Here is a 72,089-nt window from a genome sequence, read left to right as displayed (position 1 = left end):
CAACATGCCGGTATTTATTAAAGGAAATACATTTTAGAATTCATACTGTATTGCTCATAAATATTTCAAGGTACCTGCAAACCCAGGTTAAGAGCTATCTTGTCTTAGGAAACTAAAAAGACAGCTATTGTGCACCTACTTAGTTCTTTATACTACAGCCATGTTCAGGAGTAACTAAGTGGACACATATGAATATTTATTTACAATGCCAACTTTAACAACTGCTTCTGCATGCTAGCTTGAAAGTAATCAACTAAACAAAGAAAAGAAAACAAGGAATGCTCAAAAACCTTGTTGTTCTATGTCTAAAATCTAAACACCTAATATAAATTATTGAATACCTTGTTATAAGAACCCAAGTATTTTCCCCCATATTTTTACTTTAAACAGATACTGTAGATATAAATGTAGTCTTTTTGCATTTACATAAAGCTGGTGTTATTAAGAATATCCACATGAGAGAAGGTTACAAAGATGATCCTTGTAAGAAGGTGAATCAGATAGCATATATTGTAATATAGAGTACTTTTTGCTGTATCTGAATGACACGTTTAGAAAAGCTGATACTTTGATGAGAAGATCAACTGCACAGCATTCTCCCAGAATCTTCTCCAGAGTCTCAATGCAAACTAACATAAGGATACAACGTATGTGTCAAGAGAAATAAACACACATTAAACCAGACATCCGTTTTCCTCAAACTACACTCTGAAATTATATGCAACAAAATACTGTGAAAAGATAGGAGTGCCAATTTTACAGCAACAGTTACATTTCAGATAAAGAAAAGCTTTTGTATGAAGTTGCATCCACAGTCCCCAGCATAAAATATTAATAATTCCAGCTATACTGCCTCATAACTGAGAAGGAAGTGTTCCTAGGAGAGAATAATTTGATTTAAAAAATCCGGCTGTTCAACAAGTATTTAGTATTTGTAATTAAAAATGTATCTCTCTTGGCTAATATGTAGGAATATTGGTGAAATGTGTTTGATGATTTTATTCAGGTGTGCGTTCAGAGCTTCGCATAAAGAGCCTCATATAAAATTGCAAAGGACTATTGCTGAGCTCATACACTGAGGAAATAAATTATCTTATTTTTAATAACTTGATTGACCTAAAATGCTCTTCCTGTTTTTCATGCAAGGAGAACTCTAGTTAAATGCTGTACTCGCTCGTTCTCTTTTTTTTTAAATAGTCTGGGAGGAACTGAACGGCATTGTCCTTCCCCTCGCTATATGCTGGAGGTCAGGGATTTTTGTTTCTCACAGGGCACCTTTGCTTTACTCTGCCTCACCTCCTTACCACGTCCAGAAGAGGTGGCAAGCTACTTTTGACAACATGAACCCTGCTACATTCAGTGTGAAAAGGGAGCTGGTTGTGGTCAGATGTGGGCAGCAAGTTGTCATTTAGAAAAGAGCTCCCAACTAATGGATAAAGTATTTTTAAGCACGCTGGAATGGTTCCACAGCCAAGCTGTTATAAATGAATAGGCCTTTTGTTGCGAGCCTTGATCTCTTCCCTCCTTCCTCCCTTTCTCCCTCCCCCCACCTCTTTGTCAGGATGAGTCAATATCCTTCTAATTGGGTGTCCTTTCTGGACTTTTCCCCCAGATTTTAGGCATTAGTAAAGTTCAAATCCTTAAACACATAGCCCAGGTGCCCAGAAACCATTTTTTTTTTCTTTAACGGATTTAATGCTTCAAGAGGTATTCATTTCAGAAGGCTCAACAGTATTGTTATGGAGTTTTTTGCTGCACACAGAAAATGTAAAAGGAAGTCAGATGTACTTCAGTGAAATGGTATTATCATCCCAAGAATGAACAAGCTGATTTGTTATGTCTTTAACAAGAACCCTGTCAACTTCTAAATCATGTTGTGGGTTTGTTCTGAAACCGTGGCCCAGAACGCTTTCAGAGATAACTACCCTGCTATCTTGGTGGTAGCTCTGATTTTGTCATCACATCCTTTCTGACTGCCTGAGGAAAGCGAAAGTGGGTGAAGCCTTCTCTGGCAAAAATACCACAGATGAGAATGGCCAGACTAGAACCCTGATAGTCAGGCAAGACTAAAAATCTGGTAATGGTGCCCCCTAATGGAGACCCCTGACATGGTCTTGGTGAAGATTATTTACACGTGTATTCGCTGATTTTGCAAATTTTTGCCTTGAGAATCTAAACAAATAATAACTGCTTGGAATTCACTGGTACCTGGCATCCCGGGATCCCAGGCAAATTTAACCTTCCTGGGAAGCAACTACTGCCTACTTCTTACTTCATAGGTAATTGAAGGAGACATACAAAGATTAAGTGTTTTGCTTATAGGTGCAGCAAAAGTTTGTGGTAGATTTTAGAAGAGTTGAGGTTTCCTGTGTAAAAAAAAAAAAAAAAAAAAAAAAAAAAAAAAAAAAAAAAAAAAAAAAAAAAGCAGAAGATACTATGTTCGAAGAAATGCAGCTGGGACTCAGAATTTTTATAATAAAAGTACTCATGTATTTTATTGTGCAGTTGTAGTCCATCTCCTGTCCTTGCCAGAACGCTGTTTAAAAAACACTGTGAAGTATGTTCACCAATTCAGATTTCCTCCCTGTTGTCTCTGTGAATCATTTGTGGATATGAAGACAGAAAACTGTTGGAGCAAATGAGGCCTTCTATTCTTTTTTTTTCGTAATGGTCGGTGAAAAGGACAAACATGTTTGTTATATTTCTTTTCCGACTAACATTCAAGGAAGTGTCAGCTTGCCAGTGGAGAAAAGTTACTTGCTTCCTGCTTAGAGAGACTCTCCAAACCTGCCTGCCAAACTCTTTAGCATCTTCCACTTTCCTTCTTCATTTCCATTAAATTAAGACGGTTGAATTTTATATAGCTTTAGACTGATGCATATGAATTCAGAGGAAGAGGGAGAATGATGATCAGAAATATCATCAGATTAGTTCTGGAAATCACCAGATTACAAACTAATGTTCTTGGGTTTAGCTGTTCAGCTGCAGAAGACATTTCCTCCTTTTAACCTGAGTACTAGTAAAGCCTTTTGTAAAAACCCCCACATTAACCAAACATGGCTGTTTTGTATATAGCAAGATACCGTGTGAGAATGATTTGAGTTTCTTGGTATTCACTGTCTAAATAAATATGAAGTTATACCCTTGCATTGACCTTTTACTTTTAACTCACAACATTAACTAACAACAACAACAAAATCCTCCAAACTCAACTTCAACTTCCTCTCCAAGTTCTTAGGAAAATTTTCCACCAGAACCTCCCTTCTAATTCTGTAATGGCCTCTTTCTAAGGTGTCAATCCTTACTTCATCTATACTTTTGGGTATATGAACGAAACAGGCTTGTTCCCACGAGATCAGAGAACTGCCACCGCACTGGATTTGTTTCCAACATGTGCTAACAGGTCAGTCTGGCAGATGATAATTGTTACCCTCTTACAGTGGCAATATGAAAATGAGTCATAAATCCTAACTCAAATCACACATGTTCACACCTCAGTCTCCGCCCTCAGTTTCAATGCAGGTAACTCCCCATAGCAATTATTTGTCCCTAGCACTTTTCTTGGGGAGAGGAACATACTCCTTCCGACTTCTATACAAACTTTACCTATGACTGCCCTTCACGGGAGATGTGCTGGTGTCACTCTGGTTTTTTAGCCTTCTGATTGTTTTTCATTTCTACTGGAGTTTTGTCACAAATTGTAAGATAAACAAAGACTGATATTTTGTAAACATGCATTTTTTCTAGGGGGAAGAATAAGTTGATGGACTTCTGAGTTGACCACTGGGGTCAGAGGGGTGTTCCTCTCATCCCCCAAACCTTTACCAAATCCCAAAAACTATATAAATTAAGATCCCCCAAATAAACTTCCCTTTTCCTTTTCATCTCACAACCTGACGGATGAGTGTGGTTCTTGGGGCTCTCAACTGCTTTCAAACCTTCATTTACGCAGAAAAATATGTCTCTTAATTGTTGTTTGTTAAATGTGCTTCTCTTACTGGCTGATGGGAAAACAGTCATGTGGCTGGAATATTCCAACACTAAATAGCTCTTGTGATTATCAAATGCCTCGGCTCCATTTCAGCATTTAATCACTCTCAAAAGCCATAAATTGCACCATATACTCCTCCACTATGAACATTGTCTCTTAATCAAACTGGATTAATAAGTTTAAGAGACAATACCCACTTATATGTAAATTTTGGCAGGTTATGGGAATAATGAGCCACATGTACTGTAGGAAAATGTTTACATTATGTCTTGCCCCCAGCAAGCTTAGACCTGTTGACAGGGGAAGGTATCAGTACTGTCTGATACTCAGTGCTAACTATATTTTCACTTGGGAAGACCCTTGTATCCCAACACAAAGCAAATGGTTTGCTCTTGAAACCCTTCATGTATTGACTTTATAGTATCTTGAAAGAGATTGATTAAATGGTTTCATTCTTGTCATTTCTGAAATTTAAATTTATGTATCAACTATCATCTATACAGTATTTATCCACACTTAGAGAAAACAGTCCAAATATTTGTTTATTCCATTCAGGTGCTGTAAGCATTCTTTCCGATAGCAGTCTAGAAGAGTCTGCTGTACACACACCTTACCACTGCTCATTAACTGGATTGGAAATTAACGTTTTTAACTGTACACTTATCCCAAAGTACTAACATTCCACCACTTGGGCAATCACAAAGTGCAACATAAGCAAACCCCATCTATGGACAGCAGGATGGAGCATGTGTGTGCTTGTATTTTGAACCATAAAGCTGTAATGAAAATATTTTATGGCAGGATTCTCTCAGTTCCAGCTCAAGAGCATCAGATCTGTGACCTATGATACAGGTTCTGCTAGGCTAAATATAATGCCAACTTGGTTCAGTAGTTTATGTATTCACAAGTGGAAATTAAAAATCTAGGTTATGCCATGGGATTGCAGGTGTAGCCTGTGGTTTGCAAAGATGAGTGAGATATCATAAAGTGAACAACTGTAAATCTGTTTTTGCACAGAGTATAGCACAGGAGACAATAGTACTTTTCCATTTTTAACAGAGCCATGTCTCCTTTAATTGACTTAGTTATATGATCAATATCACAAACTGCACATGGTATGCAGAAAACTGATTTTTTCCCAACAGTAATACTTTATGAGATTGGCTGTGGATTTATAAACAGACAGAATAGTTTAAAATGATAGACAGAAATCCAAAGACAGAAAGACGTAAGTAGAAAGAATCTAGTCATAAATTAATGAAACTAAACATCCTTTACACATTAAAAATAAATTTTAGTATTGATTAATGCAGTGAGAAGCACAATTCCATCCCATTGATACCATATTGTCACTTCAATCTGAACGTGCAATTTTCACAAGTTTTGGCATTTGTCTTTGAAACTCTTACCTGTCATGCTTAATGAAACTAAGTGACAATTGTATTTCTTTTAGTACATTAATATAATTAGAGTTTTAAAACACCCACTTCAGGGTTAAAATAAATCATAAAACTTCATTAATTATTGCATGAAAAGAAGTCCAGCTTGCTGGTTTTTTAGTGAAGTAATGTAGGTTGGTGCTACTTTTACTTTGTCTCCTTTAATAAATATTGATTAGGATTAAATACTTTAGAACATATCTTTTTCCATTCATGAGTTCTAGGCATCCACCTTCACAAATGAGGATAAATGTATAATCTCGTGGTCTAGTGTAGCATATCCTTTATGCATGCACATTGTGAGTGTAGTTAACTACAGGTGTCTATACAATTACACGAATAATAAAGGGGATGTATAGAAATCTGTTGTGTATTTTCTTCAGTTTGTTGTACCAAATTCCCAAATTGTGCATTTCCCTGCAAACTGTAGAGGAAATTACTGTAGTAGTTTTCAAATTGCTGTATCCATGGGTCAAGAATCTGATTTTTTCCCATCAATATGAGGCCTAAGTCACTACTGTTGCCAAGTTCAACCATTTACATTGAGAAAAAGGACAGAATATCTTCTGCTTTATTTTAAGAAGTTCTCCTGTGTCATGACCTTGGTGCTATTTATCAGTTCTCATTCAATAAGAAATCTCATACATGAGGAGAATTTAATATATTATAAGATGTTAGAAGCTTTGGATGCCATAGAAAAGTGTTATTTGTTGGTATTAACAGCATTTTTAGTGTTACTGCTTACCCTGGTGTTTTGCCTTTTCCAACTAAAGTTTTATAACAAGAAAATTAAATGGCTGATAAATTCTATGTTTCTGAAGATTAACTTCCATATTTTTCCCATTGTAGCAAATTATTTAATTTTTTAAAATTTTTGGCATACTTGATCCCATATACAATGACAGGAAGAAAGAGATATGTATTGAATATATGCCCTGAGCTATCCTTCACATGAATTTCCAGGTGTATATTTTGGTTTTTGCTTCAGGAAAATAAGACCTTGGTAATATTAGGGCATTTTGAGAGAGCTCTTCAATAACTCTTTTCTAAATTTTACATGCTTTTCTTCAGCATTACTCACAAATGGCAATTCGAAGAAGCAATTTGCAGTTCTGGTGAGAAGTATTTTTTGTTTTGGGCTGACAATGTGGGATGATCTTAGGAGGCACATTCCCATTCTTAGTTTCAGAACAGACAGATGCTGAGTGAGGAAAAGTGGAGTGGGCGGGAATCTCTGCTGCCACCACTGCCAGTGACAAAGTCATGAGAGAAAATAGCAGTAGCATTTTTGCTACTCACTTGATTTTCTCCTTTATTATATTTATGGTGCAAACTGATTAAAATTTTTTTATTCTAAAAATCTAAAAAATCAGGCGCCAAATCTTTTTGAAGACCAGAGTAGAAGTGCTTGCAAGTTTAACTAGCCACTGCAGAGCACTGGATCAGGACAGGATTGGTTACCACTGTTATGCAACCAAATCTGACTTAAAAAAAAAAAAAAAAAAAAAGTTTTACTTGCAACAAAATTGGGAAAAAAAAATTAGGGAAGTGGTCAGAGATCCAGGACTGGAACACCAGAGATTTGACAGTGAAAGCACCCGTGCCACAATTGCTTAAATTTTTCTCATCTGTAGTTCATGGTTATCAGAATTTTACTTTGACTATAATAATCTGTATTAAGTCATTTAAGTAAAAAATGCAAACAATTTATTAAGAAAATATAAAGATCACTTTGTAAAACTACAGAAAAATATTCACTTGCTTATGGAGATCACTGGTTAACAAGGTAATTTAGTCTGCTGGCATTTATATCTTGAAACATTCTCTAAGAGAGCAGCAAGTGTGTTAGAAGTACAAAAGAACTGAGTACAAACTATCTTATTTAATTTACAAAAATCAAAGAAAAAAAGCCCCACAGCTCTGACCTCAAAATTGATTTCATAAATTTACAGGAGCCTGTTTATAGATCTTATAAATATAAAACAATATGAAATAAAATTACACACTAGCATTATGACTTATACAGAATTTTCATTAATACTTTAAAATGTTTGAAACAAGCTACAGAAAAAGTAAAAGGGAAATAAAGGAATTTTACACTGCAATAGGCTCCTACTGTAAACTAAAATGTAACAACTTCTTTTAAAGGCAAAACACTAGAATTCCAGTGATTTTATGTCTACATACAAACATACATGCAAGAATACATTCTTTCTCTCTCAATGATACCTGGCCGATGTTACACATAGTAGTGAGCAGTATCATTGTGCCATCATTCACCATGCAGGACTGCATCTCCTCGATGGGATCCAAGAATACCAGCTAAATGGGAGTCACTTCAAATCTACTTTGCGTTTTCTGATTTTATTGGCATTTTAGCTGAGGTATTATGATAGTCTTGTGTAAATATTTGGTTCTTGCATGGTAGGTGGTTTAGAATTGCCATTAATTGCCAGAAAGTATAACTGAAAACATTTTGGAGTTAACATCTCTGTTGTGATATCAGAACTATAAAGTAACTTACAGTATTGTTTATTAAAATAGTATGCCTGAAATTATTCTAAAACTAATAGTCAATATAACAGGTATGCAGTCCTTGAAATGGTATAGGTAATTTCCTCTTGTGTCTTTCCAGTTATTTCAGCAACTCTATAGGATAAGGAAGGGAACTGGGCAAAAGGCAATTGGTCCTTATCTTTTCTTTTTCTTCCTGGGGAAAATCCCCATCCTAGAAGCATAGTCCCAGAATTAGATCAGACCTGGACCTAAGATTTGTATAAATTTCATTTTTCTAAGTAAGAAACTTAGTCAGAAGACTATTTTTCTTCAGTCCTGGTTTTAGAAAAGTAAAATGGTGTCTTTTTCCATCCTTACTTGCATGGGTTGCCAGAATGGTTATCTGTCAATGGTAGACAAACAATAACTTTTTGATACAAATGAAATTTCGTAATTATGTTATTGTGTAATATTACTTTGTAAATTTAGTTCTGTTCCATGCAGAGAATTGCCTGTTCCTGGCTGGCAACACCATTACCTCCTACCCCCTCCCCCCCCCGCCCCGCCCCGCCGCCCCGGCCCCCCCCCCCCCATATTTTAGGCAAATACACAAATAAACAAAATCATGACGGTAAAAAATATTAGTGGAACTGACTGGCCTACTGAGTTTATATTTGTTTGTTTTTTCTATGATCTGCATTTTACATGTACTATCTGAATGAGCACTTGATGCTAAGAGTTTCGTTCAGTCATCTATATGGATACCAAAATGAAAAAACAGGTGCATATCTATTCAGGCGATTAAGGAAATATTGATTATGATACAGAGAAAAAACTTTCACAAAATATTAAACTTCAAGAAAACTGTAATTCCCAATTGTTGTTGTACTGGCTTTTTTTTTTTTTTTTTTTTTTGGCTGTTAAGATATGGGTGAGAAATAACTGCAAGATAGCACAGTTGTGAATGAGAAGCATGAGAAATATATTCCGTTTCTATCTAAGGCAATGACTTCTTATCAACAATTTGGTTGTGCATTCGGTATTATGGACTCATAATATGCAAATGCATTTGGCTGTTAATACACACTCACAGCTTACATGTTAGAGGTTCCAAAGGAACTGTTACAATATATGTTCTGAATATGTATGAGGAATAATACACAATATGTAAGTAAGAGCATTCCATATTATGAAAATATAACATAGAATGCATAGTATTTTTAATACTCATTCACAGTGTACTCTCTTGAAGCTCAAAAGGAGCATCTGTACTCTTTATTATGAAAGATGTACAGAATTAACTAAATTTTTATTGATCTCAGGATGTGTTACCATGACCTCACACAGCAATTTAACATACAGTCTTCTGTTCCACTGCATTATTTATTCTTTTTGTAAAACATACTTTGTTTAGTATTTTCAGATTTAAAAATTTTGGGAACAGATTGATTAGATATTCTTTTCACATGGAAATATTTTTGGCTTTGTTAAAATTCTAGATAAGGTATTTTTTAAAACATCATTTGATATTGGTGATTAGTTTGATACTACTGAGAAAAGGTAATGTAAATTTCATGAATTCTCACAATTGTAAGGAATGTGCATGAAATACTAATGTAGAATAATGCCAGATCCAGATTCTTCTCGGTGCAAAAGCATAAGGAGCCTCATTAAGCTGAAAAGCACCAGAAATTTTTAGTTCAATTTTTTTTTTTTGTATGCTATAAATACAGTCTCTAGAATTATTAGGACTAAATGTTGCAGGCAAATTCATTAAGTGGTTATAAATTTACTAAGTCTCTATATAACTCATATTACAATATTCTGTGTTCAGCTAGCTACACTTTTTAATCAATATTCCCTTAAAATTCCTGCCCATTTAACTCAAAAGATGCTGTTGTCCATCACTTGCCCTTGCTGTGATGATCTTTACTGTCACCACAAGTTCCAAATAATCTTCAATGCCTTAAAAATCAGTACAGAGTTTGAAAAATTCATTTTTGTTGAATTTTAAGTTTCTTCTGATGTCCTAAAAAAGTTTTTTATTATTGAAGGTGCAATATTTACTGTAAAGTGAAATAACTGAAGGAATATATGCAAATTAATTAACTGTTGCAATCCAGCACAGCTGTAATTGCATACTGAACAATTCTTGACTTATTTGTAAGATTGTAACGAATTACTAGTCAACATTTCGATGTGATGAAATGTCATTTTCCATGCCTCAATTCATGATCTGTTATTTTTCATGAGATCTATTACCTGCTTGAGCTTGCTAAGGAATAGCTGAAACTACCATAAGCCAGGCCATGTGATGTGCTTCACTCTAAGCAGGACAAAGCTTGTTGAGTGGAATTCATCCTCGTGAAACTCCTTGAACTTCATTAGAGTTACTTTAGAAAAAAATAATCTCAGAAAATCTTCACTGTTTATCTTAATAATTTATCAATTTTAATTAAATCCTTACCACCTGTGTTAGGCAATACTTTAAAGAAACTATCTCTTATACTACTACATTTCTTATACTTATTCCAAACAGAAAAACAAAAGGGAGAAAAATACCTTGAGCTGGTATTAAAAAGAAAGCATTAAGCCTCATATTCCCTTTCTCCCCACTGTGGAGTCCATCCCACGGCAGAAACACAACAAACCAGGATAAGGATTCTTTATTGTAGAAAACATTTTTGTTCCCAGGTACAGCATTACTGGAACAAGTTGCTCCTCTAAAACATAATGCAAATCTTTATTTCAGTTCTGGTTACAGATGGAGTTAAATCTGCATGTCTCTAGTTTCATTTTAGACATTCAACTGTTCATTTGTTTTGATTAGTGCTCTTTGGAGGTGGATTTCCTAAAAGATTGGCCTAAAAGGGGTTGGTGGCCCTGTTAGGACCAGCTGGTGTCAAAGGCACAATCAATCCCACAGCACTTTATGCTTCATGAAGTACAAGTCCTCATCTACAACACAGCTGCCCTGGCACCTGACAATTTATATGACTTTTTACAGGATGCTTTGCAGAAGGACAATATAAAAGCTAGGTCACGGACACCAGGAATTAAAAGTACTCCAAAACCAAGCTTAATAGTGACCCTTCAAATTCTCTTTTACTGTCTTTTATGCATATATTGTGGGTATTTCTGGTTTTAATCTATATTTAAAATTATATTAAAAATGAGCTTCACTTGTAATTATGTTATTTTCCAATATAATTTGATTTTAACTCCAAGTTTGTTTTTTTTATTTAGCCCTTTTAACTATAACTGTCATTCCATTTCAGCATTGCTGCACTATAAAATATTTACGACAGAGATCCTGCCATGATCCTAATACTGAAAAGACTGGTGAAGTTTAGAATAATACGCATATGTTAAAATTATATATTACAAAATAGAAAATCATGTTTTCAGGCATAGCAGAAAAACAACAAACTCACGGGTATTGAGGTACAAGCAGTCAATCACAAAAAGATTCAATAACATTATTGTCTGTTATTCAGCACTGTTTAAAGGCTACTCAGTTAAAGAGTAGCTTTGGGGAAGAAGAGAGTAGTGCTAGGATGGGGGGAGAAAGTTTGAGTACCTAGACCTTCATCGATCCTGACGTAATAGCTATTGACCACATCTTTTATTTTAAGAGTTTTGCACAATTTTCCTACAGCATTTCTCAGATGGGCATCTCTGCTATCCACAACTTCCTCCAACACAAACTATTTGGAATCCAAAAACCCACAAACACTAAAAGTTAGCCTTGGAAAATTCAAGCTCGAAATACAACTTGAATTTTTAATAATGTGAGTAAACAACCTCTGCAGCTGCTAATTTTGGAATGTTGTGTGTTTACCTTAAATAAACAACTTGCATCTTTCTAAAGCACTTTATTTTGTTCAGTGATAACTCTATTTTGACTGCAGGTAATATCTTTTGCATAGTTTGTGTAGGAGCTCAGTTTAGGAAATGGTGATAAACAATTTTGTCCTGTAGACATAGGATGATACCGTACATTTTGTGCACTTTTGATAGAAGTGCATTTTCAAGAATCTTTTTTAATAGAGAAATAAACTTGGAGGGTTTTTTTCATGGAGATGGTGGTTTGGTGGGTTTTTTGTGGGGTGTGATTTTGTGGGGGTTTTTTGGTTTTTTGTTTGCTTGTTTGGTTTGCTTGGTGGCTTTGGTTTTTTGGGGGGCGGTTGGATGTGTTTGTTTGTTTGTTTGTTTGGTCTTGCTTTTCTTTCTTTCAAGGTTGTTTTGGTCATGGGGTTTTTGGTGTGTTTTTTTTCTTGTATGAAATTTTTACTTTCCTACAAATTGTATTTATTTTCTATTTACAAGGCTTTTAAATTTAAATTTCCCATCAATCCCAAGATCTACCCCTAATTGCCTACAAGACCTGAATTTTACGGTTCAGCAATGGATGACTATATGGGAATACCAAAGTGCAACATCCAGTAACTCGGTTGCTACAGTAAGATACAGTATATCTCAAATTTGTAGCCTGCTTGAAAGGCTGCTGGTGTTAGTATCTGACCAGCCCACTTCCTGAGAATTGTCAATAATATTTTAGAATGATACATATTTTACAGGAAATATTACAACAAATACTTTAGATTTGCTGAGTATTTGTTAGAAGTGTGTTGTACTGTCAGGAAGTGTGAATGCCAATGAGCTTTGCCTATCTGTGGTATCTCATTAACAGGCACCGCATCTGCACCCGTCCTTTACAATCACAGCCTCTGGTATGTAATGTCTTGCATATTGCAAAATATTTTTAATGTATTATTTCAGTGAATTGTGCTTCCTGCGCACTGAATTTTCTTACATTTTCTTAATTTGGTTTTGTTTAGAACTACCTCCGACAGCAGCAGCTGTACTGTCTGCTGAAGATCTGGTAAATTCACTTAGTTGCTTTAAACTCTACAACTGAGCCCGGTCAGGGTGAGCTCATCCCACCATCTTTTTAAAGATAAACTGAACATCATGGGAGTTTACCATGTGGGTTTCATAGATAAGGTTAAAAACCCACCAAAATACCAACCCTGGGTGATATCAGCTCTTCATAGGCACTTATTATCCAATGAAATAGTTTGGAAGCAGGGTGTGGTTGGCTAAATTATTGCTCCTCCCACAGCTCTCTGCTATGTTTCCAGTTTCGGAGGGAAAAACACAAGCTTGTATGTTGAGAGTGAGTCATAACCTTTCTTCTGCTACTGACTCACTTGGGAATTTGAGGTAAGTCGTTCTACCTTATGTTTTGATCACTCTGCCCCTGGGACAGCAAGGAGGGGACTATGGAAAGTTATGCAATGTTTGCATAGACGAAAAGTGTAGATATTGAGACCAATATTATTGTTACACAGTAAAATAATAGCTTTGTTTGCCCAAAATGGATTTTTTTAACACAGCTTCTTTCCTACATAAAACATCTCCCCCCCCCCCCCCATTTTCCATATAAATGTTTAAAGAAAGACTATACTGCACCAAAGAACACCTTAGGTTACTGAAATATTTTAGAATTATAGTATTTTACAGAGGAAAGCATATGCACCTTTCATCACACTTCTTTTTTTGCACCAGCAATGACAAAACTAAAGCTGTACAGTGGTGCTAAATTGCTGATGACTTCTGAAATAAGAGTTAGCCCTGAAGGGTGTGGAGTTCATGTAGAACTGGCTCCTAGTCAGGTATTTACACTTTATCCTGGTTGTTTTGCAAGCATGTCAGGGAAAAGCTAAACTTTAAGTTAACTTTTAATAATTAAGCATATTGCTTAGCATTTGTGATATCAAAATAAATAGCTATCAGCTATTGTCTCTCATGTTAGGATCCTGATAGTCTGTAACTTGTGTATTTTATATTCCTATTTTTGCTTCCCAAAATATATATCTCTAAATATCTTACTATAATGACACAAACCAGTAAAGCTGGCATATTTACTAAACCATAGTAATAATAAAATTATTATTATTATTATTAATAATAATAATTATTATTATTATTATTAATAATAATAAAAATAAATCTGCTTGTAAATTTTAAGGAAAATACATTTTAAACCGGGACACACTTCAGTTGAGAAAGGTGACACACTGTGATCCCATAAACAAGGCAAAGCTTATGGACAGCAGCACATGACTGAGCAAGAGTTGCAGTACCCCATGTTATGGGCAAGAACAGAGCGTAAGACTGATAATCACATCGGACTGTGCCACGGGAAAGAACTGTTACTTCTTATGTGGATAAAGTCCAGGTAACACTACTTGGCAGATGGTAGCAGAGGAAGTAGTTTGCACTGCAAGGTTCTGCTTTTGAAAACTGCTTGTTCTATTCTTCGTGGGTTTTTTGAGTATTTCCGTGTGCCCGCCGTGAAGTCCTTTTAATGGATGTATCTGCATGTTGCCAGACAGGGGCAGGGGCAGAGAGGTCGGCAGGGCCTGGCGGAGGCTGGAAGGGCCGGAGGGCAGGAGCCCGCGGCGCCCCACGTGCCGCTCCGCGCTCCGACGCGCAACTGGTGGCGGCCGGTCCGTAACCCCGCGGCCAACTCGGAGCCAGCGGCTGCGCCATGCAGCGTGCCCCGCACCGCCGCCAGCGCTGCAGCTGCAAACCCTGCCCGGGCTGGAGAGCCTCCCTTTCACATTCTCCTGGGGTTTTTTCCCCCTTCTTGCCTACTTCTGTCTGACGGGTTAAGGTCTCCTGGGGGAATTTCCATGGCTGGCGGCCCGGCTGGGGGCAGCGCGGCGCCCCGCGGCCGGCCGGCCCCGCGCAGGCCGGCCCAGCCCGCGGGCCCGTCGCTGGCGGGCGGCAGGAGCTGCACAACCGCCGAGCCGCAGCCGCCGCCAGCCGGAGCGGGATGTTTCATTGTCCGGAAATGATGGAGAAGGAGTGACTGTGGCGGCGGTGGGACAGCGGGTGTGAGTGCCAGGCTGTGCGCGCCGCTGCCGGGGGAAGGCCCGCGGGTGCGGGGCGGGGGGGAGGAGGCGGCTGCCGGGACAGGCGGCGGCGCAGCGGCAGCGGCGCGAAGGCTCCCGCGGCCGGGGCGCGGCGCAGGGCCGGGCGGAGCGGGAGGAAATGCGGAGGTAAGCGCGCCGCGCTGCCGGCCGGCTCCGCCGCGGCGGACGGGCCCCCCCGGACAGCCCCGGGCCGGCCGGCTCCGGGCCCGCGGCCGCTCCCGCCCCTCGGCCCCGCGGGTGCTCGCTGCAGGGGGCGGGGGGCGCGCCCGCCGCCGCGCCGGAAAGTTGCCGCCGCTTCCCTACTGTCCCTCTTCAGTCCCTCGCCCAGAGCCGTGAGTTTTCTGCATAAAATACGTTAACGAGTCCTTTCATTTGCTTGTTCCTTCAGGGTCGCGCGTTAGTTTTGTTGGAGAGGGGTGCAGGCGTTCTGTAACTCGGCGAGAGAGCTGGCAGATGTCCCAAGTGAGAGAACCTCTTCCTCCGGGGCCTGGAGGGCCAGAGCAAGCTCCGACTGAAAACAGCTCTTTGATCTCTCTCCCTCGAGGTAAGTTGCTTTAAAGTTTCTCTGTAATTGTTGCGCGTTATATTTGAATGATGCATTTACTGATTTGACTTGTGGGTTTTAACCCCTCTTCTTTTGCCCCTCCCCTCTGCAGTGTATCTCTGTAGCACTTTCACTTCACCGCTTTATTGTTTTAACCCAAAATTCCCATGAAAAAATGAACAAAAAATGAAAAGAAAGGAAAAAACGTGCTGCTGATTTTCAGTACTTGAAAAACTGCAGTCATTCAGAGGCAGATGTTGCTCCTTAAAAATCGCTTTTGATTTTCTCAGCTTTGTATTTGTGTTTAGAAATTCTTTCCTGTAAAGCTGTCCGTCCAGGTCTTGAAGTAGATTATGGAAAGTTGATCCAAGAGCCAAGAGTGTTGTTCAGGTTGGAGGTCACTTTGCTGTTTTTTTCTTAGATTACTCTGTGATGCTGCAGCTAAAATCAGTTTCTGAGACTGTAACTTGTTTCATATCCGCTGTTGAAAAGGTTGTTTAAAAGTACATTCATGTTAAACATAAATTATTTAAGTTACATCTTATTTCCTTTTGAACAATACACTGATACTCTGATCACCTTCATGTATGGAACTTCGACAAAGTATAATTTAGGTTATCCTCAAAATTGGGCAGTATGTTTGCCTGTCAAGTCCTGGTCTGTGAAGATGAGACTTTTCTTTGTTTATTCATTTACTGCTACGATTTTCCAGAATTCTGACAGGGGCTTAAAAAGTCTCTGAAAAACAGAAAAATAATCTTGTTCAAGAACTGTAACTTTATTCATAACTGGTTAACTGGAGCAGAGCCTAGTAATACAGTTGTGCAACTGTGGATTAAAAATGCAGTCTTGTTTTTGTAACTAGGAAAATCAATAGCTATGTGTAATCAAAGCTGAAGACTTGTTTCAGAAAGTATCCATAGCTAAGTAAAAATGTTTTGGCAGAGAGGCATAGCAAGTTGGCTTATACTTATCTTATTGTTGGATGGATTTTGTTTTGTTGGTGTTTTTTTGGGTTTGTTTTTTTTTCTTTTTTTTTTTCTGTGGAGAATGACTCATAACTTCTAAACAGTAAAAAGTAATAGTAAAAAAGATTAAATGCAGAAGATCAAACATGCAGAACTGAACTGCTAGAATCACATTTTTGCCAGAACCATCAGAACCTGTGATATGTGTTTATTTTCAGTGTGTTGTTTTTAATATGTCATGTGGTCGGCTGGCCACACTGGTTAAATTCTGCGTGTGGGCCATACATCAAAGTTACTGAAGCTTTAAGTCAGTGAGCTAGCTAGCATGAAAAGTCGTCTCATTCTCACAGTACCACTTCAAACTGAATTTTCACTATGAAGTGAGAGTCCTATGTATGACTGTAAATACATACTCTTTTTTTTTAAATGAAAAGTAAGGAAACAAATACTGATATGTTCCTGACAAGTATTGTGCAGAAAATCCAAATCACACAATTAAACCTCACAGCTTTCTTGGGGATCAGTAAAGTATACACAAGCATTATGATTATGGGTGCACTGGCCACACCTATCAAGACACATGCTCAATTTTAAAGCTTATGTACAGTTCAGATAAAGACAAAGCAGAATTCAACATTCAAATACATAATTTTTATTCTAATGAACTTAGATTTAAGGAAAATATGGATTTCTAATGTGGATATTTGTTGCTTTTTTCTAGTCTAAGTTGTTGGGGAAGTGGGGGTGGAAAGAGGAAAAGGTGAGTTCATAACATTTCCAGTTGATATTCCAGCATTTCTGTTGTCAGCTTTGCGGTGTGTGGTTACAGGGTAAGGTAATTCAGATATTCCAGGGCTGAAAAACTACGATAGTATGTCTGGAACTTTCAACAGCCCCAGTCCTTCTATTCTACCCCCAGGACATCCAGAATTACACTGACTTCTCTAGAATTTGGTGATAATTTTAAAAGCTTTGATTGAAATTCATATGAGTGACCTATAAATGACTTCATATATTTACAGTGAGATACTTGAAATCTGGGTTGACCTAGAATTAAAGATTCCTTAATCAGGAAAAGATAGCTTATCTTGTCTGAATAATAAAGTGATAAGTGCATTCTAATGAGAAGGAATTTCTCATTTGTAACAGCATACTTTAATGTGCTTTGTATATGTTTAACTGATAGAGAATACCTTGTATCCTGGGAACAAACTTTTCCTCTTCTGTAGTTCTGCGAGGTATCATCAAGAAATCCAGATATACAAAGTGTTCCCTTGCTTGCTATCATATACATTCAGATGATGAAGATTAATCGTACTTTTCCATGAAAGGAAAGGGAACTTTAATTGAATTTTGAATATTCAAAACTAGCTATCCCACAATGTAATTAAAGATCAGACAAACTTAATAAATCTTAGGCAGTATACAGGAATATTCTTCAGTTGTGGACATGGTGAAAACTGGGTTGAGGCAGAGTTTGGCCTACAGATGTGGAATGCTCTGGTTTTCACAATTTAAAAGAATTTTTCTGTGTTGCTTTAATCAGTAAGTTCTCTCAACATATCCCCTGTCGCCGTTCTTCCTTGTTAGTTCATTTTTGAATAAATGCAAAAATATTAGTGAGAATCTGGATGCTGCCCATCCACAATTAGTGTGCTGTTAGAGAGAGTGAATGAAATCATGGCAATGTCAAAATTCAAATTCAATCTTTAAACCATTATCTGTGTCAGTGTGGTCTCCTACTTCCACACACTGCAAGATGGAAGGCTTAATCTAATTTCTGCAAACATGGTAATTTCTGCCACATCCTTCCAAAAGTGCTTGTGCAAGATGCTAGTGATGCCTTCTTCTCTGTAGCTCATGGACCTAGGAAACAAATTATGATTACATCTACTTGTCTTGATGTAGTCAGTGAATAGTGTCATGTGTCTACTTAGGCCACTTCAATTTGCTTGTGATCAGGTATTTCTCAACTGGTAGGTACCAAAATAATGCCCCTGAGGAAGGAATGTGGCAATTCTGACCATTGGACTCTCTGCTTTAAGGAAAATGTTTCATAAATTAGAGGTTAGGGTGTGATTATTGCCTGGACTATGGGTAGCCTTTTTTAAAAAATCCTCTGCATCTGAATAAACCATGGAATACAATGGAGAAATTCAATGGACATGGAACTACATTTAGAGAATCAGACCACATTTCAGAAAATGTAGAACTGTCACCTATAAATTATTTGGAATGCTTTTTTTATCTTTGCTTTTTGGTAACTAACTGTAACCTAGAATAACGAAGAATAATATTTAGCTTTCTCAATTAAGAAATAAAATAAAAACAACAGTCATAATAATTAACAACTTATTTCAAAATTGAGACTGATAATTTCACTATAATCTTTAAATGATAGAAATTCACTAGAAATTTTTATTTTAACGGGGTGTGGAGGATGGAGAAATCTAGTAGAAATATGAAGGATCAGATTCTGTGAGTGACTTTTCTCTCTGGTGCAAATCATCTCACTGTTGCTGGATGGAGATACAGTTCTGATTTGCTGTCTCGAGAAGCCATATCCAGCAACTAATACTTCCATTCAGAAAGTGTACAAAGTACTCCTCTCCAGGAATGTGATTCTAATCTTCATGTTTTCGGTGCTTAGCTGTTTTCATGATGAGGAGCACGAAAGGAATCTGATGGCTAGATGAGATTGGGTGACAAAAGACTTAATGCAGGGAATGTTTGGACGTTCTTGAGGCAACAGTGATTGCTATCACAATAATTACTCCATTTTACCAACAATGCCTCAGTGTTATGAGTAATATATTTTTATTTTAACAGTTAGCCAGTATACTCAGATTGCTCAAACTAACCAAATATTTCCTCTATAATTTTATTCCCTCTTGCTATCTGACAAGAGTTAAGAGAATCTCTATTAATTTGTTTCATTGCTGTGTGCCAGTACTGAGGCATTTTTTCAATATTACTGACTAAAATATCTAAAACTTTGGTAAATAGATGTCTGACTGTCACACGAAAGTATATGTCTGCTTTCAGTTTCACGTGCATACCGTTCCAGTCAAGTGATTCATGCCCACATGAGTGTGAGAGACTTGTATTTCATAGAGTTGACTGTAAAGATCATGTATCAAGTTTGAAATATTTTTTTCCATCTTGTGTTACAGGTTTATTTTATATCATAGTAATTCTTCTGAAATTTAGCTCTGGGCTCTCAGAAGTTAGATTTCTCTTTGCTTTAAACTTTTTTTTCTTTTTTTTTTTCTTCTTTTTTTCTTTTTTTTTTTTTTTTTTTTTTTCTATTAAGTAACATTCAGCAATGAGTGTGTTATCCAACTGTTTTTATTTGGATCAGCCATGCAGTTTTGAAGTAAATCTGTTCGCCTCTACTTTGATTTGCATTGTGGAGTGATCCTAGGGAGTGACCTGGATGGGATTCCTTTTGCTCAAAATAATGTGAAAGCTGCAGGAATGTGCCTAATACACTCCAGCCACTAGTAAGCCTTGAATCTTTAAGATTAAATCTGAGAACTGCTTCAAAGTAGAAAGCCCTTGGAACATGTATAATATGGAATATTCTTAAAGTTAACTCTTTCACTGTACAGGCCCAGTTTTATTGGCCATTGCTAAAACAGCCATAGCTGCAATTGCTTAGCATTTCCATGAAACTGCTTTTGTATATATGTGAAACTTCTTTGGATGAATGACATTCATGCATAACTGACTGCATAATTAGTGTGATTATTTGTGAAAAGTTTTCACTTATGTATTTGACCTTTTTAGCACTTAAAATAATGCAGAATACCTGTTTGCACATTGCTGTTCATTTTTAATTTATCATGACTCAAATTTATTCAGGGCTGTCAAACTTCTAGTACTTTCATAGGTATTCCATAGCTTGCACCTGGAAAATTCTTTGTAAGAATTTTCCAAAAAATTGCTTGGTTAAATTGCTTTAATTTTGAGAAACTGATTTTTTCTGTGGCACTTCTGAAGTCATTGAAAGTTGCAATGAGACATTTAAGTGAAAGCCACTGAAATTAAATGAATGTAAATAATGTTTTTTTCTTAGCTTTAAAACAATCAAACATCTAATTGGAGACTTCCAACTCCATAATTTGTCTATTAACAGTATTAATTAGATATCCTTAATGAAATGAGATTTTTTTTTTCAGGTAAATGCTGGAATAGGCATTCTGTTACGCAAATTGTTGAAATTATTTGTTATATAAAATGCCTAAAAGTTTTAGGCATTTCATGAAGTAGATGGTAGGCATTACTGTTAATGATTATATTGTGAAATGTGGTTTTATGAGGGTTTCTTTGTATTATTGTTGTGAACAGTGGAATTTTTAGTAGGAAGTAGCATCCTTAGTGGTTCCTCGCCAGAAAGGTTATTAATGAACAAAGGAAGTGTTAGAAATGCAGTGTTTGCCACACACTCTTCAATCCCTCCCAACAACTGTAGGCTTCAGACAGAGAACCAATTATTATATTTCCCTTTGGGAACATTCTTTGACGTTTTTATTCCTCATAGATCTATTTATGTGTTTGTGTTTATATTTTGTGTAAATGCATTTTGTTTTGTAATTTCTGTTTCCTTTGAAGGACAGAATTTCATTCAGGATAAGTTGAACTTTGCACATGTATTTTTAAATCTTCATCTTCTTGTTACAGAATAAACTCAGGCATTCTGGTGACCCATTCCATCAGCTAGGTCAGCTTTAGGTACCGAAGTAATTTTGCCTCATTCTTCCAAATCTTTCCTTTGCCCCTATGCCATAAAACTGTTGGACCATTTGTGACTGTATTTTTGGAGATCACAGTGATCACTGTGCCAATCTGTTTTCCTTATTTCTCTCTCCTTGATGAGAATGATGCAGTCAGTTTTCCAGAAACTTTACCTTCCAGTTGTTTTTTCTTTACATGCTGTTTGGAGCAGTCCACCACATTGCTGGTGAACAGAAAATGAATGTGTCATAGCAGCAAAGCCTTTGGTTGTTGCAGCAGAATTCATTAAATTAATTTGGTATACCAGCTCCTAAATTTTATAGAGAAACTAAACCTGTTTCTCAAGTCCAGTTTGTCATTTTGCTAGTCATGCACTCTAATGATTCACATTCTTGGAAGTGATGGCTGAGTGAGTTTATAAGCTTATGTGTCATCTAATGAACAGAAATCAGCTGCCAGTCAAACTCTGAGGACATGAAATCCACCTAATGTGGGCACTTGTTTCCATTTTAGTTTTGTGTATGTTACGTCATCATACGTGATAGCACATATATGAACACACAGAGACCCATTTCTGAAGAAGAAGATGTGGTGGGGCTCTGGGGGCAGCTGGTGTGTGAATGTACAAATGGACAAGTACTTGGAGAAGAAAAGTTGGTTATTTGTCAAAGACTTGAGCTCTTTGCGGTGTGTCTTGCAAATACACATCCATTACCTATCTTTTTTGTATTTTCTATCAGTTTTGTGTATTAATTTCATCTCCACTGAATATGCTCTCCATTATAGAGAAAGATACACAAATGTAGCTCTGAAAAAAGAGACTATTCGCTGGGATGGTCTAAGGATATTTCAGGAATTAGCAACTTCCCAAAGGCATAGGAGGCAGAATTGGAAGGAATCTCTGAAGATTGCCCTGTATACCTGTTTTGCCTAATATTCATAGGTCTTTCTTGTCAGCTGTATTTTTTAAGTTTGCTTTTTGATGGGGCTGTTGTAATAGTATCCTTGTTGCTAATCCAGACTGTTGGCATTATTCAGTTGTTGGAATCTTGCGGAATGTTTTTGTCATGTTGCAAAGAAGCGTGTATAACTGGAGGCATATTCTCCAAACTAGAACAAAAATTAACAATCAATATTATAATAGTCTCAAAGGTGAAGACAGGTTTCTATTCTATGTAATATGTGTATTGCTGCATAATTTAAATATAAATATAACAAAATATGGTTAAATGAATGTATGTACTATAGAAATTATTTATATATACTTAAGTAATTCCATAGAGAAAAAGCAGTAATTCACTTTATTTGCCTATTTAATGAAGCAGTAATTTTGAGATGTGATTAAAATTTTAATTTTTTTTCACTAAGTGGCTTACCAGTTGTCGGTATCATAGATATGATTTGTCTTTTAGCCATCTCAATTCTATACTTTGCAAGCATGTCATATATCTTACTATTTAAATCTTAAACTTGCATTAATTTCTGGACAAGTAGAGTTTCTGCCTATGCTTACCTTCAGGATAAATCACAAGGCGTTCTGTGTGGGTGTCACTCCTTGGGGCTTTTGGCTGGAAGCTTTTCAGCGCTGGCACTGCTGTTAGTTTGGGAAAGTACAGAGCCACACAGGTTGCTGGTTTGGGGCACAACTGAGGTAGGTAAGAAGTCTGTGTTGCTCTTGTGACATGATCTAGAGTAACTTACTGGGGTTTTGAGGAGAGATTGAATTTACACATTAGCACTGCCAGACTCAGAACATAATGAGTCTTTTCTTTCCATTATTTGAACTGTTAAGAAGAGCATCTCTCTTTTTTTCTTGGCTGTCAGTATCGGAGGTTAGCCACATAAGAGTAGAAGGGTGTGCTAAAGGAAGCAGAAGCTAAAATACTAAGGTAGTCTTACAGAAAGAATTCCTAAGGGTAAGCTTGATTGAAATAGAAAAGTGCTACAAATTTACTTGAAGATGCAGTGGAAAAAAAGCCATACTTTTCTATGGCCAGATCCAGTCATTAGTATTTCTGTCAGAGTAAGGTCTTTGGGTTGGTTCTTCATAAACTATCTCTTGTGACAATTCTTAGGTACCTAACATAAAAGTAATGGCATCAAAAAAGGACAGGAATGTTCTTGAGGCTGTCTTCATGTGTGACTGGTTGTAATTGGTATGTTGTAGTGGCACGTCTAATATTAAAAAAAAAGAAAATATGATCCCATTATCAATTATTTATTATAAGGGAATATTCAATAAATTCCTTTGTGCAAAAGATGAGACATAGTACATATTCAAGAAAAAGCAACTGAATCAAGACACCAGTGTGTGTTTGCAGTAGTCTGATGCTCCAGAAACGATTTATAAAAAAATGCCTGAATAAGAGATCATAAGATCTACTATTTCTAAAGCCCCCATTGAACTAAGTCTGGGTGTGATGGGGTTAATTTTCTTCATAACAACCCCTGTGGTGCTGTGTTTGGGATCAGTGACTCGAACAAGGTTGATAGTACACCAGTGGATTGGCTGTTGCTGAGCAGCTCTTGCACAGCATCAGTCAAGGTTTTCTCTTTCCCCCCTTTTCTCTCCAGTGGCTAGACTGGGGGTAGGCATGGGATTGGGAGGGGGCACAATTCAGGCAGCTGGCTCAGGTTGACAAGAGGGCTGTTCCATGCCATAGAATGTCATGCTCAGCAATGAAAACAAGGGAGGAAGTCTTGAGGGAGGTAACCATTGCTTAGACTAGCTTGGGCATGGGTCTGTTTGTGGGAGATGGTGGGTGATTGCCATTGCATCTCCTGTTTTACTTTTCCTTCCTCTTGTCTTCACTTATTAAACTCTTATCTTGACCCATGTGTTTCTTCCTTTGAGTCTTTCTGTTCTCTCCCCTTGTCCTGCTGGGGGAGGGAGGAGAAACTGTGTGGTGCTTAGCTGCTGCCCAGGGTGAGCTCAGCATCTATCAGGATGAGCTGCTCCAGTGAGCAATTCTGGAGTGCAAAGTAGGATACCAAACACGTGTTTAATGGGGTGGGTTTCTGTTACACACATTTGCGGGGAAGTCTTCATGTGAATTCAGTAGATCAAAAAAGAGATAATTGATGTTAATTGTTTTGAATTTCTTATCAAAATTGTTTGGTGTTCAATTGCAACACTGTTTCTTTTAAACTTTTAAAAAGTGCTTCTTTTTTCTTGTTAACTGCTACTATTGTTTACATGGTCTTGACTGGCCACTTACCATATCCAGCTAGAATAATAAAAGTGCACATGAAAAATACACATACAGCCTAGATAGTGAGAAAAAAAAAGAGAAGAAAATACTGAACTGAAAACAAGAAGACAGATGAAAAATAAATTCATGTGAATAATGATGACTGATTGTATTCTGCACACCTTCGGATTCCTTAGAAAGAAATGTAATCTAGAACATTGAGAGCCCCGTAATATTAACATTATTGTTTCCTTATAGCAGTTCATTGTTTACTACATGAAATAATAGGGTTCTGCAAAGTCATATCCTATATGAGAAAATTGTATACAGCTACTCTGTGGGTCTGTACTAGCACTGCTGGGTACATATTGTAATTTTAGTGTCATTGCTGTAGTAAAGTAATTTAAGAGCAAAAATCTCCAAAAATAGCTCATTTATGCTTAGTGTTTGTGGAAAGCGAAGTGCTTTTACAGTAGCTCTGTCAGGACACTGCTTCTTTTTATTCCGTCTATTCCTGAACTCTTTTCAAACACTTTTGTAACACGTTTGCATCTAATACTTAACTGCACAGGCTAAATCATCATACTTCAATACTGTCACTTTGTATTTGATAGATACCAGGGAGAAATAATTTGTATCTGATTTCTGTCAAAGGAGTTGAAAAACTCTGTGCTTTGGTTTTATCTTGTTGTTTTTTGTTTGGTTTGGTGGTGTTTTGGTTGGTTGGTTGGTTGGTTTTCTCTTTTTGTTGTTGTTGTTGTTGTTGTTTAGGGTTTTGTGGTTTTTTCCTGTTTTTGTTTTTTTTTAATGTTAATAGGATGATTAACTAGGTAAGATTAAGTCATCCGGGCAAGGGGCAAAACTTATTAAAGTCAATATCTTCCCATGCATTTCAGTAATTATGCCAATCCCAGTGAAACAGTTCCACTCAGGATGGGCTTGAGGAAATACTGACAAGTTTTTGGTGGGAGGGAGGACTGAGAGCGATGTACCACAGAGGCAGCTAAGTCAGACATTTCAGAAGGGGAAATTGATAGAAGGGGAGCAGCAGTGCTTGAAGGCAAAAGCTACTATACACACAAGATGGCATATATTATTTTGAGTGATGTTCAGTGCCTCAGTTTAATAGGGTGAATAACAAAGGCAGAAAGTTAGGATTTGAAATCAAAGTGCTATGGGTTACATGAAGAAACTAACCTTTGCTATGTCACAGTAGCAAAAAGTGATTTTTCTGTGTCTCAGAACTGGAATAATGGCTTTACTAGAGGATACAGTATATGAAACTGTAATACTGGATTTATAAACATATTCTTGTTTGGAATAAATAAATAGAGCTAACAGACTTTTCATCAGTTTCTCATCTAGATTTACTGTAAATATTGAATGTTGTAGGTATATTCAGAAGAAAATACATGAGACTGAAAATAGTTAGTGTTTTACAGATCCCTTGAGTAAGTGATATAAAATGATAATATGTTGCTGTGAATAATAAACAAAGTAAATCCAGATTCGAAAATGTTTCCTTGAATGCCGGTAGGAAAAATGTGTAGCAATGTAGAACAAAAAGATTCGTGTGTCTGGATTTGATTGCTAAAACATTAATGACAGTGAAGATAAAAACTGTCACTTACCTTGGTTTGAGGAAACTCCTGTGATAACTGGCAGCATCATCAAAACAACATCTGTTGCATGTTGAAATAAGTTGAAGAACCCCTCAAATAACCTTACTATGGAATTTTCCTTTTGTCTTATGTAGACTTGGAGATAAGAAATACTTCTTCTCTTCATTATTGGCTAAATGTTGACTTTTAATCAGCAGTGGCCTTTCAAAACTTTTTTTTTTTTTTTTCAAAAAAAAGGTAATTGTGTTATAATAATTTTTCTGAATTTTTGCACTAGTCACTTTTGAAGTTTCAGCTGTATTTGTCTTTTATTATGTGTTTAATCATAAAAAAAGAGAACAAAATTTTGTGAAATTACCATAGCTTTTTATATTCTAAAGCCACATGTATGTGGGTAAAAATTGATGGGTTTTTTGTGGGACAAAGCTATTCAAATTTTTATATGAAAATTTTGTGGAAAGTAACTAAACAAGAAAACACCCCCTCCCCCCAGTAAAATTTGTTACAGAAGCTGCTGAGTATTATTTTGCACAATTGGATACAATATGACTGCAAGTATTTTTTAACAAGAAATTATATTGATCTAGCCAGAAAACAAATGGAAAATCAACTTTATTGGAAATTAATTCTAAGGAAACAAAAGGAGATGCTAAGACAACTTACATTTTATGCCATCTTACTTTTAATTTTCAAAACTTAGTTTCGTTCACATAGAGAAAAAATACTGTAGAAACTAATATATGGAAATTTCTTTTGACTTAGGTAAAACTGACCAAGAGACTACTGTGGCAGGAGATAAAGACATAAACCAGTCTTCCAGTAATCAAAGTATACAAGCAGAGATACAAGAGCAGTCCATCTGGGGAAATCGCACTGATGGTGACCTCATCAGGAGTAAGTATTTCCAGCACAAATTGCTGCCATTGGGGCTTACTTTCACAGTGTAACGGGATACTGCCTGTTGACTCTGTTAAATGTGTGTCAAATGCAATTGTGTTGCAACTGTACTGTACACCTACTGAATTTATTTCCTAGATTGACTCCTGTCAGCGTGCATAAGCAACAAGTATAAAGAAAGGTGTGATTCCAGTGGGGCAGTATGTTATAGACTTCTGTAGCATATGAGCTTTTAAAGCCTTAGTGTTACATTCTTCTCTTATCATTGATAGGACAATAGTTAGTACAGCTTGTATGCAGCTGTGCTAGGTGTCATCACCCTCAATTTCCCAGGTTATACATATATATAAGCAGCAGAGTAAGCTATGCTGCGAGCAGTTGCTTCCAGATGCACTGAGTACTGATCAAGTGTAAGTTTTTTGAGAGTTTTGAATCTTAAAGTATTTATTCAGAGCTAGAAGAATGCTGTTAAGGCAAGGTTTTAGATCTATGCTGCAGAACTGTGGAGCTTTTTTAAATTAGTTTTGACAGGTCCACATTCCTAGTGTATGTCTTGAATGCTTTTAAACATAGGAAGGTACACAAGATTATTCCTATTTTCCTGTCTTGCACTGAAGATCATATGCTATCCATTGCACTCTCTTAAGGCAAAAATATTTCTGTCAACTGCCAGAGGTGATATTCTGTAATGCTCTAAAATTCTGTGGATGCTTGAATGTTCAGTTGCTCAAGGGAGGGGCAGCATGAAGAACTGTTCTCTAATTATTGGGCGTATTCAGAAAGAAAATGAACTAAATGCAGAGTGGTACTCCAGCTCTCTTGAGGTCGTCTGATCACACAATTCAGGGTTAGTTTCTCTTTATAATGTACATTATAAAGAGAAACCACAAACTGTTGACAGTGGGGTAAAATCATTTCTGAACTTCTGTTGTCAAAACTGGTGATTCTTTGCTGTAGTTAATCTGTTTCTTTTCAGGCTGTTTTTTCGTTTGTTCTGTTATTTTGCTTAGTTGTTTTTTAATCTTGTCTATACATTTCATCCTCTCTGGAACTTTGTGTTAGCATTTGAAATTCTTTTCAAATCTTAGTTAATCCTTTTTTTTTTTTTTTTTTTTTTTTTTTCCCCCTCTAAATAATTAATCCCAGTAAATACTTACACCTCTAATCTGTTGGACAGTTACCTAGATCCTTTACAGGAAACTTGAATTTAATATGTCAGATATTTATCTGACTATTTAAAAAAATTCTTAAAGGCCTACAAACAGGGAGAATTGTCCTGCACAGCTTGAGAATTTACTTAGTCCCAAAAGATTATTGTTTTAATCCTGAATGTCCCTGGACAAGCAAGTGCTTTGTGCCTATAATGAGAGTACGGAAACATGTTTATGGCATTTTCTGCTTTTGGAATAGCCTCCTTCTTATTCCCTCTTCCTAGAAGTTTCCTTATTCCCAAATCTATGAGAAAGCAGATTTATTTCATAGCAGTTAGTAGCATGCCTAAACTATGGAGGAAAGGATCAAGGACTGTAGGGTGATTCTGTGCATCCTCTGATCTGTTTGGCACCAAGATGTACTGCAGTGGCTGCACTGCGGAGTATGACAAAATTTTTTCAACATAGAGTAGAAATTGCAGTAGATAGTGGAAACCCCTGGTAATGTGACTTGATGATTATATGTAGTTATATCTCTGTGATGGGAGGGTGAGTTGCTGCTGGAAAAAAAAAAAAAAAAAAAAAAAAGAGGGAGAAGGGGAGGAAAGATAGGATAAAATGTAGAGGTAAAAGAAACTGTTCCAGTGTGCATGACTGTCTTCATCCTGGAGTCAGGAGTAACCTTACCTCTGACTTTGTGAAAAGCAAGTTTAGCTGAAAGCTGTATGTTTTTAAACACTTAGTAAGTGTGTAGTAGAGGTTTTATTATGAGTCATATTTGATTAGATGCTATGATGCAAACCTCTCCTTGCTTCAGATAATTTTTAGTTCAAAGTTTTCTAGATGTAAAAAACAAAAATTATGAAATCAAAGCAGTTTCTCTTTGGTTTTTGGAGTTCTTTTTTTGGAGGGGGGTGGGCTTATGAGTAGGGAAGTTTGTTCTCCTTTTAAAATTTGAGGAACAGTTCTTGATCAAGTTATACATTTTGTAGTTTGCAGAAGTTTTACAGCTCAATATACTTAGTACCCAAGTTTGAAAACCAGAACAAGTGCAGCAAACATAAGCTCTCTCATCACAAACAGTACTTAGGTATTTCATGTAAAAAATAAGTATCATAGCTCAGAATGGTCTTGATTCAACCAGATCTGTTAGCCCACAAAACTAAAGTTCTCAAACTGTTGTATATTGGAAGAAGTTTGAGGTTAGAAATTAACAGTGTTTTGATAATTACAGTATATTCTAAAACTTTTTGTAAAAATTGTTTTAGACAGCGCATACTTCACAACTGTTCAGCACAATCTTAATGATTCAGTATCTTTTTTTCCCATACAGATTGTTTTCCATCCCCACAGCTGATACATAGTCCATTTGTCTTAGCATTAGTTTTTACTTTATAAATGTTTCCAGCATTTAATTTCCAATGTTTTCCTTGTTTGCAGCTGTTTTATCCTGCTGTTATATGGAATTAAATTAATCAGACAGTTTTACTGGCACACTAACAACGGAGTCCAGTGTTAGAGTCCCTGTAATGACTTCATTATGTATGATTTCTCATTTGCACTTGTGAACTCAGTTTACCAGGCAACATCAATAAACTAAAGCACTCCCCCCATTTTCCACAGTAAGATGTTTTACGTTCACCTGCTTTGCCCTTTCAGTCCTGTGTTCAAGCTCCCTTTTTTAACCTCCAGAGATTTCTTCCAGATGAGCCTTTTCCCCACCTCCTTTGGAGCATTTCTTTTCTCCGTTAATGAAAATGTTCTTAATATCCTGGGTAAACGGTTAATCTTACAGGAAGCGTCAACCAAGGAATCTATTTTTTTTGAAGAGTCTTTGAGAATCAAAAGATTACTGTATACTGACATATAAACAATGAGGGACTATATAAAAAGGAAGCAGTTGTATTATCTTTCTGTAGTAATTGTTAATACACTTGTATAACTGTTACTGGAAGACTGTTCTGTTGGAGAAGGGTCAGGGGAGAACCACAAATATCTCAGGAATGACTGGAGTAGTTGAAAACATGCCATATTGTGGAAAACCTCCTGGAATTCAATCTGTTTGGTGTTAACAAAGAGAATAAAGAGGGGCTTTGCCTAGTCTTTAAGAAGCATGCCACACCAAACAGAAATTTGGTAGGACAGTTCTTCAACTATAGCAAGACAAAGGGAGAGCTAAATGTGATGTCAGGTAGTTCAGTTAGACCAGGAATAAGGTGTACATTTTTTAACAGAGTATTTGAGAACAGGAAAAACGGCCAAATCTTGGTGGTTTTATGTGTGTTAAATTGACTTTAGTCATCACAAGGTGGCAACTGCTATCCAAGTCCTTCAGTTTTAGAACCTGAGTAAAGGACAGTCTTTCCATAGTGGTTCCCCCAGTTGGGGAGACACATATTTTTCAGTACAGTTATTCTTCAAGAAAATGTCGTGACCCATTCCCTTCCCTTCACAGATACATACATACTTTTTATTGTATTTCTGACTGTAGAGGTTCTGCTTTTCAAAAGAGCTTTAGAATAACTCCATCTGCTGTCTTTTTTGGCAGTGCATTTTAAATATCTGCAAGCACCTTCTGCTTATTTTCATTGTATGGTCTGGTGGCCCATAACAGAGTGGTTCTGCTTTTGTTATCACTCACTGTTGGCAGGTGAGGAGGAGTGTATGTTAAACATGCAACAGGGTAGCCTGTGGCTGTAGGAATGAAGCCATAGCAGTTTTTACTGCTCTGTGTTACCACAATGCTCTGCTTTGTTCTCTGGAAGAGGTATGGGATTTTTTTTCCCTCTTAGAGAAAAGAAGTCTATAAACGTGGATTTTAGAATATTTAGGCAGGATTTTTGCAGAGGGCACTAGGTTATCTTCAATGTGTGTTGCTATGCAGAGAAGGGAATGTTTAGGAGGGAATAAAATGTCAGTCTTGAACACTATTTGCTTGTGAGGATTTAATCTTCTTTCCAGTTCTCAAGCAGAACCTTAGCTATGTGATATTTAAGAAAACAAAAAACATCTACCATAGATTCAAATTGTCATGAATAATTGATTAATAATAATCCAATTCTGAAGATTAAATACCTAAAATATGCCCATGTTTTACAGATAGAAAGGTCATTGCTATCCATCATCTTCTAGCTTCAATTGTCTCTTTCTCCTCCATGGAACACCCTCCTGATAAGAGTAGTTCTTCAGAGAAAGGGATGCTTCTTTCAGCTCTGTGGGGATCAAACAATTTTACATGGTCTTGTGGCCACTATTTTATTTCCTATATTCTTCTGGAATAAAAACCTAGATATTTTTATCTTTTTGTTTTCTATATTTTATGTTGACATTTTCACCTGACATGATTATTTATTTAATTTTAAGGTTTGGAGATTCCTTTCTTTGTCTGCCTAAGTGAGTGATTTCTGTAGTTTATGTTATGCTGTTTGTGTTTGTTTTTCTTTCTGACAAGAAGTAGATAATCTGCTGTTAGAAGTCTCTTTTTTTGTTTGATACTAATCCAGATATCTTTTCTTAGTTGTTTTATGATGCACAGTCATCTTAAAATTACTGCGATTTCAGATGTTTCTGTTTATTCTGTCTATAAAGTAGTGCAAAGTGCTTCAGTTAAGTTAAACGGTTCCTTTCAAAGCTAGAAGGTATGACAAATACAGTCTTCTTGCAGCATAACAGTGTGTGACTACAGAAATTGTGCAGAATAGATTAATGGAAATTATTCAAAATATATTACTGAGTTTGAAAGGTGTATTCTATTAGTTAGAGAAGTGATTTATGTACAATGTTCCAAATAGACCCAGGTATAAAAATCTGTTAACCTATGAATGAACAAAACTTAATCAGTTCAATATTTATACAGCAGCACATTATTTGATATTTAGAACCTTCCTTAAAAAAAGATTAATCTTTGACAAATCTGGCTAGTAGATGTAATAGTGAAGTACAGGTCCTCCCTGAAAACTCCTCTCCCAGAGATTTTCTAATCCTCTCGTCAGCAGAGAACTAGCCTCTGTTGCTTCTGTTTCTCCCCTGATGTGGCAGTTCTCTTACTAGAGCTGCTCCAAAAGTCTTCGAAAAAATTCTCAGGCCTATTGAAGGGCCTGGTGAGTTGCACAATCAAAGCCTTTCCCTTTGATTTTCATTTTACCTTCTCCTGGGTAGAGAGGGATTTTCACAGATAGCTGTACCATTATAGTTACAGTCTTCAGAGTCTGACTGGGTCTCTGGTGTTAGCCTGGAGAAAAGGAGGCTCAGGGCTGACCTTCTCTCTCTGTGCAATTGCCTGCAAGGAGGTTGTGGCCAGGTGGGGCTTGGTCTCTCCTCCCAAGACAAAAGAACACAGTCTCAAGCTGTGCCAGGGGAAGTCTAGGTTGGTCATCAGGGAGAATTTCTTCACAGAAGGGATGGTCAGATGTTGGAATGGACTACCCAGGGAGGTGGTGGAGTTACCATCCCTGGAGATATTTAAGGAAAGACTGGACATGGCACTTGGTGCCACGATCTAGTTGACATGGTGGAGTTTTGTTGTAAGTTGGACTCAATGATCTCAGAAGTCTTTTCCAACCTGCTTGATCCTGTGGGATTCTGTGTTTACAGAAGTCGCTGTGAAATGACCCGAGTGTTGCTGAAATTAGTGATCCCTTGTAAACTGAGCTGCTGCTGTGAGGTGCATATGTTTTATGTACATCCTCTTCCCTTCAGCTCCACGTTGAATGCTGTAAGAAAATGCAGCTAATGATGGACTGAAGTAGATGAGGAATTGGTACGCTATGTTGTCACTCCACGTCAAGAAATAAACTTCTTGCTGTTGTTGATCCATTTACAGAACAGTAGTCAAACTTCAGGGAGAACTTTAAACGGTTCCAGATGGCCGTAAGATAGATGTATGTGTTCTGTATATCACCAACAGCCAGAATTACTTGGAGCCTTTTAGTTTCTGTTTTATTTTACTTCTGAGTCTCAAAATGTTATCTGAATTTATGGTCTGAGGCTGAGGAAGTTTGGATGGCAGTAATCATCACCACCAGACAAAGGTGAAATTCTTTAAATAACATGAAGATTAGTATGCTTGCTGTCTTTGGGCCTGAAGTAAATTGAATCTTAATTTCAGAATATTTTCCTGTGTTGTATTGGTACTGTCTCAGAATTAATCATGCTGTTATGACTATATGGGAAAGAATAATTATATTCTTTTTCTGATTAGTTCCTCATATAGGGGAAAAGGTAGAGTATGCCTGTAGTAGTTCCCGAAAGAGGAAGAAAAATAAAACTCTTGACTTCTTTCTATGTGAAATATTATACTACCAAACCAATGCGTCAGTGTGGTTTTAGACTTCTGTTTTCAGTACTAACAGTATTTAGTTAGCCGTATTTAGCAAAGAAAACACTAAATTACAAGGTGTAAGAAAGTGTCATTATCTAAGACATACTTTTAGGAACCTGCCTGCTGGCAAAAATGTCATGAACGTAAACGATGGCAAAAGTTCTTTTTTTCTTATTTTAGATTTAATTTTGTATTTGCTCTCATGGGTGTTCAAAGCATAGAGTAGGTTTATGCAGCTCAAAGGTAGTACTGTATATTGGGTTTACATTGAAATAATTAAATGAATTCTTCAAAATTTAAGAGTCAAAATAGTTTTAAATATTTTTGAATTTTTTATTTACTGGTAAAAAAGTGAAAGAGGAGAAGGGACACAGTATAAGCCTTAGCTAAGTAATCATAGTTAAACATTTTTATTTTTTATATAGCTACATAGAGGAAAGAGAGGTCTTGTTACTGCTTACTTCCTATGCATTCTGATAATGTGATATCTATAGTGCAAAAGAACCCACAAGTACCTTTCCCTGAAGGTATTTTTATAAAAGACAAGGAAAAACAGGAGCCTGTGACCCACTGGTGTCTTGTTGTGGTATGGTTTTCTGTTTTCTCTTAAAAAATTCTTCATAATCCAAACTGGGAGGAGCCTTTTGAAAAACATTAAAATGTTAAACAGCTGTGGTCAGGCTATTTCTGATACCAATTTCTTTAAATCGTTTTACTGACGCAGTAGGCCTCCGGATATATTGAGGGTTGATTTAAGAGAATGATTAATTATTTGCTACCTGAGCCATAACTCTTTTTGAATGAACTGTAGTGTGTGCTATGTGAGAAACATTTTTGTGTGGAGGCTGCTCTTGAAGTTTGTGATTATAAAATGCAAACTAATACATCGTAACAGAAGAATTTTTCAAGTTCTGAGTTTGTCTGGACCCAAAAGGTCCAGAGGCTTAAATGTTACTTCTAAAATTTCTTCCCTCAAATTCTATGCAGTATCTCAATTATCATGTTTTCTCTTTGAACTGTAAATACTATGACACTTGTTTGGAGAAAACTTATCAATGCTAATGTTAATTACAGCAGAATTTCGGCTAAGAGACTGTTTCCTGTTGCAAAAGTTCCTCAGGTTTAAGTGAGTTTTATTGATTTATAACTCAGACTTAAAGTTGGATAATGTTTGCATAAAATGTTAAGAAGTTTGCTTTTGAGAAAAGTCAGGTAGAGCAGCCTGTTAGCCAAACCTATGGAAAAAATGGCCTATCAGTCAGATTTGACTTTCAGGGCAAGCAAGGTTTTCCTGCTGAAAGACAGCATAAGCTATTTGCCCATTCTTTGGCAGATCAGGGGCAAGCCCGTCTTCAGGTACAGGTAACTCTGAAGTGCATCTTCAAAAATAAAACCACTTAGCCAGGTGGAAGGCATGCATCTACCTTTCCTTTCTTCAATAGAACAGGTGCATATTTTGATTGTATTTCATAGGTTGCAAGTTGAAATAAAATTCACATTTTGACAGAAAAGCAATGAAAGATTATACTGACTAGAATTGCCTATAAGAGCAGTGTCAAACCAGAATGGAACATCTTTTAGGTCTGTACAATTCAGGAATACAGGAGATCAGTGAACGATACTCTTTTTGCTTGAATTTCAAAATGAAAGAAACTAAGTTTTGGTGAGAAGGTTTGGGATTGACCTGCCTGGAAAAACTTGTCTGAGGGATCAGCCTCAGTTTTTCACAGAGGTGATGCAGAAAAATATTTGGATGGCGAGGTGGGATACAAAGCTAGCTTTGGATAGTGTATATATAGTTTTCTTCTAGGTGATTTTATCAAATTACACCATCTCATTTAGTATTTCACAGCTCATTTTGTAACTATGACTTTGGGAATATATGTTTAATATATGGGGTTTTTTTTTACTGTGTGATGACTTTTTAGTGATGAGTCACTATCATATTTATAATGTAAAGTCAGTATTGGTAAATATTTTTGTACCATAATAGATCATGCAGTGGGACTGTACCCTAATCCCGCTATGAAGTAACTGACAGTGTACATTACAGCGACTGAAGTAGCTGTAAAGATCTCTGTGCTTCATGAGAGTCTTCTGTACAGCGCTTCTGTAAGCTGTTCTGTGCTGGATCAAATCCTGGAAACTTGCAACTAGTGTGAGTTTTGTATTTACAACAAATAAGACAGTGTTTGACTTTGGAAATATGGTAGGGAAAAAAAAACCTCACAAAACTTTTTAAAGGAGGAATTCTAGTCAAAGGTATCTGTTTTTTTATCCATTCCTCTTCTTGTTCCACTCCTTTGACTGTCACTTGATATACTTTTCTGTCCACTTGATTTTCTGATTCCCATTTGTAGCATAGTGTTATGCCTGAGGAATCTTTTTCTTACAATTTACTTGACAGACTCAGTTTTCAGTAAATCACTATTTGGTTTTGACTGTGTTATTGCAGAACATCTGCTACTCTAGCATTTTCAGAACAGCGAGATCCCATTTGCTGTGCTCTGCTCCCTCCTTGAACAAGAGCTTTTGTTCGTTACCAACTCAGCATCCACACCAGGGATTCTGCTGTGATAGTTGGAATAGGGCAAGAAGTTCAGGTCTCATTATTAATATTTTGTTGGATTTTTTTGAATCAGCTCCTTATGGAAAAGGAGAGAAGACTCGTTTGATGGCACAGGGAAGGTTTTGATAGAATGATACACTTTACTTTCAAAACTTAGAGATAGAAGTGCATTTCACGATGGCTGTAATGGAATGGCACTTCAAAGTATTATTTAAAAAAAAAATTAAATTTGGAGTATTTTGGAATAAAGTAAAGGGTGTGTATCAGGATATGGTGGAATCAAAGTTGGAAGAATGCACAAGGATTGTTCCCATTTTTAATAAATTATTCTCTATTCTCTTTCCCATATTTGCCTTATAAAGTAAAAGGGTAAAGACTGACCTGCCCCTGTAATAATTCTGATGCCACGCCATTTTTCTCTTTTCTGTTTTCATAATTTTCTCTAGTGCTCCTTTTTTTCTATTTTTTTTTTTGTTTGCTTGCTTGCTTGAACACTACTTTGCTTCCCTGCTTATTTCTTGACTACAATGACAAACCTGTAAGTAATGACAGTAAGGTCATGCTTAGAGACTGACTGGAAGTATTTTAAAGTGCTTCAGTAGAAAAGCCTGTTTCAGCATCTGTGTGTTAGTATCAACTTTTAAGCTGGTTTTTAAGTAGCAATGAACCTTCTTATTAGCATGAGTAATCTGACTGTTGGAGAATTAACAGTGAATTAAACATTTTGTAAAGGTACTGTGCAATTCAGGCAAAACTCCCAGCTGTTAAATTTTACAACACACTATGAAACTCAGCTTCTAGAGCCATGTGATTATGTGAGATTTCAATTTTCATAAAATAAAAAAAAATTAACCTGGTCTTAGTTTGTAGGTACTGACAAAAGCAGAAAGTTAAAGACTGAAAATTGGGAAAGCCAATAAAAAGGATGTATTTAAAAATAAAATATTGGTGATTTTTGAGTAGTTTGGCTTCTCTGTAGAGTGCTGGACAGAAAAAGGGAATTTTTGGCTAAATTATCATAATGCCAATTAAATAAAAGGTAGTAGAGAAATATTCCATTGTGAATTGTTAGTTCTAGGAGCTTCAGAAAATGTTATGGCACAGTAAAATGTAGCCAATTATACTGAAGGAACGTGGAAGAAAAGGCTGCTAGAATTAATTCCAAATGGCAGATAGAATGGCAGAATGCCAGGACTCTTCAGAAGAGTGGGTATGGTAGTATTAAAAACAGTGTAGTTCTGTCCCTGTAGCAGTTGTTTGACTGGTTTCCTAAGTGTTTTTGTTTGGGGCCAAGAGGTGCAAGAAGCGAGGCTGCGATGTCTGCTGGGCAGGGAAGAGCTGCACAGCACACGGGGTGCAGCAGGCAGCACTTTGGCTCACCTGTCACAGCCTGTAGGGTACTGCTGTTGCTGGTGATGCTGTGAATGCTTTTGTGTGGCTGAAGGCTTCCATAAGCAGCAAGGGAAGGCTGGCTGTGTTTGATGTAGTTACTGTCTATCCTTTGCTGAATGTTGGATCTTTGTGGGTAAGACAGGCTTGCTGTCTCAACTGTGACTTTTTAAAGCTCTAAAACTGTAAAAGGACAAAAAAAAAGTAGCTAAAGGATGCTTTCACTTAAAATGCTATTCCTTTTCTTGAAATCCTTCAGCTTATTGTAAAAACCTGTAGTAAAATGTTTTTAAAATGTATAAATGGACATTTTTTTCACTATTGTGAATAATACTGACACAGCACAGATTTCGTTGCTATATCTACACTCCATTAAAAAAAAGTAATTGTGATAAGTGTGCAGAAGGATTTTTTTTCTGTGAATAAAGAGAACTATGTCTTCTAAATAATACAAAACTAAAGGTTTAAAAAAACAACAAACTGTGTTACAAGAACACTGATTCCAAGCATGGAGCTAATTCAAATTTAAATGCTACTTAAAATATTTTTAAACAAAAGATGAACCAAATAAAATTCAGTGGGTCAAACCTGCATAGTTTTGTAAGTTGAAAGAACTATTTTTAATAGAGAATGAAAATAATTCTATAGGTAATGATGAATGCTTTTAAACATGCTGGGATGAGAATAATCCCATCTGCGTGTTAGAGATAAAAATTAGTATTTTACTGTTAATATCATTTGGGCGCAACTATTTCATAGGGAATTATATCTTGTTTCATGAACACAGTGGAGAATCAGAATTTTAGCTCAGTTATGGAATGAAAGAAAAATGTTTTACAGGTAATTTTATCCCATCAAAACAATTTATCTCTTTCTTCACCTAATCTGATGCTTTCCCATTGAGTTAATGCATTTGTTTCTCTGAATTTTTGTGCTTGTCGCTCTTGGTCACTGATGTGACACTGTATTTTTCTAACAGTACAGATTTGTAACTGTGTGGCTCAGATATCAGAGTTTTCTTGTGTATTGTTTGAGCAGCTTATGCTTTGCTTCCTTTCAGGAAACCAAGTGCATCGTTTTTACAGGAAGTTTGGTCTTCACCAGGCATGGTCAGCAGTCTGACTTTTGCTCTGTTCCATGGGATAGATCTGTGAGCAACTGGCAAAAACTTATTTAGCTTTTCTCTTTTTTGCTATATTGAATTTGTGTAGTCGAGGTCATTGTGAAAACTTGGCCAGGATGTGTGGGTTTTTCCAGCCAAGTCAGAAAGAGGTCTTGCTAGATCATTTTGGTAGAATGTGATAAATAAGCAGTTAAGTAAAAAATATTTGCCTTTTTTCCTTAGTATTGGTGAATATGATTGCATGTTGAGTGCATTCAGTTTTGAATTTATCACACGAAGCTCTTAGCTGAGAAAGGTTTATATTCAGAAAGACTCCATTGCCTTTTCCCTTAGCATATGAAACAACTGTTTCACTGCCTGTGGAGTGGGGAAGGGAAAACCAGCAAGCTCTGATACAGAGGTTCAGCCTTTTAGTCCATGGTTGGTTGTGGCTTTGAAGCTAGGGAAGAAGAAAAGAGAATTTAGGTTTTTCAAGGACTCTGGTAGAAACACTTTTCAAAGTATATTCTCGAGAGTCTTACTCGTACAGCTTGCACAAAAATATTTTGGGTTAGATGGTGCCTTATCACTTCAAGGTACACCAAAGTGTTAGTTCAAAGGTGGAAAAAGAGCTCTCCTTTCTGGGTCATCCTGGTGCCAAGCTGGTGCATTAGTGGCATACAGCAGCCCATGAGAGACAGCACTGGTGATAGTAGCTCTGCCTGGACTTTCTATGTGTGATTCAAAATCCTTTGGTGACCTAGGGTCCCTGGAGTGCTTTCGGTTGGGCAAGCTCCGCTCATCTAGCCCATGGGCATAGAAGACAGGTGGATTGGTGAGGGGTATCCTGTACCCATCTGCTAGACCCTGCTTGCCGTAAGGGAATTCTTGCAGCTGAAGAATGTCCACAGATGAGACTAAATCTTCTCAGAGTGTTGTCTGTGCAGATAGATGCTGCTTCTCTTTCTCCTCACACTTTGCTTTTTCAGGATCAGGAAATAGGTGGACGTTTGATGCTCTCCATGTTTCCACGTCTTTTTTCTCCTACTGACAGTTGCTCTGTTAACTATGAAGTCTGCAGCTATGAAAAGATGGGTCATGAGGAGTTATTGTTGTGGACCTCAAGTCCTCACCCTGCTTTCTGACACAGAATTTCCATTTTTCATTATGCTGCTATTGCTAAATGTGGCTGATTTTTTTGGCCTGGGCTCCAAGATCCTCTCTGACCTCGAGCAGAAGGGGAGCTTTTTCTTCAGCACCTGATCACTGTATAAAAGTGTGAAGTGTTTATCTTTGTTACATTTTACTGCTTATCAACTAATGATTTATCATTTAGCTATTTTCTTACTTGTTAAATCTGTAGCAAATACTTCAGATCTACTGGGTTTTTATTTGTGAATTTTTTTGTTTCTTCTTCCGTACTCTTTTATGCCCTCACAGAAGTGAAGTGGCTCAGCTCACTATGTATTTTTTCTCTTTGTCTCCTTCCCCTCCAGTGCTGTCGTCTTCTGGGTGGTTCCTATCTTCTCTTTTTTCTTTTGATGTTTTTGCCCAGCTATTGTTTTAATAATGTAAAATCCCAAGTTTTAGCCTGTTATTTGGAGTTACTGTCCATTTGCTTCCCCTGCTACATTTTTCTTGCAGCTGTGCTTTTTTTCTTTCTTTTTTTCTTTGGTTTTCTGGTATCAGCCAGAAAAACCACTTTGTATCAGCCAATGCCAAACTTAGCATCAGCTGTAGGTTGCAAGAAAGAATAGCAAAGAGAAAATAAGTGCAACAATGGAATCAAAAGCTCAGTTATCTATTTATATGTTACTATATTTGTACCCGTGTTCTGTGTTTTCCTGCCACCTTTTTATATAATCCTCTCTTTATTGCTGTTACTATTTTTTCACTCCTATTTTTGATTTCTGTAATAAGTTAGTACTGTTAATAGTAGCATCATTGGGTATTAAAATTATAGAGATTACAAAAGAGAGTGAACTGTGAGCAGGTGATCACACTTGAGGTGGAACACTTTCTAGAATCTTCTGAAATGCTATCACTTACATGAGTTGAGGACCAGAAGTCAAGGGAGCAGTGAACATTAAGGGAATTGCTCATTCCAAGCATTTCCTTTCAAGTTCTTTTTAAAACCAAGTACAGCCAGTTTATATGCACTTTTTTTTGGTACGAGTTTAGCTGACCACTGTAATCTTGACATCTGGACATTTGGTATATATGGTCAGTGGAAAATAAATCTGAACTCAGAATATCTTCTCACTCAGAGGTGAATGCTGAATAAGCTTGGCTGAGAAGCTGTTGCCTCACCATCCCACATTCTTTCCCTGTGGTGAAACAGAGTCTAGTTTTTCCGTGGTTGCTGGGGTTTTGAGGAGGGGACCAGGAGGTGCTGGAGGCAAGAGGACCTGTTTGTGTACTTGCTTAGGTTACGGCTGTTAATGACATTGAGGTTATCTCTCCTGTCTGGTGCATCCTGCTGGGCTGCTTATGAGGCAATCCCCAGCAAGCGATATCCTGTTGTTTGTAGCTTCTCTTTGATGTTTTTCACTTTATTTGGGAGCAAGTAACACAATGGTGAGGGGCGTCAAAACTGTTTCAAATATTTGAGTCTTAATGTGTCAAATTCCATGGGACACCAGTGTGTCGTTTTGCAGTGGTATTACTGTATGTTGTAGCAGGCACGAATAGTGTAAATGCTGTAATGTCATGCCAACAGCTTTGATTCCCTTAGTGGTTGATAAACTTTCTTTTAAAATTGGAGCTCCAGAAGCAAAGCATTCTGTTCTTCAGTGAGATGGATTGTACTGCACTCCTTTATCACTTCAGGGACTGTCTTCACATTTAGGAAATCGTTGATTATTTGTGTTGAAGAAATAGATCTATTTCATTACTTCAAGAATTAGCAAAAAGCTAATTCTCTGATTCTTAGTGCCTTGGTTATTCACTTCTCAGATCTAATGTTTTACAAGCCACTGTGCGTTATAAAGGAGGATGTAACAGCAACAAATCAAACAAACAAACAAAAAAACCCAAAAAACGAAGTAGATGAAGATGCCTCTTAATAAATTCCCTCTGTAGAAAACACAGGACAAAATAGCTAAATTTCTCACCTTAAATAAGAAAAAAATCTAAAATAATAATAATAATAAAAAAAAAAACCCAAACAAACAAACAAAAAAAGACCCCAAAAACCAACCCACAAACTAGCTGCAGCGACAAACAACAAACTAGCTGCAGTAGTAACTAATGAATGTATTAAACTCCCTAAATATGCCCTAGGAGTATTGGAATGGTGACCATGAGAAAACCTGCCATTCCACGTGTCTGTGCAACTGTTACCACTGCAGTGCACAGCTGTAATACTGTGAAACATAAGGGCAAATACAGTACAATTCTTTTCCAGTCCTAGCAGAATGCATGAGAAGAAAAATGGATACAGAAATGTGGCAAGTGGAAAGTTTGCAGTAAAATTTCCTGCTTTTGAGTGCGACATTATGTAGGGATTTATTCCCCAGGTGTATGGGTGTCTGTGACCAATAATGCCCTGGTTTGTGTTTGGCTCTTGGCATTTTGTGGTGAGTTCCTGTTGTTTGTTCTCAAGAAGTGACAAACTATGCTACAGTAAGAACTATATTCAACTTTATGTAGGTGTAGTTTTACAATCACTGCATTATGTGAATTATCTTTTTTTCTAATTATATTGTGATCTACCAAGAATTCCCAGATCATCTGCAAAGCTTATCATAGATGACAATATTGGCAGTCTCAGAAAAAACATCACTAATGATGTAAGATGTGTGTTTGATAAAGAAGAATAATTTACTGACAGTCTAATGTTAATTAGAAGCCAAAGGGTTTTTTTTGATTCTTAGATAATTGCTGCAAGATAGGTAACTAAAAATGGTGGGGGATTTACTCCGTTTAGCAAAGATTTAAAATTTGCTGTTGCAGGCATTAAAGGAAATTGGTGGGCATTTGTTGATTTTGTAAAATCGCATCAGGAAGGATGTAGGATTTGTTAATAGAGAAACTCACTCCATATTTTCAGTTGGAATGCTTATCAACTTTGTAAACCCTGGCTACCAGCCCTTTTCTTGCTTCCCTGTGGTAACTGCATCTCTCTGGGTATGTCAAAGACATCTTTATACAATTCCTGCAACCCTTCAAACAGTGTGTAAAGTCCTGCAGTGCTTGGGAAGGAAGGCACTGCAGGTGTCTTTGCACAGATATGAGTACTCTGGGCACTGTCTTGTGCACTTGTGTTGCTTCTCAACCCATAAACACACATGCACATGTTGCCATTCTTGTCCACCCTTCACCAAGTGAAAGCTGACAGGATAAAATGTCTTTTCCCTTTGTCCCCTGCCAGCCTTGTTTCTGTTATACCAGGTGTTCCCTGGATGTGCTCTCAGACATATTTTAACAAAGCGTTCTCAGTGTGGGTCCTGTAAAACTCGTACCAGCAATTTCACGACAGTATTTTCATTACAAAGGACATCCTGTTTCATAATAATATATTGTATTCATTTTGAAGATGTCCTCACGTCTTACAAGAAGGCACTCTAAAAAGTGGTTGATGCTGTTAGTTGATACTTTGTTTTCTTTGTAAAGTCAGCATGGTATAAAAAATTCAGTGTAAAAAAATGTTTTTAAAAGATAGATGGTGCCTTGATGGTACCTTGTTATTTAGTTAATGTATGCCTTCTGTGATATGGTAGCTGCCGTATATGCTATTTATGTCCCAGAAAATATTCAAAAATAATTGCTGACAAAAGCCACTTCACAGGTTGACTCAGAGGTACATCTTGTAATCTGAATGTTAATATTCTAGATAGCTAGACAGAGAAAACTATTGATGTAGTTTGAAGATCATATAAGAGACTAGTCAGGATTTAGTTAGAAAGTGGGGATGGAGAAGGATTGAGATACTTGAGTTCTCCCAATTTCAGTAAAATATTGTTTATTGATCATGTAACACATACAATATATAATATTTTTGAAAAGTTAAGATTTTTTGTTAGTCAGTGGGAAATGTTGCCTTTTATATCTAAAAAATTTATGTTTTCTCCAGAAGTAATTTAGAATCACCTTAATTTTACTCTAGAATTCAGGCAGCCCCTAGTTTTACTGCGCAATTCTTGACTGTCATCTGTTTCATTTTCCCCCTTAAGCTTAAATTGGTGTTACAAAGAAGCACTGATAAAAATCAGAGGCCTGATTCTTACCTCCCTTACATATGGTCTGTTCCATGTGATCCATGCAGAGGGAGTAGGAGCAGCATCCACTGAGATCAAACAGTTCTTCCAGCACAAATCAATGTGTGGATCTTGACTTCCAGTGTTAGTGGACCTGATCAGGATCTCTACATTTCCAAAAAAGCTCATCTTCTTATTGTAGTTGGAACTGTTTTGGGAAGAGAGAAGTGTTAAGAGTACTGTCAAGTGAAACAATATGTTGTATTTTCTCAATATTTGAAAATACCATTACAGTTTTTATAACCAGGAGTTGTGCATTTTAGTCTTCCCACATCCACCTGCAAAAATACTGTTGCTGTGGCCTGATTTGTCACCATAAACTATTGTGTCATACATAAAGAAAAAAAAATTCTTACCTCTCTGGGTGTGTAGTCAGATAACCCAGGCTGTGAACTGGAAAGCTATTTTTTCTATCACTTTCATTGGCCCGACTAGCAAACTCCACGGGTGTCAGTATCAGCTGCTTTGGAATTGCTTTTGATGTGATTAGGCTACTAATTAACTGTCTCAATTCTTCTCTCCCTCCTGATGTTTTCTTTTGATTCACTTTGACTCTGAGGAGTCTGCGTTCAGTGTGTGTTTGTTTTTGTGTTTTGTCTAAAATCCCTAATGATAGCTTAGACTGTTCTCTTTTGGTTGAGTTTCCCTCTGTTGACATACATTTTTCTGTTAAATGCATGCATCAGAATTTTTCTTTTAAGAGCAGCTGGGACTTTGCAAGGTGTAAAACCAGTGTGCAGTCAGGGTGCATATATGTGTGCATATTCGTTTAAAGTGTGCTGAGGGTTTTACAGTCTGAAAGAGAATGTGCATGTTACTTCAAAACCATCAAAAACCAAAATTAATGTTTACGACTTGAATTCACCAGATAGTAACCTTACAATTAAATTATTGTGTAAAGTCAGTTAAATAACAGCAGAAGTTACTGTACTAAGGCCCACTTTGCTAGGAAACCAATGACAAGAAGTGTGAAACACGCTGATAGATTATATGCTATTGCAATATATTGCCCTTTTATTGCTTTTCCACAGGCGGCAGATTCATGTGCAGTTATTACTATTATCTGCTAGTTTTCTATCAAAAAAGATTCAGTCTATTGAATCATTAATCTAATATTTATCATTCTTATTGAAAATCCACTAGTGTTAGCACTGTATAAAATATTGACTTAAATCTACTGGTTTTGCCAAAGATTAAAAACATATTAACCTGAAAAGCCTGGTGTTTCTTAGGACATTTTGAAACTACTTATTGTAGATGTTTGAAATGACAATTTTTCTATGTTGTCTGAGGAATGATTTTTTCTTAAATCTTTAACATATAGTGAGTGACCAGTACCATCCTGATTTGATGATGCTGAATGTTCATCCAACACACATTTGAAATTTTGATGTGTATTGCATTAGTTAGTGAATATCAAGAATAACATTTTTGCTCATACATAGAGTGTAAAATGGGATCTTTTGTAGCAGCACACGGCCTGTTTAGAATGATATAACAGGCGCTGAATGTTCACATATCAAACAAAATGCCATCTTTCTGTAGAAAAGAGGTGTCAAAAAGTTTCTTTGTACCTTTAACGCATGTGATTATGTAGTACAAAATGCAGAGTTTGTAAAATTTCTTGAATATACAGGCAAAAAATGAATAATTCAAAACAACTCATAAGTTCTACATTCTATTGTATCTTTTATAACGCAGGCAGAAGATAGCATTGTGTTCCCAGTAGAGCTGAATTTGCACAAGTTACACCTCGGAAAATGCCAGATGGTCTATGGTCTACTTTTGAGAGCTGTCACATATGTAAAGATTTGAAAAAAGAAAGACAGCTGAATGAGAGTAGTGGATCATTAAAGAGAGAGTGAGAGTCCCTGGGTATCACTGTGTTTTAAGAAGCATTGTGTCGTTCTCCATATTACACCTTTTTTTTTTTTTTTTTTTTTTTTTTAAGATATACACAACCTTTAAAAAATAAGGTAAAAATATTTCTGTTCTAAACTGAGTGGTTGTGGTTTAATCTCCGAACTGTCAATTCCTTTTGTTCTTTATGCTAGAATGCGGTCATATGGTTCCTAATTGGTTTCAAGTGTGTTTTAACCATAAGATTCAAGTCTCCCTAGTGCAAAATTATCAATAAAGTTAAAATAAATTTAAATTGAGATAACTAATACATTTGGGGTTTTATTCCATTTTGATTTGACCTGCGTATCACACGTGAATGCTGTAAAGCCAGTCAGCTAAAAAGTTGTATGTTAATGCTAAAAGACTCAAGTAAGAGTACTTTGGGAAAAGGATTACTTAATAAAAAAATTAGAATTAAAAAAAACATAGAAAAGTTCCCAAACCCTTACTGAAAATAATAATAAAAGCAAAAACCTATAACTGTTCAGATTTCCAGAATTTTCCATTTACCCACAGTTTGATAGAAACACACCTAATTTTGAATATTGAATTTTGGATGTTTTGTCCAGTTACTATATTGTAGCAAAGCCCCCAAAATATACAAACGATTTGTAAGCTGCCACCACTAATTAAACTGGCTTAGGTCATAGATGTCAGTTTTATAAACTGACATCCAGAGATAGAGAATTTTTAGAAAAGTCTATTGCTTGTTTATTGAGGATGGTTAACTGCTCCCTAGCAGCAATTCTAGTTCGTTGGTACAACTGCACTACTCCACAGCAGGGAATCATAGGCAATGCAGGGAGAGGAAACATTACATGAAACATGAAAAATACTGTTCCTTAATTACAAAATTTGCATTTAAGTGGGATGATGAAGATAAAACTATGGGGTGCTGTGGACATAAACACTGAATTTTAGAGAATAAATTTTTTTTTGATATTGGCAAAGATTTTTGACTATGATTAGGTCTACAGTGACTATTTTTAAAATGGAATTAACAGCATTTAATATTAAAAAAAAAATTTTGCACATACATGGAAAGAGGATCTACGTGAAGGGTTCCTGGTAGTATACTTTTAATAATACTTATTCAAATAGGAGAAAATTCCCTAAAAATTTGTTTTGGGACCTTTATGACAGTTTGGAAATGTTAACCAAATAGATAGTGATCCCTTAAGTTTTAGCTTTCTTATTTTCCAGATTATGTACTGCATTAGTATATAGCTCTGAACTTCATATGAAGTGTTAGCAAGTTCTCCTCACAGTTTAGTTAGACAAAACAATCCTTTTCCAGCCAGTGAACCAAGGACACCATTGCAGCTTCAGGCCCAAAAGCATAAACAGCATCGAACTGAGGAGAGCAGACTGGGAGGATGGGACTTCATAACCTGAAGCTGTAATTGGACAATTAACCCAAACATGTAAACGGACCAAAACTTACAAAAGTATGAAAACTTGTGGCTGGTCATCCATCTTGGGCGTAGCCTCACCAGGCTCTTGTACTGCCCAAGGTGTATCCTTTAAAGGGCTTTTCATAAATACCTACTTTATTTCTTTAATGCCGTCTAGCCTTTGTTCTTGGTAGTTTCTCAAGGCATCAATAGCACAAATTGAATTCCAAAGTGAAGAAAGTGCCTTCTTATTCTTCTGTTTGTAGGTTTTACAAACACTAATGCAAAACCGAAGGAGAAGCAGTTTCAGCATTGTCAATAAAAAAGCCTTTGAGCAACAGTTAGTTCTTCTGGTCTCAGATAGTGTGCTCCTGTTTTGTTGGCTTGGAAGTTTCTGAGCAGTTACTACTGGTAATGGAAGGGAGTGATCTTTGTATTCCCTGTAACATCTTTGGGGAGTCTAAAACACTAATGTTTCCCCCAGCCCTCCCTTTCTTCCCTGCAACGGAAAATTATCACTTTGGTCAAGTAGGTTCAAGCAGGGTTACTCTGACCTAGATAAATTTGGGCAGTTAAGGCTATCTTCTGAAAACATTAGTGGCAGTAAATAAAAAAATACCAAGAAAAGCATGAACCTGTTCATATTTTAACTATTACGAAAAAGGTTCCTTTTTTGCCTGTGAGTGTAACCAGAACATAAAGTTTAAGATTTGTGTGAAGTTTATTCTGAAAAAGTTTATGATAGTGGAGAAAGCAACTTGAGAATGGTGTTAGTGTTCTGGATAGAAGGAAAGCACTGGGGGTTTGTTAGACAAATTTAGAACTGAGTCCTTTTAGAAACCATGTTGTTCTGTTTGTCCCGGTAGTATTTTTTGGAAAATTTGTTACCTAGTACCTGAAGTGGTCAATGGAGTTGTTTCCTTTAGAACAAGCTACCTGTAATTATCTATATATATTTTTACCTTGATACTGTGAAAACATAAGGAAATGGATATGAACCTTCTGAACAGAGAATGAACTGCAGCACTGTTCTTTCCTTAATGCTGGCACTAATTTCTTGTCCATTGGATATCTAATGGAATCTGGACTTTTTCTTTGACATAACATTTTTAAATAAGTGAAGATTGGACTGTCTGAAAACCTCTTTGCATCCAGGCATGATGCAGTAGTGTTTTGATGAGGAGAGGTGGTTGGGCTGATGCTTTTTGATTGTGAAATCTTGTTGTGTTACTGTGTTTACAGTTTAATTAGTTTTCCCCCACAAAATCTGCATTTTTTTTCTAAATAAGAAATGTTAAATTGAAACCACTTTTTCTTATTACAAAGCTTTCCATTAAAAAATCATACAACTTTTCTTCAGTTCCAGATTAAAGAATACATAGGAAATCCATTTTCCATGCTGTTAAAAATATTGTCCTTTATGTTACAGTAGCTCAACACAGAATGGCCAAGTTTCATGCTTACTCATTAGAATGAGTTTATAATGTACTTTCCGAGGCTTAGCCGGTCACTGCAGATTCTTGCCTTGACAGGTTTGGTTTTTTTTCTTTGAGCATTTTAGTGTTTCCATTAAATCCCTAACTGGCCTATTACAGCCATTTCTAAACTAGTGAATCTTTGTTGAAGAATATGGAGGGGGGTACTCTGGCTTACCACAGCTCTGTTGTGTTTGAATGCGTGTTCCTTCTGGTTACCTCTTCCACACCACCAGATTTTGATTGGTTTTGTACTTCTGAGTAATCCACGATCTTTATGAATTGAAGCTCAAACTTGTAAGTTACCTGGATATTCCTGTTCTTCTCGAATATACCGGTCGGTGATGGTTGAGTGTCAGGGGACCCCTACCATATCACTCAGGTTATTTTCTGAAGGCTGGCAGGTTGGCCAACTTGCATCTTAACCCATGCCGCCTGTATGTTTACTCCTACGGTTTTTCTGTCATTTGGGCATGTTTCACCCATTATTCATTTGATTCCCTCAAGACAAGTTTATCTCAGTTTTGTTACATTCATTCCCAGTCTTGACTTTTTTCCCTTTCTTTAAATTGTCTGCATTATTCTCTCTGTGTAGTTCACAGAGCCTTGCAAGCCTTTCCTTGCATTGTCAAATGGGGAATCTAGGCCTCATACAGACATGAGGTGCTTTTTTGAGTACCTAATAATTATTTTTGATCTAGAGATACTTTTTGCTTTATTGGTCTTGATGAAGGAATGTTTACTTGTCAGTCTGGTTTTAGATCAATAAGAGCAAGAAACATTGCATTCCCAGTCTAGCCTAAAATGTTCAGGTATCAATTTACAATTTTAATTAACCCTTTCTTTCTTGTACTTTAAGCACAACCTCAGCGTTTGCCTCAGCCAAGTACTTCAGCACTGGAAAGGAGTGAGGAAGAAAGTGGCAAAATCCAAAATGGCCATGCGTGTCTGAGTAATGGAAGTGGAATTCACAACGGGGTCAAGCTTATGCCTGCAGACAACAGAAAGATTTCATCTCCTGTTTCAGAAAAAATGCACAGAAAAATTCAATCTACCTTGTCTGTCAACAGCAACAGCAGCAAGAAGAGTAAATTAAGCTCTGTGTTTTCTCAAAAGCCAGGTACTTCACCAGAAGGTAAGCTAATATTCTTATTAAAAAAACCAAACTGAATAAAGACCAACCAAACCTCAGTAAAAATTATACAATCAACTGAAAATAATTGAAGAGTGTGACTCATGCTCCAGAAACAAATAGAAGTTATTAGATAAAAGACAAGCTTCTTTCCCAAAGGAAAATATTAAGTATCTGAAGCAAAGGGAAGGAATGGGAGAGTTCTTGCTTTCAAACGTTTGGTCAACATGATCTGATAATATTTTAGTCTCTGTACTTAGTATCCTGAACTGATGGGAACTCCTGTCAACATTGTCACACATGCACCAGAAAAAAACCCCATTAAAGTACTACTAGTTCAAAGCACAGTAAATATTTAAATCCAGTAATGGCGGGCTCCATAAGGGTAGACTTTGCTTTTGAAATGTTCTGTTAGCTGATATCCTGACTAGTTGTGAGGTCTGAACACTAGATAATAAAACAATGACCTGTGCTTCAGTGTTCGGTGTGCCTTATGCTATATTTGGGATGTAGGTAACGTGCACAAAAAAGCTTCCTACTCCTGCATAGCTTAAATAAGCAAAAGTAAGTAATTTGTCTTATGTTTTAGCTGTGTCACTGTGCTCTCACTGTTTGCATTTACACTCATGGTTCCCGAGTTTCTGAGCTTCTCAATCCACTTTCTTCCTATTAGCACTAATATACTCAATGGACTTTGCTGCTGTCCTTAACAAGGAGAGTGTAGATGTTGTGATTCTTTAGGGGAATGGTTTCTCCCTTTGACCCCCTGGAACTTCCTTACCACATAGAATGACCCTCCCTACCTTTCTTGACCTAATTGGCTGAGTGCCAGCTGTCCTCCCAGAGTGGGAGACTAGATAAGGCCCTTGTACTTCTTTGTTCACTCTCTTGGCCCCTGGAACCCTTCGGGAATAAATGCCTTGGAATAATCCTGGGGTAAGCACCTCTTTTGGAGTCTTTTGTCCTGTCCCTCTGAGGTATCCCTCCAAAGCCTCTCAAGAGCTAGTCCCGGGGGGGGAGGGGGGGGCTGCGGGGGAGTATTTCATGTAGAGACTCTAGAAATTTTATTGGTTTGAGGCAGGCATAGATGTGACTGGTTTAAAAAAAAACCACCTCTAGAGGGAGGGGACAGACACAGATTCTTAGAGAAGTGAGAGATGGTAGTGTTCAGTGAAATGGGGAGGATTCTCAGCCTAGATGAAAAGGATGAGGGATCAGAAGGACAGCATGTAGCGGCCTCAATGAAGCCTACTGATGTCAGGAGTAACTCCTTTTGACTTCACCTACTTTAGTCAAACTTGCTCAGTGAATCTGTGTAGTAACATCAAGAACAGCTTCAGTCAAATCCTTCTATGAGCTCGTCCCCCTTGCTATTGTTTATTTTCATGTTTATCTTCAGGAATCTACTGTTACTTTTCTGTTGCACTTTTATTCCTCTGACATTTTTCTTTCCAAAATCACAACTTCATACTTCCTGTATTCCCTTTTCTGTTTTGTGAAATATCCTTATATGGTTCTCCTTAGTGCACTTTGAAAAGACGGTATCTTAAGAATCCTAGATCTGTTCATGTGACTGAAATAAAGTGCAGGCCTCTGAATTTTAGGAAATTCAACCTCTGAAAAAAACAACAAACTGTTGTTTCAGAGACAGCGCTTGCCCTGTTCATTCCCCTATACAATTAATTAAGGCAAACATTTCCTTTTTTCTTTTAAAATTATTCTGTCATAAAAACAGTTGTTTGGGGTTTTTTCTGTTTAATAACTGAACATAATTATGTCAAATTACTAAGTTATTGAGGAGAAAATTAATATCTTCAGATTTAGCTTTAAATTCTAATGTTTGATTTTAATATCCAACACATTTGTGTTAGTTGCCCGAAACTGCCATCATGCAATATTTTTATATACAGTAGAAATGTTGTTACCCTTAAAGGCATATCTGATTAAAATATAGATAATTAAGTAGTGTTGTCACACTTTATAAGTTGCATTCTTTCAAAGCACAAAAGGATAGTCCTATTGTCACACTCAATTTCACAAGTCACCTAACAGCTAAGGTTAAATACAGTCAGCACTGTTCATCTGGTATTGTAACGTTCTCCTTTTGAATGTGAGAACTCGGATATGTGCCCTGAGTAGCTTGTCCCGTTCTGCAAATGTCTGCAGCTCAAAGTTTTCTTTCACTCAATCTGAGCAAAGCACAGGTTTTACTGTGCAATGATTAAAGCATGTCTGGTGTATTAAAATATGCCCGTGAGGGAATGTTTGTTTTTAAAAGTGATTTTCTGGTTTTGAAATTTATTTTGCATTACAGTTCTCTGCCAGTCCTGTTTTCTGTTTGTGTAAATATGTCTACATGCACACATGTACAAGCATTCTGACAGCTTCTTCAGCTTTTCAGTCAGGTACCCTATGGGGCTACATGACAAAACTATAAACTACAGGTAGTACTATCAAGCTGTTGCCTTTCAGGAAGTATCAATATATACTTTATTTGTTCTGTCATCTCAGTTTTTTAGAAGATGCACAATCAGAAAATCTGGCAACAGTTCCTTGAAATATCTAAATTAGCACAAAGAAGAGCTCACTGTTTAAGGGAAACACGATTTATTGGTAGCTTAAAAATAATTGTGCTATTACTACAAGTCATGTTAACCCCTTATGACTACTTCTGGAAGACTGCATTACAAAAACCTCATATAATTACCCTGGTTACTTGTTTAAAGGGCTGTAATTCCATTTAAATCAGGAATATATGCATATATATATATATATATATGTTTATAATTTTACTAAGCCAGAAGAGTGTATTAATAAGTTCAGTGTCTGAGGATTGCACAGACATTCTTTCAAAATGGTATACACAACTTAATTTGAGCGCAACTTCCGCAGCTTCTTTGTATAATGAACATTTTTGGGCAAAGAGGCGTTTTTCTGAGCAGTTGCCTCGTCTGATTCAGTGACATTTCTGTAGAGGCTATTGACAGCTTACAGGAAGATGGAAAAGATACAAAGCTATTGAAAATTATTTGTGACGTTGCATAACTACTTGACTTTCCTTTAACTTGTACCATGTTAACCTCATAAGGCACTGGTTACTGCTGAAGCGTTGCTGGGTTTGAATTTACTTGAAGGTGTGTATTTGTATTCAGGCACATATATATATATAGTGTAATATATAACTTTTAGGCAGTTTTTTAAATGGTCTTATGCAGAAAGAGACAAACAATAGTTATTTTGTACTGTGAGTAATAATCACCCAATTTAACTCACCTGCTTAGTTTACTATAGCATCCGGGAAGTTTTAGTAGAAAGAAATAAGGTAAACTTGTACACTTTGAGATATTTCAATTCACTTTAATTTTCCTATTCTTTATATAGTACCTTGGATTTTATAATCTAATTGCTAGTCTTGTTTGGTTTTTTAAACCTGAAAATACACACCATGTACTTTTACTTCATCTGCATTGTCTTTCTCCTTGAGTGTTCTTGTCTGTTGTCAGTCAGGAGACTTACTGAATTAAGTGAAGGAAAGTGGCCAGAGAAAAGGAAAAATTATGTCCTCAGAAGGAAGAGAAGTAAAAATTCTGGCTGTCAAGCTGAGTTTAAAGTACAGGAAAGAGAAAATATTTTTTCTTACTCCCTCCTAAAAGCCTCATTCTTCTTGATTCATCTTAAAAGACAAGATGTGAATATTTCTGTAGCACCACACTTGGCTGTAACGCAAAGTTTTTCGAGGTCTAATACTTTGCTCTAGAATATTGTATCTATTGACAGAACAGAGAGCCTGGAAGGGCTTGAAGCAGGATGGAATCAAGAAACATGATGGGCTTGCACCCCATCCTGCACAGGAGCATATTTGGGCTCATGCTTATTTAAAATGTAGTGTTCTGCTTCATATACTGCAGCTTTCAGTATATATACTAGAAAGCTAAATGAAGTTCAATATTATTTTACCCTGGGCAGCAGGTCTTCCCATGAAGGTTGGTTACTGCACTTGTTGGTCCCCAAAGTACTAGGCAGTCCTAACACCAGCTATGAAACCTCCCAGTCTACCACCCCTCAAAAATCCACCCGCTACAGCTAAGAACTCTTTTATTAATTGTTCCAGCTGAAAACTCCACTTGTGCTGTGGGTTACATCTTGTGAGCTTTTTGAGGTGAACTTGTGTAGGAAATGCAACAAACATTTCGGTAGCAGTAGTAAAAAAGCTTTAAAAACTCCTTTTTAAAGTGAGTCTGTAGTATATGTGGTCATGTCAGCATTCCAGAATATGCTGGTTAGAAACACTTTCACATCCAGTGAGACTTAGGAGGGTGTGAGTGCACTCACCAGTTCTGCTTTTCCTCCACATCAATTATTAATCCATATTGTCCCTGAAGAAATCTTACTCAGCTCCATAACTTACACTACAAAAAACCAAAGGAATTATGAAATAGCTGGAGTTTTACTCCTAAAAAGCAGTTTTTAAACAGTGTTTCAGTTCTAAAGATTTTTCAGAGGGACTGGATAGGTTTCAGTGAATATTGGGAATAAAAAAAATTTAGCTCAAAGAAATTTTAATAATATTTTGAATTATTGATGCCAGAGGTATCACAGTACTTCCAGAATTCTAGTTGGTAGGCCACTAGCAAAGAGAATTGTTAGTATTTTTAACCTGTTTGTTATGAACAATGGAGAAAAGCACTTTGGAAACATGGAAAAGCAATTGTAAATGAGTAAAAAGGAAGGCAGTCTAGCTGCTGTGTTCAGATGCAGAACATCCAGAGCTCTGATGCAGATCCAGATGCAGACTTATCCAGAGAAACTTAAAGAAGAGAGGAGGTCTAAAGGAGACATCAATGAGGCAGCAGAACAGTAGATCTAGATGTCAGGAAATGAAGACAGAGGAGTAACTGAATACATACGTATGTGCATGAGAGTGGTGGAAAGTATGTAATAATGACATGCAGAGTTGGAGGAGGAAAGGAAAGTAGTTGGGCAGGGGGAAGGATGGAAGAGTAATTCAATTAAGGGAGTGAGGGGCCTAGGTAGGTGCCTATTATTTTCTAGAAACCAAACCAGGCTTTCCTACCAGATCTTTATGAAACTTGAAGTTATACAGTTTTTGAATCAAAGCAATCATTTATGAAAAGTTAAGGATGAAGGACAGGTTTTAATTCATTTTTGACGTGAAGCTGTTGCTTCTGGTCAAGTTGTTGTGATCTCAGAAGTTACTGTGTTTGGCAGGGAAGTTCCCACAACTTCAGTGACTTGATATTTTCAGTTTAATGTGGTACTTCATTCAAAGGGCTTTGAGCATGCACACTTGCTGTATTCATTTGGAAACGGTAGATTGTTAAACTATGCCGAACAGATCATGAGCCTGCTTCCTGTATGGACCGTGAGATCTACTCTTTATTCCTTCCTTCTCAGGCTGTCTAAATTAGAAAGGCACTAGAAGGCATCTTCTTTACAATGAGTTTATTTCAGGAGAGGTCTTTAGGAAGTGTAATAAGGCTAGATGCAGCAGTGAGCTAGATAAGGAAAGCCTGCAGCATGGGGGTGAGACTCTGGGGAAGGACAATCAGTGCAGGCTTGCCACCACATTTAAGTCACCATTCATGCTCTCCCAGAAGCAAAGCCTGAAGCAACCTTCCTCAGCTTTCTGCACTGTGCTTCTTGTGGTGCTGAGCTTAGAGATGCAATGAACTATTTCACCCAAAGTGTGGGTGTTTTTTTAAATCCAGTGTTTTGGGGTGCATTTGAATAAGGCATCCTTCTCCCCCTCCCTCTTCTTTTTAGTATAATGCAACTTCATCTGTTCTAGATTTTTAATCAAAGCATGGGGTTGGTGGGCACTATTTAACTCATGCTGCTGACTACATTAATTTATTAGAATATCCCAAGTGATACTGAAAGCTTAACTGAAGACAAAGCAAGTCCAGCAATAGCCTTTGAATTAAGCCAGGGTCTTAAGAGCCACTAGGTGCGTACACATGGAGAGTAATGAGTAGTTGTCTTAACGTGCTGGCTGACTTCTGTTTGAAGTAGGAGTGTTTTACTTTGGTTTGTATAAATTTATATAGGAAAAATTGTTTCCAGGAAACTTTCCTTTAATGGGCATGATTTACAATAGAGTTGTGTTGGGTTTTTTCCTCTTGAGGGACACCAGAGCAGCAGTAAGTTTTCTTTTATATACTGTTCAGTCATTTGATTGATATTATTTACTGACATTCAATGAGAGTGTGCATCAATAGCCTAACATTGCAGAAATATCTTTGGCCATCTCTCAACCTGGCTTTTTTTAATATACATACACTTCTGAAATCCATTCTGTAACATTAAGTAGCATTTAGGAAGCTGCTGCTATCTCTCTACTTCAGCTGAAATTTTACTTGTTATGTTTTAGAAATTGGTTCAAAGTGGATTTGTGTCTGAGCATGAAGTGCTAACCAGGGGGTTTTGTTAGACAAGGTTGTATCAGAACACACTTGTGAATCAGGCAGTGGGCAAATAACATTATTGTCTGGTGAAGTGTATGTTTTTTAAGAATGCATTTTGAAGAGTGATATGTTTTAGGTATGGTTTACATTGGATTTTTGCATAGAAGTCTTGAAAGGTAATTTACATGTTTTTTAACAGGACTGAATGGAAAACAGGGCCTGTAATGGAAAAAGGGTCTTCCAACAGCATCTATTTTATAAGGAAATAGTCTAGTTAACCTAACTTGTCTCAGTATTTGCATTGGTGAGCAGTGACAATGGAGGCTTCATATTCTAAGGAAGTCTTAGGTATTGGAAATTAGCAGATTTCTTAGTATGCATGTTTAAAATGGATAATTTTACTCCTGAGCTTATATCTGTATTGAGAGCTTAGAATATAAGCTTTGATGGAAGTTTCCATGTGTTCAGTGTGATTGGCCTGTTCAGGCAATATTTTAATTTTCTTGTTCAATAGAGATAATAGATTTTTATTTAAAATGGTGAAATATCACATATACTAGGCTTTGTAACTATGTTTTCCCCTGTCTAAATAAATGTCACTCTTTTATCTAGAAATAACCATATTCCATACAAAATGTCAGTTCATTCTTTCTGCCTTTTCTTACTTTCCTGTGAACATTTTCCTGGGTGCAGTGATTTTTCTCAAAAGAAAGACAGTGGGTAGCAGAGCCTGCCCACGAGCCCCGTTGCAGGAGCAGTGGGAGGTGTGACGGAGTGTGTGCCGCCGCTCTGGAATTTTGCTCCTCTCCTCTGCAGCCCTTTAGGAACCTGGTGCTGGGGTGGTTTCTGGCTGGTGCCGGGGTAGTTTCTGGCTGGTGCTGGGCTGCTCCAGCTGCGGGCTCTCTGTCGCTGGCGCTGTGTGTTCATCGCAGCCGCCGCCAGCCTGCAGGATGCCTGTAGCACCTGCTGGGGCTTCTGTTCAGGGCTCTGCGGGGGCCCGCAGTAAACCCCTGCTGAAGACCTCAGCTGTCACTTTGATTGTGGGTTTGCCCTTTTTGATTCTCTCTGTGAGACAGCAGAGTGCCTGGAGATTTGTTTTGAGTTGTCTGAACTTGGTGAATATAGTTAGTAAGAAGCTGACCAAGGTCACCATCCTGTAAGTGAGCTTATTTACCACTGTAGACATGAAAAACTTTTATCATATGTGACCTGTCTTCTTGGTATGAAAGCTTTTTGAGTCGGTTTGTGACAGGTTAGTGTCAAACATTACAAAAGCAGCACATAGCAGCCTGCACATACATTTCTGTGTGCATTTTTCAGTTCACCTTCTGCATTTCCTGTACAGTTTTGATGGTTGGTAGTTCTCTTAAAAATCTGTCTTTTAAGTAGAGCTGCACCTTTTCATAAAAATGAAGTGGAGATGATACAAGGCAAATTGAAATGAAAATAAATGCATATTTCAGTATTTGAAAGAAATTGGATACCATGCTAATATCTGTATGCAGAAGTTTTAGAAGTAAAAAGTAGTATGCACATGCAAATGTTTAAAGACATGGGCAAACATTAAAATAGTTTTATTTTTTTCCTGATATTATTTCTTTTCCTTAAATGAGAATAGCTGTTATAACTGGGCAAAATTAGAAGTGGAACCTTCTGGGCTTTTATAACAGTGTGTAAACAGTTTGAAGGGATCTTAGTCCTGTTTTTTGTCTGGATGTTGTCTGTGGTAACATTTAAAATCCAGTTATAGTAGATGTTGCATGTACTGTTACAGTAACATGTTACTGTATCCACTCTGGTTAAATCAGCACAGGTTGTGTGTGTGTACACGAAATAAAGCAGCAAAAACTTGAATATGTAGGTTGGGTTCTCTTTGCCTTGGCATTATTTAACAGTTTTAATGAAGTTCCCTAACAAATCTGTGCCTTTTGGGGATATGCCAAAGGATTAAGGAAACACCTTCTCTTACATTGGTATTAAAAAATGTCAGATGGGATGACCCTTTTAACTTTGGGTCTAACTTTCATCCCAGACAAAATGAAAGAATAATTGAAGATAAGCTTGCATATCTGAAATCTCCCCTTTCTTCCCCCAAACATGAGTTAGTCTAATAAAACGTACTAGCATTGTCTACAGATCAAGACTGTTGTAATTTATGCCATTTAGCATAGCTTATAGGAGCTTTGATCTAGTTAGCAAATGTGAAATAGTGTTTTGATGAAATCAGAAGCATTTGGTAAAAGAACTAAGGTAAACTTACTAACTTACTGGTTTGGACCTATTTTTTTTTTTTTAAAGTATGCCACTAAACAGTGTTCACACCTCACGTCCTCATTCTTATATAGTGACAGTCTCTAGTGTAGCATTTCTCAATTAAAGTGTAATATAAGAATTAAATGATGGAAATTTGAAACTGGTGTGGTGTAGTGTAGTAGTCCTTAGGAAAAGTCTTCATTAATGATTTGACTGTGTGATGAAACTTAAATACTTCCACAGAGATGGAAATTGGTTTAATGAAAACTTAAACCTCAAGAAACTTCAGTGTCAACGGTAGTGCATCATGGATATCAAGGCTCATGGAGTTCTGTCCACAACAAAGATGTGCCCGTAATTCTTGATTGTGTTGCTATGCCTAATGGGAAAAAGAAGAATGAGACCCTCTAATTCTAAAACAAACAAAAAAGAGCTTAAAGAAATAGATGATTGTGAGCTGGCACCAGTGTTGTAACTGGCATTACTGTATCATTTCTGTATTAGAAAGGACTAGAATATACTCAAAGTTTCCAGAAAATGCATGGTCAGACATCAAAATCACCAAGTCTACAAGTTTTTTAGTTCTACTTGGATTAAAGTGTTCCGCTCCTCAATCATCTGGAAAAAAATTGGATTTTGATGGGGTAAGGTTTAAGAGTGGAAGTTAAGTATAGTCTTTATTCTTAATATACTAATAAGTTTTGAAATTTAGAATAATACATAATTTGAAATAGTCTCCTTCATCTTATAAGCAGGAAAAAGTTACTGGAGTGTCTTGTGCAAGCAATGAAATACATTGTAGTGGTCTCCAACATGGTAATGAAAAACTTGTGGTCATCTCTTTTGAAGTGAGCTTTGTATAGCACCTTCATGGCTGTATTCCACTGATCATAATGGCAGTCGATTTTCACTGTATAATATTTCTGGTGGAACCAACAGGTTGCTGTGGGAATGATACTAGGGAAGGATGAGTTTTGTGAGGCATGTAGTTTGTTATTACTACAAAAATACAGCTGTAAAAGTTTAAGGCAGATTTTTTGGGAGGAAACCTCCTAAGGGGGCCCTCCCTCCCCTCCCCTCCCCTCCCCCAACCGGTTCAGGGAAGAAAAAAACCTCCTTCGAGAGAAGTGGGAAGAACCCTGTTAATTAAACAGACAAGGCACTCCCCAGCACAATAAATTCGACAATACCAGATGACAAGAACTTCGTACCGCTCTGGAGAGATGACAGGATTAGAAAAGTCGTCCTTCCTGGAGGTGGTTGCTCTGTCTCAGTCCCTCTGGCGCTGGGACGCGCTGCGCAGGATGGATCTTGGTGGGTTCCAGGTGCCGGCCCCCACGGCGCTCCCCTGAGTCCTTTGTCCAGAGAGATTTTAACAGTTCCAAGGAAAGACAAAAAAAGAGGAAAAAAAAACAGGGAAGAAAAAAAAGAAAACAAGACAGAAGGAGAGGAAAAAAAGGTGAAGCCTCTCCTCCTCTGCTAGCTACTGCCTAAGTAGCTAACTAACTACCGAAGAAGAAAAAAAATATCTCCGTCCCTTGCTGTGTGTTGCTGAATACGACTCTCAAGGCCAGCCGGTGGAGGAAAGTTTCTGAAAACAAGCCGCGCGCCTTTCCCTTTCCCCCTGCTCCCAGAGCCAGCACCAAAGGCACACAGGGCAATATCCAACAGAGACCCAACAGACAATTGGGGATACAAACCTCACAACCTCACCCCAGGACAACGGCATAACTGTATCTTTTTCCTGTGATTGCATCTGTAGATAAGAAGCCAAGAAATAGGGGTCATACATGGAAGAAGTTATTCTTCCATCCATTTTATCCAACCTGATTACAGTCCTTTAGAGCCATGATTCTGAATTCAGCAAGTTAGGTAGGACTAGGTAACAGTATGCTTTGTCATGTGTTAAATAATTGCTACCTGGATAGCTATTAAAAGTCAGTAACATGAAGAATATAAAAGCATGATTATTTCAGGTTTGTCCTTGAAATGTGGATCAAAGTTTATGTTCATTGTACAAATGAGTCATTGCAAGAATGAAGAGAGCACTAAAGGGTATCTCTGCTTTCGGTTAATTGTTTGTGGAAGTTAAGTAAACTTGGTATATAAAGATTTTTTGAATCGAATATTGGGTTTGCTATCTGGGGAGAAGAAAATAAAAATAACGAGTAGGTAAATAAATTGTTTTAGTGTGCCAATCAGTGAAGAACAGAGAGAGAGAAAAAAAGACCCTCTACAGAGTTTCCATAATAATACTAATGGCCAAAATTTCTTACTGTGTCTTGGACCATTTTTCATATCTTTTGACTTTGAAATACCTTCACTTAAATCAACATGGCCTCTTCTTGTAGGTCATGATTTGGTGGGTTTTTTAGATTAGGAGGGAAAAGTTCTTTTGTGGGTTCAGAAAATGCTTTCTGAGTACAATCTCTGTTTTTTTTTAACCTATGAACTCTGTTCCTTGCCTATCAATAGAAATGGATTACAATGGCTGTGAATGTGTATTTCTCTCCCTGCAATTTTACATATCCCTGCATAAAGCAGGCAAAATTTTTTTAACATCTTATTTACAATATGTATACACACAAAGTTTCTTTATGTTGTACTAAAAAAAAATCTGTAGAACAACATTTGAAGTTGTTTTATTATCTTCTTCAAGATGTATTTTAAAGATGCAGTTTACTAAAACCTTAGTTCCTCCAAAATGAAGGTTTCTTAGACAGAACTCTTGGCTTCTTTATCTTTTTTCTTCATGCTAAAAGAAAATCTGAAAGGAGATTTTACCTGAGCATATTTAACACCATCTCCATGACAACCAGCTAATTAATCACTATCAGTCTGGCTTTGGTCCTCTTCAGTGAACTGATACTCTCCAGCTTTTTTTCACGTATCTTCTGTGTTTTCTATGAAGGTCATTTATTTAGCAACATTATGTCTTTGGGAGTGGAAGCCTTTTCATACAAGAGCAATTTTCTTTAAAGCACTTTAAAAATACCTGTGGTTTCCTCTCTGTTTTGCTTCCTGCACAGTAGTAGGGAGATTCCATGTTTTCCTGTCTCATCTCATGGTTGTATTATTGTTTGAAGTTACTCCATATATTACTCTTTGGGTGCCATATTTTTTGCAGATAGTTTGTGAGATACCTTAATTATCTATAAAATTTAGTGGTATAGTATTCAGTACTTCTAAATGCTGGATATTGATATTCAGGTGTAGTTAAGAACTCTTGAAGATGGAAGCAGTACATTAAAAAAAATTGCCAGTAGATCTGTGTAGAAAAGCAATAGAAGAATCTGTATTTTGACTGAATATTTTACGTATTGTTGAAAGTAAGAAATGCAAATAACATGCTGTTAAGCTGGTTTTAATGTGTGCGAAAAACAATAAAGCAGCAATGCTTAGGCAACTCCTTTATTTTCTTTCACATCTATTGTGCAAACAAAACAATTTCAGAAGGGCGAGATGAACTGGGAAGGGCTGGAAATAATTTTTGGTAGTTTCCCTCATTAGTTGCTTTTTAAAAATTTTAATCAGTTTGTTTAAGAATGTATAACTGAAGATAATAGAAACAGATATTTTACATAATAAATGACTAAGGAGATTGATCTGAGCAGCTCTGAGCAGTTAATTACTTGGGATTTGTATGAAGTGAAGTGGTGACAGGAAACTTGCATAGAGTTGGAGATGATGTGAGCTGCAGAAGTGACTATGAAGATGGTCACTTTTTTTTTGGTAGATGATGTCTACTCTGAACCATTTTCATTCAGCTACTTATTTGACAATGTCATGTATCTGGATTTAGAATGACATATTAATGATTTTCTCTTTTATTGTTTTCTTTGTTTGTTTTGTTGGTTCCTGACATGCTACTGAACTATTACTATGAAGATTGCTGTGTTCACTGTATCCTGGCTTGCTTGTTCTGTGAATTTCTCACCCTCTGTAACATTGTTCTGGGACAAGCATCCTGTGGCATCTGCACGTCGGATGCCTGCTGCTGCTGCTGCGGGGATGAGATGGGGGATGACTGTAACTGCCCCTGTGATATGGACTGTGGCATAATGGATGCGTGTTGTGAATCTGCAGATTGCTTGGAGATCTGCATGGAATGCTGTGGGATCTGCTTCCCATCATGAAATATTTATCCCTTTCTTTATTATTCTCTGTAAAACTGGAGAGCTTTTCTTTAAATACATTTGAAGAAAGATAAGGTAAGATTTTCACACTTGCACTGTTAATTCCCTTTATATAAATATTTTTTGAAAGGAATCCTCAAGTCTGTATTCTAACACAAATTGTATAGTTTTGTATGTGAAACTAAAGCTACATTCCAGCTTCCTTTTGGCTTTGCAAATGGAAGAGTTTACTGAAAGTGAATTGTAGGCCTGATAGTGCAGGCCAAATGAAGGCAAAATTGCCATTTGAATCGAGTGATAGGTTTTGGTCAGAGAACAGACTGCAGACAAAGCCTTAAGTATTTGCCTTTACCTACTTTAATGTTTAAACACTCAAATGCCACCATGCATAACATGCCTTTACAGGCATTCTGAAAATCAAAATATCTCTATTTCTCTCTCTTTGGGTTGAAAGCAACTTTGCTCTATTGCTTTGAACTTACTTCAAAAGCCAGCATCAGAAATCAGAAGTGGTTTTGTTACAGTGGTCATGTTGACAGTATGTCTTTTGTTTTGAATATCTCATTGATTAAAGAGCAATTCCTGGTATTTTCCATTGCTGAGATTATCTGACAATCCAAAGTCAAATGTAAGTTTTGCCCTGGACTGGAAGAGTACCAGGATTTCTTTGTCATTGATCAAGACAGAATAGAGACCTTATCATTTTAGTTCAGTACTATTATTACTTGAAATGCTTTGTCTTAGAAAAAGACTTCGGAAATCTGTGTAGACATGAAATATAGAGTAACAAACTAATAGACTAACAGTACTTAAAAAATTGGCTATAATAGGAAAATAATTAGAAGTTAACTCAAGAATCTAAACCAGTACATTAAGTGGCCTGGTTTGTGGCTTTGGAGCCAATGTCACATAGCTTATTATTTATTTCTTTAGAGTGTAAGGAAGATCTACAGAGGGTAGCTGAATTTAAACAGTGTATAAAAACAAATTAAAACTGACTTGACCAAGGAATTCTGCCATAATATGCAAAAAGCAAGTGAAAAATGTTTATTCTCAGATACATTTAAAATTTTAAATAACTGTAAAAAAAAGATAATTTAAAAATATATGATATGCTTTAAAAATAAAAGGATTGGTATTTAAAATGTTTGAAAAATACAATTAGGATCTGTTGGACCTAACTGTATATTCCCTATTACACCATTAGGCCATTAGGTATTTCCAAGAAATATCTCTCTTTTGTAATTGTAATTTTGGAACACATACAGAGGTTTATGACATTCCCAGATTTAGGGAATTAAAGTACCCATTTTCTTTCCCATCTGCCATTTTTTCCCCTCCATGTCTGTTGCTCACAAACTTTTCTGTGTAAACCACCCACGCATCTTGATTTCACATACTTAAACTTTGCTGTTTACACTTCAGATATTCCATTTGTAGAGTGTAGATTTGTAGATCTCCTGAATTCAGGCCTTGTTTCAAGAGTCATCAATAGCCAATAGCATGTGTGTTGAGTGCATTGGCCATAAATGTCTCTTTCTACTATAGTGAATTCAATTTATGCAAATGTGACAAGCTAAAGATCACAGGAGTCTGAAGCTAAGTTGACAAATGATCTGATATTAACCAAAGCTTCTTCTTGTGAACACTGACTAGTAGTGCCTACTACTGCAAGTTATCACTGAAGCCAAATCCTTAACTATACTAGGGAGGTGGGAAGTGTTATGTTTTGCCTTAGCATATTGCGGTGTATTCTGATGCAGTGCAGATTCACCCTCAGAGGGTTTCCTAATCTGTTTTTTGATATTTGCTGCAAGTATTATTCTTATATTGGAGGGTTTTTTCCCATATATTGGGCCAGATTCTGATCTGTATTACGTAAATTAAGTGCATTTCCATTCATGTCAGAATTTTCTATTGGTTAAATTCCAGTTAGAGGGCACAAAAATATTATGGTAATAGGCAGGCTAATAAGGAATAATATAGTTAAATTGATAAATTCCCAGTGCTCAGAATCAGGCTCATGGGGCTCAATTATGACTCCTAAAAGGCTGAACCACATTGGGAAGGGGGAAGAGGTGCCTTGGTTGAGTGGCATTGCCTGGAGGCATTTTGTCTTTGTAAGGCATAATGCCTCTGGGGAAACTGGGGGCATCACAGTGAGCATTGGGACTCAATGCTCCTTGGAAAAAGTCTAGACAGTACTTTGTCCATTGTAGGTCTGTGGTTGACACCATGGTTGTGGGAACATGTTCTCTGGGGCTAGACAGCACCATGAACTGTCTTTCCTCATGTCCTTCTGGTCACAGAGAGGTGAATTATGGCTGTTTCTTGTCTGATTGTGCTTTTGGGACATGGAAGAGGACTTCCAGTCTCTTGTCCTGCCCCAGTATCCATGCCCTGCTGGAGTAGGTCCAGTTCTGTGCTTGGAAAAAACACATTTGTGTCTTTTAGTGAACAATAGATCTTACTAAAAATTACTTTTACCACAGTTTGATATGGTTAAAAAACCCCAACAAACCAAACAAAAAACCAATCTAGGGAGTTCTTTCCCTGTGTAAAAGTTATCTATAGCGTTTGCCCTGCACAGGCCCTTTTTTCTACTTACTGGAACTTCGTGGGTTTGTGATTCATTGAAATTATGAAAACAGTAATTACAAGAACTTTTTTCATGCATATGTGTATATACTTTCTCTCACACACATGGACATACACACACAGATAAGTCTTTTCCCACTTTATTTGTGAAATGCTAGGTAGTGAAAATAGTGTTATTAAACCTGATGATGATTAGAAGTATCAAAATATTACAGACAATTGAAAAAATAAAAAATTGTGTATTTTGTTTGACATTTAAATGTAATCTGCTACTGTTTGTCATAGATATATTAGCACTTTTGAAAAATGTATCTTTGTAGCAGAGAATATTAGCATGTAGTTTAAGGAATTCCTTTCTATATTTATATCCTTAAATTTTGTTTTGTAATTTTCATTCTATAATCAATTTTGTAAGCACCTTGTGTAATTAAAAAGCAGAATTAGAAGTCAAATGTGAAAATAGAGTTTAAATAAAATGAAAACATTAGAAGTTAATTGTCTGTTTTATAATAGTTCTTGTGAACTTGTACAGTATTTCAGGTTATAGTTCTGCAAACTGGCCCATTTGAAAAATAATGCTGTTTGTATTTTATATCAATTGGATGTGCTACTTGCAAACACTATTTTGAAATAAAGATCTTTATTTTGAAACTTTTGGATACCACCTTCTTCGAGTCTTGCCTTGTTACTCCTTTGGAAAATAATTTTGTGTCTTTTTGTTTTCTTTTCTTCTGCTTTAACCCTTCCTAAGGGTGTTAGCCTTTGGGTGACTTGTACAGAGGGTGAACCAGTGTACAAGTTGTCTTACAGGTTGAGCTCAGCCAACTCAGGCACTAGAAGCTGTGCTAGCGTGAACTTCCAGCAGTAAAAAAAGTTTGTCATTAAGAGAGAAAATTCATTCCTTGGTGGAAATGGATTAATTAGGTGAAATTCCAGTAATGATTAAATTTTATCAAAATGAAAGTTATTTTAATACATCCACACCAAGTCTTCAGTTTACTAAAAACAAACTGAACCAAGAGCATAATCAGCTTTTAGTATTCATATTATTCTTTTTTTCGTGTTGGCTTAAGGTACGTGTGAACATCCTTATACTACTATAAAACTTCAGAAACTGCATGTCTACAGACTTTTGCACTGATTTTTCTACATCTATACCCCAGTAGAGGGTCAAAACCGATTGCTACTCTGGCCATTACAGAGGAAAGATGATAAAACTGGCAGAAATTGTGTTTGAGTGTGTATCAAGAAGTCTTGCATTGAGAGAGTGCACCAAAAAGACTTGTTTTAGTAAATGATCTGATAAATACATAGACAAACAGTATCATCTGACACCTATTTTAATTGGTTTAGCCGTCCATAAGATTTCTAGAAAAAAACGGCTCCTGTGAAGAAGGATTGGGAGCATTCAGGAGCTTTTGGATTGAAAAATGGCTTTATTTCAGTCATAGTTTTCATGTTGAGAACTGTGTCTCGACTTAGATGAATCACTGATTTTATAATATTCTAAATCAGAAACTTTTCTGAGCTCTTCATACACTCAGGCTTTTTTTCACGTTATCTTAATGGCTGCAATATTTGATGTATGTTCTTGGAGAGCAGTGCCAATTATATTGATGTATCTCCATGATCAAGCTTTTATTGTCTCCTGTCTTGTAACTTTGTAAAAGGTAACAGATCATAGAGTGAATAATGTATCTGAAATCTTGCTCATGGCCCCAAAATTAAGTTAAAGATTAGAGAAATATCTCCCTAATGTCTTGTCTTAGTCCTTGAGTGCATACACCATGCACTGGAAAACACCACACTGTGTTGATGGTGACAGTAGTAGCTCTAGAATCCTACGGACATTAATCATGTTTTTTCCCTTACCCTCCTAACCTTTTGCCAGCTGTTAGCACTTCCAAAGAGAGCAGGGAGACCTTAATTCAATTTTAATGTTGAAAGAAGTTCAGTAAAAATAATACACTGCACTCACTTCCAAGATGCACTTGTTGAGTGTGCTCAGTGCACTTGAATGTGAATTTGATTGCTTGTACAAAGTTAAACACTTCCTTATGCTATTTACCAGTGATTTGGTGCTAGTGTCATAAAAGGATGGGTTTTCTCTCCTTTAGATATCTTTAATATGATGGAATATTTCTACTATAGTTGGAAAGAGAATGTTCTCTGAATTATCATTCTGCAAAACAGGCAGATGTTTAATTTGATTAAATGTTCTTAATGTCTTTATGGCTTTTAATCAGAGCTTCATAGAATGGCCTGGGTTGGGAGAGACCTTAAACATCATATGGTTCCAACCTACTTGCCATGGGCAGGGACAACTTCAACTAGATTAGGTTGCTCCATCCAACCTGGCTTTGAATACTTCCAGGGATGGGGCATCCACAACTTCTCTGGACAACTTGTAGTGCCTCATAACCCTCACACTGGGAATTGCTTCCAAATATCTAATCTAACCCTCCCTTCTTTCAGCTTTAAGCCCATTCTCCCTTGTCCTATCACTACATGACCTTGTAAACAGCCTTTCATTTTCCTTTTAGGCTCATTTCAGGTAACTGGAAGGCTGCAGTTAGGCAACCCAAAAGCTCTTTTTTCTAGGCTGAACAATACTGATTCTCCTATCAGTTCAGCACACTTAATAAAACACTGCGTACAATCCTGTTTTCTTATTTTATGTACTCATATTATAGCAATTGTTAGTACATTACCATTCAGTATTCATAAAAATGGAATGTAAGATGAAAGACTGTATAATACCTTTTATACATTTAATAATGCCTTACTGATTTTTATTCTGGTATGCGTATGCTATTTTAACTGACAAAATACTCCACTATAATTGGGGCTCTTTATATCATCTCAGCAGGGTATGTAATTGGTGCCCAAGCACTACACAATTCCTCTTCAATCAGTGATGTAGGATTCAGAAATTTGTCTCATCTCCAAGTTGCACAAAGTGACCACACTGTGAATATACTGTACTCCAATATGTTTCATGTTACAGCCCTACTTTCTTAGGCACCAGATTCACAGTGCCTATCTTTGTTTCCTTAGCTTTTTTGCAAGGTAGTATGTTTGGGTTTGTTTTGCTTTTAAATTTTGGTTCAAAGAGAATTGAAAGGGTCTTCACTATGCAAGTCTGGGACAATACCAAGATACATGTTGCAATTTAGGTTGTTTCTTCATCTTTTCTATGTTCTCTGCTACATACAACTTCTAGTCAAAGAGATTTGTAAAAGCGATGTCTTTAGAATTTTGGACTTAGCATCTAAATAACTGAAGCTCAATAGAGTTGAAATATTTGAAAATGAAAATTTATTTTCTCTTTCTTGCTCCAATAAAGCACCAGAAGTTCTATTAAGATGGATTCTGCAGGATTTTGCAATGTGACACTCTTCAAAATAGTTCTGCTTTCAAGAATAAGACTAGCACGTTAGTTTCAAATTAGCATATTTTAAAGTAGCATATATATCTGTGTGTATATTTTATATATATATATATATATATATACATACACACACGTATGTATGTATGTATGTATGTATGTATGTGCTACTTTTTTGATTCTGAGCTACCTTCAGTTACTGAGGACTAATTAAGAACAACCTAGAAAGAATAAATGTTTTAAAAAATGTGGTATTTCTTTCTTCTCTAGGAAACGCAATTCCATTTGTCTGTTTCTTCATGTGAGGAGGAGACACCTTGATTACATATTTAATGTAGACTAACAGCAGTGGTTTAGAATCCACAATAACTTCAAGGTCATTAGAAGTAGCGTGTGAAGGATAAAGGGAAATGTGTTGCAAGGATCCCCCTACTCTTGGCAACTGCTGTCTCTGCCTCAATAATCTGCTTTGCAACTACCAAGCTTTCATGGGGTTAAGTTTAAGAAAATTAAGGTATCCATGGCTGAAATATTACATAGAAACTCTTGTTTCTTCAGAAAGACTAATTAGACATATTTATACAATTACATTTTAGTAAACTATTATGTCAGCTTAACTGTAGCACATATTCTGGTTAAAGTACATTAAAGCGATCCAGAAGCAATTTAGCTGCAGAAGGCATTATTTTCTATCTAATTATTTGCAAATTAATGAATAAAATTAAATTCCAATCACTGAAAAAATGAAGCAATGGTGAGAATCAGAACTACAGATTAGTTAAAGCTATGCAATGCATAACAGAATTAAAGCCACCTTTTATTCAAATTCAATGCTTAAAAAAGAACAAATCCATCATCTTGAAATTTGACTTGTAGCTTGACATTAAAAATAATATGAGTAGAATTTTCAGTGGGGTAAGCACAAAACTAGTTCAAGTAGTGTCACTCTCAATTAATGTACTCAGGTGCTGTGCCCATTAAAATTCCCACTTGTGGGTTCAGCTCTCTATGCAAATGGGGTCATTACCTGGAGAATTTAATTGGGTATGACACTGGGAGTAGGAATTTTCCTTTCAAAATAAACCTTCTTGCACACATTTTCACTAGAAATTTGATTGTTACATATACTTCATATTGTTTGGCTCTATAAATATTTACCCAAATTGAGAATGTCCTCACTTACTTATTCTTTTACAGGTGATTCATAATGCATCAAAATGATTTTTAGATTGTTCTGTGTATTGCATATGCAAGTCTTGTTACAAAATCTGTGGTGAAAAATCTTTTTTTTTTTTTTGGTGTTAAAATGGTATATTTACATGTATCACATCCTTTTAAAGCTGACATTAATTTCTGTCATGTCTGAAAGCAGAACCATAATTTTTTTGTAATATATGTACATGTAAATGAAAAAAAGGTTATTTCATACTGAACCCCTACCTTACACATGGTTTGGAAAGGACAAAAATTTATTGTGTTTCTGAGTAATATTTACTTCCAACTTTTCTGGACATTACTTTGCATAATCACTTGTATAAATAAGGCTAATACTGAAAGTTATTAATTCCAAAATGTACATACAAATCTTATGGAAACACAGAATTACATGATTGGATGAAACTTCTAGAGAACTTCCAGTTCAGTAGTCTACGCTATAATGGTGTCTAAAAGCACGTTCTTGGAAGCCTCTGATGAAGTGAGTTTGGACACTAGATTGTCTCACTTGTGCTGGAGTAGAGTTTAACAGAAATAAAGCTTTTTTCCTTACATCCCATTTAATTTTATTTCCATTTCTGCAAATAAAACTGATGTACCCATGTTCTATTCCCAGTGGATGTGTAGAACAATCACCATTCTCTGGTCATAACCTTTCATATTTTAACCTTTCATATAGTTTGTACACTCCTGCCCAATTTCTCTTATGTAATCCAAAGAAATCTAGTCCCAACCTGTTACTTCTAGTGCAACATTCATTTCAGGCATTATAAACTGTATAGGCTGTGCTTCTCATTTCAAACTGTGACAAGACTGAGGGAGCAACTCATGGAGGAATTTTTTTTCTGCTAATAAGAAGCACAGATGGTGGATAGTATATTGAGGTAAGAGATACATTCATGTTTATAATGTGCAGGGATTTCTGTGGCATGAAAGTTGACAGTATTTCCCTTGCACCTTAACTTCTGTAAAGGAAACAGTCGAAAAAATCAGCATTATGATCATCTACATAATCCCTTGAAAGATTTTCATGGGATTTGCAGAACACTTTCAAAATTTGCAGAATGGAGACCTGCAAGTGTTGTATTAGCAAACAAACTGAGAAAATGAATCGACCATGTCATTAAAGTTTATCTACATTTGTTACTTCCCTATTTTCACTCCATCTCAACTTTCAGCTTCTTGCCGGTCTTTTGGCCACTTGGTTTACTGATCCAGCATCCTCACTGAAGCTTCCTGTCCAGTTCTATTTGGTCTCATTACTTCTTTAATGCTTAATACATATTTATGAAGGAAAAAAAAAGCTACTGAAGAGTGATGGTTTTTCTTATTGAACTTACCCATAACCTTGTAGTAGCCTTGCAACATGGTTTTAAGATCATAGGTGAGAGTGGATTTTAGCATAAACAAACTGTGTTTCAAAAGGTTAGTGCTCTCTTACTACTCTTCATGTTCAAAAATGGTAATTAGAATCATTTTATTCACAGAGAAAATCTAATGTATGTCTGTTTTATGGAAAATACTTCTCAATTATTATTCACTAATGAGAATAAAAGTTTTATATAAATAATTGTATAGCCATAATATACCTGAGTTCTTAACACTTTTGATTTAGGACTTATATGACATCTTGATTTGCAATATTGTTCTTTAATATGTACAGGTGATGTAGACTGAAATCAAGTAACTGATGGATCTCAAAACCATAGTTGTCAAATGAAAGCATGTTAAAAGGGTGATTTTAGAGAGGTTCTCAGGAAATTGGTACTGTGCCTGTAATTCTTCAACATTTTAATCAATGATCTGGGAACATTTCTAGCAGAATTTCTAGATGAATCAATAGTTGTTGGAACAGTAAATTAAATACGTATCATTACATATCATTGCTTATTTACAGCAATCTGAACCTGGTAGGATGGATCTCTTCTCAGAAAATGTTTTTCCATGCTGTGATAGGGAAAGGACATATTCAGAATTTACCTTATATAAAAAATAATTTCAAACACTTTGTAAGGACTTGAGGATCACGGTGAAGACAGTACTGAACAATGAGTTTCAGCTGAAATCCTGCAGCCTTTCATGGTGACCTTTTGATATTTCAATGGATAGTACAGTGAGTGGAAGCAAGGAAGAGTGAGTGTGCTAAGGAACACCCTTTCAGTCCTTCACGTTTTGAAAAACAGAAAGTTCAAAACAGAACATCGGAAATTACTTAGAGATATAAAATCACTTTAAAAAGAGAGAATTTCAGAATGTATTCTACTCAAGTTATTCCAGCAGAAGGCTGAGCTGTGACTTCATCACATTGTACTTGTATCTTCACAGGCACAAATGAGAGTACTTTGAAGCTTTTCTTATTCTGCCAGAGAGATACAGAAAGAACTAAACTCTAAAGGCAAACAAAAATGGATGTCCAATTTCTTACCCAAATGTAGCTGTGAAGATAGTAATGAGTTGAACAAACCATCAAACCCAGCATTTCATTACTCACCTCCTGGTAGTCTTGGTCCACAACTGATGCTTTTCTCAGTTACACTTACCTTTAAAAGGCTG

The 72,089-nt window shown here is 36.7% G+C and overlaps 1 protein-coding gene across 3 annotated transcripts; it reads left to right on the top strand.

Moving 5' to 3' along the window:
• The first annotated feature begins 13,040 nt into the window (after positions 1 to 13,040).
• On the top strand, positions 13,041 to 65,599 carry MDFIC (MyoD family inhibitor domain containing). Of its 3 annotated transcripts, XM_066183057.1 has the most exons (6): positions 13,041 to 13,152; positions 13,961 to 14,170; positions 15,259 to 15,414; positions 26,695 to 26,826; positions 49,249 to 49,524; positions 62,088 to 65,599. In XM_066183057.1, the coding sequence occupies exons 3-6, from the start codon at positions 15,324 to 15,326 to the stop codon at positions 62,333 to 62,335; spliced, it is 747 nt and encodes a 248-aa protein (XP_066039154.1). In that variant the 5' UTR covers positions 13,041 to 13,152; positions 13,961 to 14,170; positions 15,259 to 15,323; the 3' UTR covers positions 62,336 to 65,599. The 3 variants fall into 3 exon arrangements, with proteins under 3 accessions (XP_066039154.1, XP_066039153.1, XP_066039155.1); XM_066183056.1 differs by lacking the exon at positions 13,961 to 14,170; XM_066183058.1 differs by lacking the exons at positions 13,041 to 13,152; positions 13,961 to 14,170 and adding an exon at positions 14,889 to 14,996.
• Positions 65,600 to 72,089: the final 6,490 nt, after the last annotated feature.

The sequence above is a fragment of the Chamaea fasciata genome, unplaced genomic scaffold (genome assembly GCF_029207755.1).
Source record: "Chamaea fasciata isolate MVZ Bird 193981 ecotype frontalis unplaced genomic scaffold, bChaFas1.0.hap1 SCAF_5, whole genome shotgun sequence".
NCBI lineage: Eukaryota > Metazoa > Chordata > Aves > Passeriformes > Sylviidae > Chamaea > Chamaea fasciata.
This window is presented reverse-complemented; position numbering and strand designations above follow the sequence as displayed.

Bases quoted from the DNA above. Each gene is read 5' to 3' on its own strand.
- MDFIC (XM_066183056.1), top strand. From the start codon at position 15,324: ATGTCCCAAGTGAGAGAACCTCTTCCTCCGGGGCCTGGAGGGCCAGAG. The intron at 26,827-49,248 runs GTAAGTATTTCC...TTGTACTTTAAG, and splicing joins TGATGGTGACCTCATCAGGA to CACAACCTCAGCGTTTGCCT. The intron at 49,525-62,087 runs GTAAGCTAATAT...ATTACTATGAAG, and splicing joins GCCAGGTACTTCACCAGAAG to ATTGCTGTGTTCACTGTATC.